The sequence below is a fragment of the Phodopus roborovskii genome, unplaced genomic scaffold (assembly GCF_943737965.1).
Source record: "Phodopus roborovskii unplaced genomic scaffold, PHOROB, whole genome shotgun sequence".
Lineage (NCBI taxonomy): Eukaryota > Metazoa > Chordata > Mammalia > Rodentia > Cricetidae > Phodopus > Phodopus roborovskii.
This window is the reverse complement of record NW_026126665.1, coordinates 987,856-1,059,944: the sequence shown is the minus strand read 5'-3', so window position 1 is coordinate 1,059,944 and position 72,089 is coordinate 987,856. Positions and strand designations below refer to the sequence as shown.

General features: G+C 46.1%; 1 protein-coding gene across 1 annotated transcript; it reads right to left on the bottom strand.

Annotated features, from left to right (window-relative positions):
- Positions 1 to 20,805: 20,805 nt before the first annotated feature.
- Kcnk5 (potassium two pore domain channel subfamily K member 5) lies at positions 20,806 to 60,432 on the bottom strand. The gene is made up of 5 exons (XM_051174459.1): positions 60,114 to 60,432; positions 25,937 to 26,048; positions 24,438 to 24,604; positions 24,118 to 24,286; positions 20,806 to 21,722 (listed from the first exon to the last, which is right to left on the bottom strand). Exons 1-5 carry the CDS (start codon positions 60,297 to 60,299, stop codon positions 20,851 to 20,853), a joined length of 1,506 nt encoding a protein of 501 aa, XP_051030416.1. The 5' UTR covers positions 60,300 to 60,432; the 3' UTR covers positions 20,806 to 20,850.
- Between the last annotated feature and the right edge of the window lie 11,657 nt (positions 60,433 to 72,089).

Genomic DNA, 72,089 nt, shown 5'->3' with positions numbered 1-72,089 from the left:
GTATATAGTTGGGCTCTTCATCTCCTCATATCTTAATGGAATATGAGCATTCTCAGAAAGGAGGGAAGATGGCCCCTCCTGAACATAGCCAGGACCATCCCATTATCTGGGCCCCCAAACTAAATAAAAAGGTGTGAGCTGAGCACACACATTCCTCTCTGCTTCCTCACCATGGATACAGTATGACTAGCCACCTCACATACTTTTCTCTCCAAGTGCCTTCCAACCATGAAAGACTGTATCACCAGCCAAAATAAACCCTTTCTTTCCTTAAGTGATCTTTGTCAGGAATTTTATCATAGCAACGAGAAAAGCAACTGATACAGAGGGTTATAAGGGAAAACACCTCACTTTATGCACAAGTTTGTCAGTGGTTCATTATAGGACAGCTCAGTGGAAGTGAGGAGCCAGGAGCCGCCTCCTCCTCCTTCTTTTTTATTTCTTTTTGTTTGTTTTGTTGTTATTGTTTTTTGAGATAGGGTTTCTCTGTATTGCTTTGGAGCTTGTCCTGAAACTCACTCTGTAGACCAGGCTGGCCTCAAACTCATAGAGATCCGCCTATCTCTGCCTCCCAAGTACTGGGATCAAAGGCATGTGCCACCAATGCCCAGCTGCCAGGAGCCTTCTAATTTGTACTAATACCACAACACAAAGCTTCTATTTTGTATGGCCCAAGATGGTTGCTCCTGCTCCTGTCACCAAATTTATGCCCTTTCCTTCTAAAGACATGATCCATATAGTACATATTTCACTATCATTCCTATCTCATTGGTCAAAATGGTGATGTGTCATGTGGTCATACCTAGCTGCAAGAGAATCTGGAACATGTAACTTAAAATTTAATTATTATCTAAGAAAAGGAGCTTATGGGGTTGGGGAATATAGCTCAGTAGTAGAGTGCTTGCCTAGCGTGTGCAATGCCTTGGGTTGTTCAGTACTGAAACAAAAGGGGAGCTACTGGGAGAGCAACAAATAGTGTCTGCCACATGGGGTGACCCAAGGATCTGAAGGTAGAATTAGAACAGGGTCTCTTCATAGTCTCTCCCTTGACTTAGGGCTGCTCTGGCTTCCTTCACCAACTGTATGAGACCCAGGCTCAGGTCCTGCTGACCTCAGGAAGTGGACTCTGCCTGTGAAGGCTTTGATAGTATAGGATTGCAGTGATGGGAGGTAGGCCTGGCACTGGCTTCATCTCTCCCACACTCTATGCTGGGTTCCAAGAAGCTTCCTGGCTAGGGCTATGGCAACTAACTTCCCACTCACACTACTAGGGTTCTCCCCTTCTGTGGCTCATGTGTCCCCTCACAGCAGGAGAGGGGAACCAGGTGGGTGGTGGGCTGGCTATGTGCTCTTTTTTCTGAACCAAGAAAGTGAGGTAAACAGTTGTCAGCAGCAGCTGAAGTGGCTCAAGAACTCTTTCCCACCAGATAGTCTGAATTTGAAAACAGTAGCCAGGAAGGAGGCTGTGGCCCACCCACTGTCTGGGCTGCTCACCCCAGGTACCGCTGGCAGTGGTTCCCACTCTGGACTTCTGCTCCCCACTCCTGTTTTTTCTGAGTATTAGAGATGTGGGTGAAGAGGAGATTACTGGAGAGCAGCGTTTCTCAAATTGCTCACTTTTGACACTTGGGGCTGGGGATTCTGTCTTGTAACAGACTGTTCTGGGCCCTCTACCCACCAGGTAGCCAGTATCTTCTAGGGGCTCAGAGGAACCCCTACCTGGAAACCACTGATGTGAAGTGAAAAGCTCTTAATTTATCAAAGGAAAAAGTAAGGGAACAGATGGGGCAGGATGTGTGTAGTGTGCATAACACACACACACACACACACACACACACACACACACACACACAATCTCCTACTCAGACCTCAGGGATTGTACAATCATTGGGAGATTGGATACATCTGCACTGGCCAGCCTGGGAAACAGAGATCATCAACAGAATTCTGGTGTTGGGGCCAAAGTCAGGACTCTGGAATGCCCACCCCTTGGCAGCCAAGCAGCAGCTTTGAAGGAGTCAGCAGGCCAGGTTCCCCCAACTTTTCCCAGGTCTCCTGATGTTCTGCTTTTCTAGGGAGAAAGGAGTGAGTGTGGGCCTCCACACTCCACAATGTCTTTCCCAGCTTCCTGTCTTCTCCAGAGCTGGGGCTGTTACTGAAGAGGGAGCTTGGACATGGCTGAACCAGAGACCCCCCTCAGAGACAGCAAGCCAGTACCCTCCAAACGAGTGAAATTGTAGGGTGTGTAGGGTTTCATAGCTGTGACAAATACCTCAGAGAAACATATTTTTAACCTTTTGTTTTTATGAGCTGCTGGGGATAGAAACCAAAGCTTTGTACAAGCTAGGGAAACCCTCTACAGCGGCGCTATGTTCCCAACCCAGAAGCAGGCCCTCTCTCACACTCACATTTTTCTCTGGATTTTTAAAATAAGATTTTATTGGGGCTGGAGAGACAGCTCAGCAGTGAAGAGTATCTGTTGCTCTTACAGAGGACCTGAGTTCAGTTCCCAACACCTACATGGCACCCACAACCACCTACAATTCCAGTTCTGTCCTTTGAGGGCTCTAGACACACATATGGGTACAAAACACCCACACACGTGAAATAAAAAATAAATGAGCTTTTAAAAAATTATCAAATTTTATCCTTGTGATAAATAAATAGTGCAAAGAAGAAATAGGAAGATTTCACAGATTTCACAAAAACCACAGCATCTACCAATCAAGCCAGACCAGGTAAGATTCTGCTGTAAACAAAGCAGCTTCTGGAGTAAATGAGAACACAAGCAGGGGATGCTGAACATAGAGATGATGGTAAAGATGACAGTTATAAATGTGCACAGGTGTCAAAACAGTGATGTGATCATGTAGCAGAGACTGATGGCCAGAGGTTGATCCCCCAGGACCCTCAAAAGGAAGAGGGAGAGATCCAGTGCCACAGAGTTGTCCCCTGATGTCCATGACCACCACATGCCCCCACCATGTACATATGCACATACACAATATTTACTTTAAAATGTGGAAGAAGTTCTATTGTAGAGGAAATAACATATTATTAAAATTAATTCCTTCGTGTGTGTGCACGTGTGGGTGGGTGTTGATGTGTTTGTATGTGGAAACCAGAGGATGATAACTGCAGGTGCTGTTCCTCAGAAACACCCCACTGATGGGAGATGTCATACTGTATATACTATCCTTCTGTGGTCTTTGAAGGAATTGAAGACAGATAGTTATGGTTATAGTTTTCCTTAGTTAGGATTAAAGATAAGTTACATAGACTTTAGACACACAAAGGTAGGATAGATGATAGAATATTTTCTTAAATCTTGCTAAATGTTAATGAACTAAATAGTGTTAACTGTGCTTCTTATTTGATAACTGTTGTGTGATATATTTTGCTATGCTAAGGTTAAAACCCTTCTTTTTATTTAGACAGAAAAGAGGAGATGATGGGAGATGTCATACTGTAAATGTTTCTCATGCTGGTTAATGAATAAAACACTGTTGGCCAATAGGAAAGGAAGATAGGAGGGGCTAGGAGAGAAGGAGGAAAGAGGAAGGAGTGAGGAGGGTCAAGATGGAGAGACTGGGGAGACGAGATGCTGGCCCCTTTCCCCAGTAAGAAGACCACATGGAAATAGTAGATTTACAGAAATGGGTTAATACTTAAGACAGAGCTAGCCGATAAGAAACTAGTACCTGGCCAACAGAATTATATCTAATAGAGTCTCTGTGTGTTAATTGGGGCTGGCACGGTGGCGGGACAAGGCCAGGTGGCAGGCGGAAAAACCTGTACTCCTTACACCCCACCGCCACCATACTGTGAAACAAGGTCTCTCATTTCCTGGTGCTACACGATTAAGCTTCCCAGTGCTGGGACTACAGGTGGGCACTATTATTCCAAGCCCTTATTCTCATGTGGGTTCTGGGGTGTCAAATTCAGGTCCTTACTTGGAAAGAGAGAATTTTATCAGCTGATCATCTCCCCAGTCCTTCAAGGTTACTTTCATCTGTTTCCATTTATCTTCCTAATGTGGCTTCTAGAATTTTGACTTTTTAATTAAGGACCAGTGTACAGCTGATTGGTAACACTCTTACCTAGCATTCAAGAAGCCCTGAATTTAATTCCCAGCTCCATCAAAACGTAATAGTAAGTTACATAAATGGCTCATATATTGCCACAAAATAGCCCTGACCTAGATGGAGGGGAAATGATAAGAAGTGGGCTACCTTTAAAACACTTTTATGCAGCCAGTGGTGGTAATGGCACACACCTTTAATTTCAGAACTCAGGAGGCAGAGGCAGGCAGATCTCTGTGAGTTCGAGGCCAGCCTGGTCTACAGAGTAAGTTCTAGGACAGTCAAGGCAACACAGAGAACCCCTGTTTTTTTTTTGTTTGTTTGTTTTTAAAACTTTATGCATAATTATGATTCTTTTAATTAAATAGGAAGAAAATAATAGAATAAAGTAGAACATTTTATTTTCAATCACAAAGATTGAGGGACAAACTCTATAACTGGAGGAACTATCCAAGTGGCCCACTTAAAAAAACAGAGCTTAATAAATACAGAAAGGAGTGATAGGTATATGATCTGAATGGAAAGGTATGCTAATTGAAGCACAGCAAATAAAGAGACTGGAGAGTATAGTGCATATGAAAAACAAGACTCAGTGTCTCTGAACTTCACAGCAACATCAGAGACTAGGAAACAAAGGAAAAAGGTCTCAGAACTCTGAAAGAAAAAAAAAAAATTTCCAATATAAGTAGATACCCAGCCAAATTATCACAAAGATTTAGGGTAGAGAATTGGAGAGATGGCTCAGTAGTTTAAGGGCCCTTGCTACACTTTAAGAGAATCCAAGTTCAGTTTCCAGCAACTACATCAACAACAGAGAATATGACACCCTTTTCTGGATTTCAAGTCACACATATACAGACCTAGGAACATACACATACACATAAATCAGCTGGGGTGATGGCACACACCTTTAATCTCAGGACTTGGGAGGCAGAAGCAGGCATATCTCTGAGTTCGAGGCTAGTATGGTCTACAAAGTGTGTTCCAGGATAGCCAGGGCTACACAGAGAAACCCTGCCTTGAAAACAAAAACAAACAAAAAAATGGGCAGCAATAAAAAAAGTAAGTGAAATAAATTTTGAGGCTAGAGAGATGGATCAGTAGTTAAGAGCACTTTCTGCTCTTCCAGAGCATCTGAGTTCCTTAGGTTCTCAGCACCTACCCATGCTAGGTGTCTCACAACCACCAGTAACTCCAGCTCTAGCCTCCCCCCCCCCCACAACACTATAATTAAAAGTTAATTTTATCCCATACATCATTGTTCAGAAAACTGTTTCAGGGAGTGCTCCATCAAACTAGGAAGAAAGAAAGAAAAACAAAAGCACTGAGGTCTGAAAACAGGCTATAATGGAAGAAAGAGACAAAGGGAATTCCCAGTGAATGGGGAAGGGATGTTCTGGGGCACTTAAGTACAAAACAGACCCAGAGACCAACCATTCAGCCAAGATCAGAAATATCATAGAGACTAGAAGAGATGTTTACATGGAAAAAAATGGAGAGGACTGATAACCATTTTAAGAGCTTTATAACTAACTACAACAGGACTTGGGGAGTGAATGAGTAGTAGGAACATACAGATCCAAACAAATAGGAAAGACAGGGAGAAGAAAATGTTCTGGAAGAAGGAAGAAAGTGTAACTTCAGGTTTCTTTTATAATATACATATTTATAATAATGTAAACACTGAATTATGACCTAACCATCTGACTATATTTGCTAAAGAAGTTAGGTATACACTAAACTACTACATACTCCCCTAGAGCCTATAACCCTAGTTGTCAGCTCTAGAGTGGTGCTAGGTTGAATCTCATTTTGTGGAGTGGGCCTTAAATCAGTCGGAAAGTGGTTGTATGTTTTTAGTGTTGGGAAGTGAACCCAGAGTTCACAAACACTAGGTAAGTGCTCTGTCATGGAGCTACAGCCCAGTCTTATCATAGGAAGAGAATCTATACTAACTAAAGTAGAATAACAAAAGATAACTGTAGAAAAGGCTGGAGAGAAGGCTCAGTAATTAAGAGTACTCATTGCTCTTGTAGAAGTCCCAGGTTCAGTTCCAAGCATCCGTATCACAACTGCATGTAACTACAGTTCCAGGGGACCTGATGTCTTCTTTTTGGGCTCTACAGGTACTTGCATGTACATAGTATACATATGTGCACTCAGGCACACATGTACACATTAAATAAATACTTTAAAAATGATTGTGAGAAATTGTTACAGAAGCTAGATGTTGTTTAGAAAAGTAAGGGGGAACTAGGAAGAAAAAAGAAACCTTGGAAGCATAAAGGAAAGGACCCCTACCTAGGACTGGCATTTGGGAAAGGTGAAAAAAGCAATTGCTATTTCCCACTGTGTAGTATAAATTGACTTTCTGAAAATGTTTATATCTATCACTTTGCTAAAAATAAAAGTTGACTTAAAAAGATATATATATATATATATATATATATATATATATATATATATATATATAAAAGAAAGAAAGAAAGTCCAAACCATACAGGGCAAGACTGGAACCAGCCGTTATTAGTTGCCGCCTGTCAGCTGCCTGCATCAGCTCCTCCAGCGGCTAGAGGGAGCCTTGCTGGAGAAACTCCATCCGGCCTTACCTCATGACTCACAGGCTTCCATTGTTTCATAGCTCTACCACTCTCCCTCCGTGGGATGTGCGTGTGCCCAAGTGGGAAGAGGACAGCAGGAACTGTCTGGTACCCTTTGTTTGCTGTGCTACTCGGCTGTCCCAGAGGTACAGGTTTCCTTGCCAAATGTCAGGCTTGGGGCACTGAGTGCCAAGAAGGAGCAAAACAATCTTAAAATACCCCCTCCCCACCCACTGTGGAAACTTGAGATCACATGGTTGAGTGAGACCTTTGAGATCAACTTGTCAACATCCACTCTTAAGCTGACAGAAGACTGAAATGTGCACCAGGGTTCTTATGATAATAAATTTGTGGCATTCCCTGTGGGGCAAGACCTTTGGGTATACTAGGTCCTCTTGTGTGTATGTGGCAAACACTTTACTAAACCATGTCCTGAAACCCTTCCATGCTTTCTGCTCCCCTATAACTCAATGGGTATTAAAACTCCCCAGAGATCTCCCTCAAACCCACCACAAAGCTTGTGCCCAGGTCATCGGTGACTGTCAGCAAGGGACGAATGCACCAAGGGGAGAGAACAAAGCAGTCTTGGGCCTCCCCCCTCCCCCGGGCACCCTGTGTCTGGAAGACATCACAGCAGTCATAAGCTATTTACCTTCCTTTGTTTGCACAGAAGTCTAGGATGCTTCCACAGGTACTTAGAGTTCAGCCTGCAATGAAAACAGTGACATATCAAGGGTCACTTCTGATTCTTTCTGGTGTAACCCCATCATGGCATCTACTTCTTGGAGAATCAAAACTAAAATGGACCACTTCCAATGAGTCATTAAAAATCCAAGATTCCATGGGCTGTCAGAGAGCTTAGCAGATCAAGGAACTTGCCACCAAGCTTGATGACTAAGTCATCTTATTGTCCTCTGACCGCCATTCATCTAGGTGGCATATGTGTGTTGCCTCCCACATATGCAAATAAATAAATAAATAAAAAAAATGTTAAGATCTGTGCCTTGGGGTTCCTATTGTTGTGAAGAGACACCATGACCACGGCAACTCTTAAAAAGGAAAACATTTAACTGGGGTGCCTTACTTTTTTTATTTTTGTTTTTCAAGACAGGGTTTCTCTGTATTGCTTTGGAGCCTGTCCTGGAACTAGTAGACCAGGCTGGCCTCTAACCCATAGAGATCTGCCTACCTCTGCCTCCTGAGTGTTGGAATTAAAGGCTACACCAGGTTAAGGGTGACTTACATTTTCAGAGATTTAGTCCATTATCATCATGGCAAAACATGGCAGTGTGAAGGCAGACATGATGATGGCTACATCTTGACCAGAAGGCAACAGGAAGTGGCCTAAGATTCTTGGTGTGCCTGCCTCCACAGGGGCACACTTCCTCCAACAAAGCCATACCCATTCTAACAAGGCCATACCTCCTAAAAAATGCCACTCCTTTTGGGAGCCATTTTCTTTCAAACCACCCCAGTCTGCAATTCCAACTTCTCTCTCCATCTCCACCTTCCACTATAGACAAAGACAGACAAACAGAAAGATTCACAAGGGCATATTTGCATGCTCTGGTAATGAAAATAAGAGACCTTTATTCTAAGTCCCTTTGTAAAGAGCCATGGCCTCTGGTTGTACTAGGGTGATAACCCTAGATTTATTTATAAGTATCCTCAATGATTTTTGCACAAGAAAATTCTCTAAGGACCCAGTCTTGAGATGTATCAAAGTAGCAGTCCCTGCTGGGGCTGAGTTTTGCATGTGACTCCAGATTCATAGGCATGGCAAGTGGGCGTGCAACAGAATGCCTGCTACTATGGCTGGAGGTACTATCCTGGATCAGGTGGGACAGCGGGCTGGAAGATTCAGGGGTGGGGCTGAGGAGCCTGACCTTCTGCTGTGGCCATGTCTGCCTAAGCCATGAACATGTGTGGAACCACCTGTGGTACCACCACAGGTACCAAGTGCTCCAAACAATGAAATCCTTTGTGATCAAGCTGTTGGATGCCAACCACAGCATCCTCCGTGGACTCATCAGGAAATGCAGGTATGTGGCACTGCCTTTTGTCTATCTTAGTATTACTTGAGCCTGATGAAGGAGAGGCAGCTGGAACAGGTTAACTACATATTAATATAATTCAACTTAATTTTTTGAGACAGGATCGTGATACATATAGCCTAGGATGGTCTTGCATTTATCATACACACACACACACACACAGAGAAACAAATATACACATATGCATATATACATACACACACATATATAGACACATATACACAAACACATATAGATACATACACACATATACACACAAATACACACACACACACACACACACACACACACACACACACGATATAGCTTTCTACTTCAGCTTCCCAATGCTGAGATGACTCCCCATGCCCATTCCTGGTGGTATTTTTTTGTGATGTATTTGTGAGCACATGTGCTCACACACATTATGTGTGCAAGTGTGCAAGCAAAAAGGTGTATATGTATGTGGAAACCAAAGATCAACCTTAGCTGTCATTCCTCAAGTGCTACCTTGTTTTTTGAGGCCTAGAACTCATTCATTAGGTCAGGCTGAGTGGCCAGAGAGATTTGGGGGATCTCCATTTCCCTGTCCTGGGACTACAAGGATGAGCCACCATACCTGGCTTTTTCTGGAGGTGCTGGGGATCAAACTCTGATCCAACCATCTGAGCTCCCTCTCAGACCTGCAGTTTTGTTCTATTTTCCTCTTTTTCTTTAAGTGGTTAGTTTGATCGCTAGCTTGTAAAAGTAAGTGGATCCCAACCTCCTGAGTTAGAATCTTTCCCCACAGAATGAACTGGTGACTAGAGAGACAGGCTTTGTCCTTCCTCCTCAGTCACCAGCATCTGGTGTCCTAGGCAACCTCCCTAAGACCCAACAAACACAGGTCATTTGTGATGCTGTGTGTGATGTCAACAATCCTGATGGAGCAGCTCAGCTTGCCAGAGCTGCAGGTGAAGGAATCAGAGAACGGAGAGGTAAACACCACCTCAGTACAGAGGGGAAACAGGCAGGATGGCTTGGCAGGGGTGTGGAAAACACAACAGCCCCCATCTTTGAGCTCTCCAGCTCCTACAGCCAACAGGATCTCTCACCAAACCTGGAGCTCATGGATTCACCTAGGGTGGCAGGCCATCAAGCCTGAGGGATCTTACCTGTCTCTATCTGTGCAGTGCTGGGATGATACATGCACATTGATGAGTCAAATGTTTTCCTTCTTTGTTTGAACTTTTTTGTTTGTTTGTTTTGTTTTTGTTTTGAAACAAGGTGTCTCTGTGTAACAACTCTAGTTGTCCTGGAACTCACTCTGTAGACAAGGCTGGACTTGAAATCACAGAGATCCATCAACCTGCCTCTGCCTCCCGAGTGCTGGGATTAAAGATGTGCCACCACTGCCCAACTTGAGTCAGACTTTTTTACAAGAGTGCTGGGGGTCAGAAGTAAGGCCCTTGCTTGGACAACCAGCACTTTATGAACTGAGCCATCTCCATGAGTCCCATGGTGATTCTTGAGTAGTCAGCTAAGCTGGGCTAGGCTGCTGGTTCCATTTCACTGGTCTTATATGGGGTGTGGTCTCAGGGACCCTTCTTGAAGGTGAGTTGTGGCCCCCAGCAGGCTTGTAGAATAGCAGAAACTACAAACTCAGCATTCTCAGGTGAGAACAGGGGCTCTGCCTCTCCCTGTGTGACTTCTGTGACTTCGAGTCCCAGTTCTCAATTGAGGATAATAATAGCAGCCTCATACAGTGTGGCAGATGATTAAAGGAGATGAGGTTCATAAACAGTAGTCACAGTTGTTGGAGTCAGAGCCTGGGCCTTGGCAGCTCTAACAACTGAGACACAGCCTCTCACCCACATTAGACCAGCTAAACAAAATAATAGTGAAAAGTAGAAGTAAATAAAAGCAATTTTCTTTATTGGGAAGAAAAAAAGCAAGATTCAGTGATGCCCATCTGCCTACCAAGCCCCCTTCCCCCCCCCCATCCTGTTGTGAGGTTTGGATTTAAATAGGAGGCAGGAGTTAACAGCAGAATTAATCAGCTCTAACTAAGGTACAGTGCTGACAATCATCATTGTCCATTCTCAGATCTCTCTGAACCATGATCTGACAAGTTGTAAATCCTTTCCCTTGAGACAACTTTTTTGTCCAGCTAGCACCAGTCTGTTTCTTCTTCCAGAATACAATTCCAATTTCTTGGGGACTGTTATTTCAATAGTTGCTTGCAAATATCACTTTGTAATGTCTTCATTCCTGCCAGCAAGGTAACATCACTGTGGGGTTTGAATAAGAATGCCTCCCAAAGGCTCACATATTTGAATGGTTAATCACCAGGGAGTAGCACTATTTGAAAGGAATAGGAGGCTAGGCCTTGTTGGAGGTGTATCCCTGGGGATAGGCTTTGAGGTTTCAGAAGCCAAAGCAGGTTCCACTCTTTCTCTTTTCCTGCTGCTTGGACATAGAACTCTTAGCTATTTCTCTAGCACCATATTTGCCCTAGTACCACCATGCTCCCTACCATGACAATATTGGACTAAACCTATGAAACTGTAAGCCAGCCCCATTTAAATGCTTTCCTTTGTAAGAGTTTCCATGGTTATGAAATCTCTTCACAACAATAGAACATTGCCTAAGATAATTCATAAACACATTAGGGCATCTTAACAAATATAGAAATGGCTATTAAGATGACCTGGCTGGGCAGGCAATGGTGGTGCACATCTTTAATTCCAGCACTCAGGAGCTCGGGAGCCAGAGGCTGGTGGATATAGGAGATTGAAGCCAACCTGGTCTGTAGAGCAAGTTCCAGGATAGTGGAAGCTACACAGAGAAACCCTGTCTCAAAAAAGCAAAAAGGAAGGAAAGAAGGAAGGCAGACAGAAAAAAAAGAAAAAAAAATATCACCTGTCTGCATAGTCATAGACACCCAACACATTTTATAGATAGCACAAGATATACAGATCTGGAAACAAAAGAGTCTTTAGCATCCTGAGGATAAAAAATTGGATATGAGTGATATCTGTGTCCAAGGACAGAGTCAGGGTAAAAGGTGCTCTTTGGATCAAATATACTCAGAAGCTGGCCCACTTTGTATATTTTAGGTGTATGTGTGTGTCCTGAGTTTATGTGCACCATCTGTTTGAATGAGCCCTTGAAGGCAAGAAGAGGAAATCAGATCCCCTGGAACTGGAATTTCAGTGACCCTGTGAGTGCTGGGAACAGAACCTGGTCCTCTGCTACACCCAGTACTCTCAGACACCAAGCCATTCGAGCCATCTCTCCAGCCCCTGGCCGCACCACTTTACATTTTCCTATAGCTGTGGTAGATGCCAGGTATCTCTTGACCTATCTACCTCACAACTTTCTCCACAGCCCAGCAGACAGCCACCTGCTTGGGATAAGCCCAGCAAGTGTTTCAGTTATTTTTTGCTGTGTAACAAACCATCCCCTAAACTATAGACCACTATACCAAAGGCAATCTGGAGGCTTGATCTCTAGTGTGACTATATTGAAGATGATAGCTAGGACCTTTAAGAGGTGGGGGGTTTAGTGATGGTGACTAGACCTTTTGGGGCACCATCCTTGGAAGGAATTCATGCCTGTTTTGTGAGCATGAATTGGTTACCCCAGGGGTAGACTGTTAAAATCAAATTCAAGGTGTTGTAGAATATTAAAAAATACATTTGTTTGTGCTGAAGAACATTTGTTTAATGATGCAAAGATGTGTTGAATTCTTTAATATGGCATTTGTTTAACTCTGTGAAGGTGTGTTACTTTGCCTGTCTAAAACACCTGATTGGTCTAATAAAGCTGAATGGCCAATAGCAAGGCAGGGGAAAGGATAGGCAGGGCTGGCAGGCAGAAAGAATAATTAGGAGAAATCTGGAAAGGGAGTATTGAGGAGCGAGAAAAGGAGAGGAGGACATCAGGGGCAGCCACCCAACTACACAGCAAGCCACAGAGTAAGAAGAGAGGTATATAGAATATATAAAGATAAAAGCCCAGAGGCAAAAGGTAGACTAGATAATTTAAGAAAAGCTGGCTAGAAACAAGCCAAACTAAGGCCAGCAATCATAAGAAAGAATAAGCCTCCATGTGATTTATTTGGGAGCTAGGTGGTGGGACCCCACAAAGAACAAAGAGTAAACAACAACACACTTCATCAGGGTCTGGGGATATAGTTCAGTTGGCAGAACCCTTGCCTAACATGCATAAAGCCCTGGGGTTCAATCCAGGTGCTCTATAAACTGGCTGTAGTAGCACACAGAGGGTAGAGGTAGGAGAATCAGTAGCTCAAGGTCACCCTTTGCTACATAGGGAGTTCAAGGCCAGCCTTGTCTAGAGACCCTGTTTCAAAATAATCAGCTTTCTTGGCTTGCTCTCATTTTCTCTTGGTCCTTTCCCTCCCTCCTTTCTTCCCTCCCTCCCTCTCCTCCTCTTCTCCCTCCCCCTCTCTCACCATGTGACACTATGCTCTGAGATCCCCAGCACTGTGGTGAAAAAACTGCTTTTCTAAAGAAAAGTACTCAACCTCAGGTATTTTGTTATAGCAACACAAAACAAACTAAAATACAGGCTTATACTACAACAACCATCATTTATTTGCTCATAATTCTGCAATTTATAGGCTGGCTGGCTAGGTTCCTTGTGACATGACCTAGGGCTGGGATACTCAAGTTGTTTTCTCAGCTTGGCCAGTTCTCTTGGCACATGGTTAGAGTTGGTTTTTTCATAGCTTGGGTCTCAGGGTGCTTGGATTTCTTAAATTGTCATCACCTCCCCCTGCCCAAGCACAGAAGTGTCAGGCCTTCCTAATGTATGTCCAAAAGTGGCAGAAATCACCTCTCTATTTTATAGACCAAAACATCTCAGGTGGGCTGGAGACCTAGTTCAATTCTAAAGAGTTTCTCTTCCCAGAACTGCAAAAGAAACAAGCAAATAAAAGTAAGCCACATCTAAGAGGGCTCCTTTTGTTGGGGGAAGTAGCCAGTTTTCATTGCTGACAAGTTAGCAGGGGAAGATGCTTGTCTGAGGCATCTGGCCATTAAGCCTATTCCATCCTTCACGTGTTGAGGAAGATAAGCTGAAAGTGGAAGAAAGAAGTCCTCCACATTCAGAGAAATCAGGGGTATGTCCTACTGGGTCTTCCCAGAGGTGCCCCCGCAGGATGAAGCTCTGGCTTCACCCAGCGTGACTGGTTCAAAAGTGCACCTCTAGATTGGACTGGCTCTGCAGTTTAGAGCCTTTGGGTTCTATTTCTAGCACCACATTAAGCAGTGCACAATCACTTAGGAGTCCAGCCCCAGGGACTCCAACATCCTCCTCTGACCTCCTTGGACTTGCACACATATGTGGTATACACACACGCACACACACACACCACAGAGGTAGGGGCAATAAGTCAAACTTAAATTTTTTTTTTTTTTTTTTTGGTTTGTTTGTGTTTTTATTTTTTGAGACAGGGTTTCTCTCTGTAGCCCTGGCTGGCCTCGAACTCAGAGATCTGCCTGCTTCTGCCTCCCAAGTGCTGGGATTAAAGATGTTCGCCACCACTGCTCTGCTCAAAATGCATTTTTAAGAACTCCATTTCTGCTACTTCTGACCAGATCTTGCCTGAGGCCCAAACTAAGGCACCAAGATTTCCTTCTTTGCAAAGGGCTCTTCAGTTGAGCTGTAAAATAATGCACCTGTCTGCCTCAACTTGTTGAGCAATCCCACATAGGAATGGGTGTGAAAGGGCTTTCTAAACCAGGAGGCATGACACAGTCGTGTATAGCTAGTGAAGATAGAGGTATTCCAGAGACACACTAAAAGTGGGTAGCGTGGGAAGTCTGTTCCCATCATCTGGAAACACTAGGAAGCAAAGATGGGGAGATGCAAAAAGGAGGTTTGGAGCAACAGTGCTCCCAGGTGGGAAGAAGTCAGGTGTGCTGTGTCCTGGTCCTGCCCTCTACTCAGGTGACTTGGCATAAGATGAGGTGACTCATCAGGCCACCTCAGCCTGCCACAAGGTCCCTCAAGTTCATCCACCTGGCTTTGTTGGGACTCGCCCTTGTGGAACAAGCTTTGCCCCTGCTTTGGCCTCTGCCCCATGAACAGAGACAGAATTGCCAATGATAAGGGTAGAGCTTAGGGGACATTCACCCTGAATTTTCCAAACACCAGAAAGCAGTGCCCATCTCCATGCAGCCAGTTCCTGATGGGAATGTGTACATTCCTTGCTATCCAAAGTGAGTGGTTCTCTGCCAGGGGTCAGGGAATTTGAACAAGTCACAGTAGTTTGAACAGAGGTGGTTTCCTAAGGGGGACACTACCACACAGGCAAAGACACCAGCCCAGTGTGTTTGTGGCTTTGGAAAGCTTATATCAGACAGCCCCAAGAAAGTAAAGACAGGTGAAGAAGTGGGTCATGAATAATATGAACACCCTGGAGATTCATAGACTACCTAGACCTGGGTCCCAGGCCAGGTGTACCTGGGTTTCAAAACTGGAAATCTGGGGCCAGCAAGATAGCTCAGCAGGTAAAGGCACTTGCTATCAAGCCTGATGGCCTGGGTTTGATCTCCAAAACACACATAATGAAAAATGGCTGTGTCCTGTAAATTGTTCTGTGACTTTCACAAGGACAATTTGATTGCCTCCTCCCCAAATAAATACTTGGTTTGTTTGAAATCAGGAACTTGTTATTCAAACATGGAGAGCTGATAGGCAGGGTTGAGACCAAACCTCGGGGGTTGCCCAAAGAGAGGTTGTCTTTGCCAGAGACCCATCCTTGGGCAATCTGCCCAACCTGCTCACTGCCTTCCCAGACTCGACACTAGGATTCAGGAACTCCCCAAGCAATCCCTGCCCTTGCCAGGACTTTTCCAGGATGAGGTGACACCCAGGCAGGTGTTTTCTCCTCCTGCACACTGGTGTGACTCTTCTGGGGGGTCTCAGAGGAAGGCAGTGACAGCTGGGACAGAGGGTATGTGTGTTGGTTTTTCCATTTCTGGCCTCCCAAGCCCCTCAGATTGTAGACTCCTTGAAGGTCAGAGCCTCAGCCACCTCCATCAGATTTTGAGAGTGTCTGTCTTCCTTATCAGATTAAGAGCTGCCAGAGGGTGGTGTGATGGACAGGGATGCAAGTCTAGGCAGGTGTCTTCTGCCACCTCATAGCTGTTTGAACTTGGGGGAAATTACTTTCTTCAGCTTCTTCATTTGTAAAATGAAGTTAATAATACGTTAGGCTTAAAAGGCATAGATAAAAGAGATCTTAAAGCTTTCTAACGAAGTGGATGGTGGTTATTGCAAAAACTCAGCCAAGTACAGAGAAAAAGCATCTGTGGGGTGCTCAGCCACAAATGGGACATCTGTAGCATCACCCTTACCCCAAGGCTCAGGAAGCATTGTGGAAGAAGGGGCCAGAGGTCAGAAAGAACTTTTCAACATGACAGGATGACTGCATGCATGAACTCAGCAATGGTTGCCTGCATAAGACCCACACAAGATAAACCCAGTCAACATCCTGCATAGATGGGGGAGGGGCTCACCAGCCCCCATCCCTAACAATGGAGCTGACTACAAGGGGAAGCAGAGTCAGCTTTCTGTAAAAGTGTGGCCCCTGGTAGGTCCACTATGCTCCCATGGGTGGGCTTCCCACCCATGTTCATAAGTTGGACTCAATGGGTTATTTTTTTTAAATAAGGATATGAAGTTGGGAGGGAATGAGAAATGAATCTGAGAAGAGTTAGGGGAGGAATAAGGCAACATTCCTAGAATATAATAGAGCAATATATCAAATAGAGTACATATTATCAACGTATACACACACACACACACACACACACACACACACACACACACACACACAGTTCCAGGAGCTCAGAAAGAAGGCTCAGCAGTTAATAGGACCTGAGCTCAATTCCCAGCACCCACATCAGGCAACTCAAAGCCACATGCAACTACAGCTCCAAGGGATGTGATGCCCTCCTCTGGTCTCAAGCACCTGCACTCATATGCATATACTAACGCAAGACACATACATATAATTTAAAATTAGAGAATAAATCTTAGAGGAAAAAATAGACTAGGAACTACTAAAAAGGGTATCAATACCTATCACACTGAAAAGTGGCCAGCACCACTGTCACTCCCTGGATGCCAGGCCATTTGCCAGTCCCATCAAGCAGCACCAGAAGTGCCTGTATCTCACCCAGCACAAAGCTGGTGACCAGTTAACAGTGGCTGCAGAGCAGTGAGCACAGTGATACTAGAGAGAAGGGAGCTATCTTATGCTAAGTCAGGAAAGCTTCTGGAGTCAGCAGGGCCCTGCTGGGAGGGCAGCCTGCTGGAATAGGAGAGACACCATGGATTTCCATCCAGTCTGTTGGTCTCATTCATCTGGAATACTGACCCAGGCTATGGATAATCCAGTGGCCTCAAAGAGGGCTGTCACTGCCAGAGTGTCCAGTGACTCCTGAGACTCAGGCCAGCTCATTGTCCCCTCATCATCCCTCACCCCCTCAGTATACCCTTTCTCTGTCCATGACCACTCAGGAAGCTGAGTAGTCCAGGGCTCTGCTGTAGCTGCTGCTCAGCCTTTCCTACTTGTTCAGAAAGCTCCAGGTTAAGTTTGGCCACATGAAGACCACAGTCTGACCCTCTTCAGTGTATGATGATAATCTGCAATTGGTTCGGTTCAGTGGCCCTAAAAACAACTCTCTGAGTCCCCACTCCAGTGCATAGTAACTGGTGCTGCTGGGGAAGAAGAGCTATGCTGTTTTAAATGGCAACTGTCAGAGGAGTTTGTGAAGCAACCTTGTGCTAAATAAAGGCTGTTGGTGTTTATGATGCTGTTATCTTAAGGTCAAAGTCAAACCAGAAAGCAGAAAGCCTTGGACCTACACATCTGAGTGCACGCATGTGTGTGTGTGTGTGTTTTTTGGGGGGGGGAATGGATAACTGTACAAGTTCCTTATAGAAATGGCAAAGGAAATGGCTAGGAAGATGGCTCCATGGGTTAAAGTGATTGCAGTTTCTGCATCAGTGGACCATGTCCTCACCAAAGATGTTCATTCCTGAATGCCCCTGCTTTAGCCTCCTGAGCACTGAGATTACAGGTATGAGGCACTACACCAGGCACATTTTTTGTTTGCTCAAGGTTTCCCTGTGAAGCCTTGGCTATTCTGGAACTCACTCTGTAGACCAGGCTGGACTTGGAACTCAGAGATCCACTTGCCTCTGCCTCTGAGTGCTGGATTAAAAGCATGTGCCACCACTGACCAACCCAGGCAAAATTTTTAAAAGATTTGTGTGCATGTGTTTATGAGCATGAGCACATACGTACAAGTTGGCCAGGGCTTTTCCAGAGTAGTTCTCTCCTTCCACCCTAGTTTTTGAGGCAGTCTCATTATTTCTGCCACTGTGCTATGCATAGGAGCTTCCCTCTGATTCTCCCATCTCCCTCGAGGGATGCTGGGACTGAAATTGGACTCTAACCACCTCATTTAGCTTTTTAAGTGTATTCTGGGAATCAAACTGCAGTCAGGACCACTTGGCAAATGTTTCTATCTGTGAGTAATCTCTCCAGCGCTCTCTCTCTCTCTCTCTCTCTCACACACACACACACACACACACACGCATGAAAACACAAAAACGGGTGCCCATGACCTGTTCCCAAACTCCTTGAGTGGGGAAGTCTTGATTCACCAAGCTGGTGATGGGAGGCCCTTCCAATGATGTCAGACCCACCACAAACTTACTAGCCATCTTATCCCATCAGGATGGCTGTGATGGTCCAGGAACTGCATTGCCTGGGTTCAAAGCCAACCTCCCCATTCTTACTAATGCTTGCATAACTTTGTGCCTCAGACACCTGTCTGCTTCTTACTCCATTCACTTCTAGAACCATTGCAAGGTGTAGACTTTTCCTTTATAATTTGTTAGGTGTAAAGTCTGTAGAAGGGTATCTGGAAGCTAGTGAGGGGCAGACTTGGTCACCACCATCCTACCTGTCCTGATTAGCCTTAATTGTCAACTTGACACTATCTGAAAGGGTTAGGAATTGCCTGGCTCAGATTGGCCTGTGGGCACAGCTGTAGGAGATTGTTTTGATTATAATTCATGAAGGAGGGTTCAACCCACTGCAGTAGAGCCATCCCTAGGTAATCCTTGGCTGCACAAGAAACCCAGCTAAGCATGCCTGTAATAAGACATAAATCAAGCCAGCAATTCTTCCATGGTTCCTGCCTCCGGGATCTTGCCCTAGCTTTTTTTGGTGACTGTGGCCTGGAAGTGTGTAAGCCAAATAACTTTTCCTCAGATTGCTCTGGGGCAGACTATTTTGTGTTGGCATCAGGGCATCTCCTTTGCCTGCTCCTTATGCTCTTTCTTGAGTTCATCTCCATACCTCTTTAGCTGGCTCTACCCCAATCCTTCTGACCTACTGACAGCTGCAGCCTGTTCATAGTCCTCTTGCCCATCCCTACTCCCAGCCCTACACACCACACAGTAAGTGGGCTTATTCATGTGTTTTATTGTAAAAAAAAAAAAAAAGTTAAAATAAGTTACATCTGCCTTCACCACCGGTACATGCATACAGTGTGGCTCCAGGACATTCAACTTAGGACACTTTTCACAGGAGCTAAGGTGTTTCTCCCATCTTGAGGCCTACATGGCCTCTACAACTGCTTAGACAATGGTGGAGCTATGGACACACACCTCTCATTATCATAATGTGTATGTGTGGTGGTGGTGGTGGTGGGGTTCTGGCCCTATATGCACCTTGGCAGAATGTAAATGGCAAGGGAAGGATCTGAGGAAGGTTATCATGTCTCCTGCTCAGCACCCAGTGATCTGCAGCAGTGTCCCCCACCCCCAGCTCTGCATGAGCCCTCATTAGCACAAAACAAAATGAATTGGGAGCATAACAGAGTGCTCTGCAGACAGCCATTCCATTTGTAGGGACCCTGTTCTTTATTGGCTCTGAAGCAAAGACAGATTCTGGGTATAAAAAGGAACAATTCATTACAAAATATTAATAATAAAAACCATTTAGGCCAGAGTGGGCCGATTGGAGGTGGAGCATCAGGGACTTATACAGCAGCTCGTTCCCAGACCTCACCAGGAACATCTGGTCCAGTAAAATTCACATTTTCTTTTCTCCCCAGCCCAAATGCACACACACCCCTGCCCACTGGCACCTACACACACTAACACCAGTGTGTAACAGTGGCTGGAGAGGGAAGCTCAATTCACAGTTCTATAAGCCAAGAACAATTTGGCCTCACCCCATAGGCCTCGCTAAGAGAGGAGTGATGGGGAGGGGCTTTGAGGGAATCCCCAGGGAATGAGATGGTGGGTTGGGAGTGGGTATCCAGGTTGGAGCTGGTACTCCATCAGGCAGGGAATAAGGGGCCTATACCTCATGCTGAATGCCCTGTCCTAGTTTCCATCTTTCTCTTGCATTCCCAGGGAACAGAAAGTCTTGGGCCTGCTGTTGCTGTACAGAGGGAGAGGGAATCTGAGATGAGACATGGCTCTGGGACACATAAAGGACACACACTCACACACTTCCCCCCCCCCCCCAACTTCTCCCACAGCTCCTGCCCTGAGGTTTGCAGTAAAGGGCTTTCTGGGCCGATGAGTCCTGAGGTGCCCCAAATTCCATCATACCTGTGCCTTCCCAGAACACTTGAGAACTCCTACATGACAACCCTGGGTCTTACAAGCTCCTTTTCCAAATGCCTAGCTCAATCCCAGGCACACAGGAGTTGCCCATTAATACTGGTGAACTCATCTGAAGCACTTGGCCTCAGAAAACCATGTGACAGTCAACCGAACAATGGGGGAAGACTTAAGCAGCAGACAAAGGCCCTCCAGGGTGAGTGCTGCTGCCAACATGCCTTGAGCCAGCAGATATACCTGCTGGGCAGGCCCAGGACAGCAGCCTCCCCATGGGGGGGCCACAGAATGGAGGCCTGTTCTGGGCCAACTTCACATCCCATGGAAGCAATCAGATGGAGAGGACAGAAGGAAAAGTGGACCCTGGCTCCCCATCTCATTTCCAGGGCCCTCCCCTCAGGGGTCTGGCCATCACAAGATAACCCCAGTGAGGGGAAGAAGCCACTGGAGAGCAGGCGGGGAGCCAGGCCCTCCTCACGTGCCTCTGGGGCTGTCCACCTTGTTGTATTCATTCATCAGTTGCTCATAAGGCACAGAGAGCTCTGACTCGGTGCTGGTGAAGGTAGACTCATCTGATGAAGGGAATTCACCTGTGCTCAAGGGCACCTCAGCTGCAGCCCCCTGTTGAGGCTGCTCCTTGGAGGTCAAGTTGTCCTCCACGGAAGACTTGGAGGTCTCCTCATCTGAGAGGCCAGTTTCCTCATTTTCAAAGGTAATGTTGGCATTTTGAAAGATGAGAGGATGGTAGTCTAGGGCTTCCCATGGCTCACCCTCCTCACTGATACGGTCTAGCTGGTTAACAAACACTTCAGAGGTTGGGTAGCCATCTTTGGGAGCCTGTGCCTCAGCCTCAGGACCAACTGGCCTAGACACATGTCCTTTGCTCCTTAGAGTCTGAGATACCTCTTCCAAGCTGGGCACTCGAGTCTTGGAATAGACCACCAAAGGTACCAGAGATGCAGGGATGTTAGACAGTCCATCCCCTTGAGCTCCCAGCCCATGCCCAGGTCCTGGCAACCTCTCCCCACCCCCACTTGTTTTCATTGCCTTTTTCCCAATTTGTTTGATGAGATCATTGTAGGTCTCCTCCTTTTTGGATAAAAAGCTAAAGATGTTGACATCTTTGGAGGCTGTACTGCCACCCATCTGCAGAACCTTCCGGGAGTGTGGGGAGCTCTCAAAGGATTCCTTTCGCCGCCGTCGCCTCTTCTTAATGGCTTTGTGCACTTCCACAAACATGCTCACCTTCCAATTGACAAAGAGGGACAGCCAGGCCAGCCCCAGGTAGATCCAAAGCTCCACGAAGTAGCGGTACAGGGCATGGTAGTTGGCACTGGGGTTCACACCTGTGAAGACAGGAAGCTCAGAGGGTCAGCAGAGGCCTGCCAAAAGTATTGGCCAATACTGTGCTGTCTGGGTAAACTATGCAGAGCACAGTGTCAAAGAAGGGACATGGGGAGACCCCAGGAGGAGGTTCTTCTAAAACAGGAACCTGAGCTCCAGCATCAGAATCCACATAAGGGCTACAGGGTTGGTTCAACAGTTGAGGGCTGGTTGTTCTCTTAGGACTCACATGTTTGCTTCCCAGCAACAACATGGCTGCTTACAACCATTTGTAACTAGTTTCAGGGACTCTGTCACCCTCTTCTGGCCTCTGAAGGCATCAAGACATACAGGCATACATGCAGACAAAATACCCCTATACATTTAAAAAAAAAATTGTTTATTTTTTAGAAAACCCATATAAAAGGCCAGGTATATGGAACACAGCTATAATCTCAGAACTGAAGATAGTTGGAACCCTGAGGCTTACTGGCCAATCAACTAGTCTAATAGATGGGTTCTAGGCTAATGAGATTCTGTCTTAAAAACCCAAGGATGGCTGAGGTTGACTCTACACACCTGTGCACACAAACAAACGAAGCCTAGACTACCTTACCTATCTTCTTTCTGAAGGACTGTGGCTCCAGCCTACCCCATCTCTAAGCCTCAGTTTCTCCAACTGCAAAAAAGTCAGACCTGAGGCTACTTCCGGATTGAGGGGCACTAGTAAAAAGGGGCTCTTGGGGTTAAATAACCAGCTCATGAGTATGCAACTTCCCGTTCATTTCTCTGCTCCTCCCAGCCAGTGAGAGTATCACAGCTCAGTTAAAAACAGAATGGAAACTCGACATTGGGGATGATAGCAGCCTCAGCACTGGGGAGGGACTAACAGATTTACTATGAATGATGCTAGTGGTTGGGTCAAGATGACCCAGGAAGCACTGACCTGGCAAGAACCACTCTACACTGTCTTTACCCTCCTCCAAGGCGGAGTCTGCCTCCTTGTCTCTGCCCTCTTCAGGGTAGCTCTTTGATTGATTGGCCTAGATGGCTCCCCACTGTGCATGCTCCTCTGACAATAGGCTTCAGAAAGTCTTTCCCACCTTCACTCCACAACTTCAGAGGTTCTTCTTCCTTCTAGAAGATTTCTAGTTAAGATTTCCTTCATGGTCAGGTGACATGGCTCAGTGGGTAGCCATGCTTGCCTGAGGACCTGAGTTTGGTCCCCAGGACACACATGTAGAAGGAGAGAAACAACCCGTGGAAACTGTTCCCTGACCCCCACATGTACCATCTCCCTACATACAAATAAATAAATGTAATTTTAAAAGATAGCCTTTGCAACTTTATATTTGCAGCTACCTTGAACTTCATCCTGCCTTCCAAGATGAGGAATGACTTAAGTGAAGAGCCTAGAAGAGGCAACCTCCAGCCATGATGAGGGCCTGCCTTCCTTGGAGCAGAAGCTAGAGCCCTGACTGGGGTGGTACCCTGCTCTGCAGGCAATCTTGCACAGAGTTCCTGATCACAAGCTGAGTTCAATAATGGCAGTCAAAGGTGATATCTGCCCTCGGCACCCAGGAACTGAAGCAGATTCAACTGTGCAGCTAGTGTTACGGGCACTAAAGATGGGAGGATGGGTCTGGTGTCTCATTAGAGCTCAGAAGTATGGCTAAAGGTAGTAGGCTTCCCCTCAGCAGGCTCTGGGGCCCTGGAACAAAACAATGGTAGGGTTATGTCCAGACAGCAGGCAGGCCCCAGGAAGCCAGGGTCAGGAGTGTTCACTGTAGCAAGCGTCCTGTTCCCTCCACCCACTTAGCTGCCCCCTCATAGCATTCCACACAAAAAGGGGCAAAGGCATGACCTCCACCTGCCCTCTGAGCAGAGCAGCTGGTGCAGTGACCTCTGAGAGAGAGGTGGAGGTCAATAGGGAGGGCAGGAGCTGACATTGGTTCAAAGGGGGTTTCAAGAAAATTAGGAACCAGGAGACTGTGCAGGCCATAAGGCACAAGGCACTAAGCATTGGTGTCTGGGACAGGCGCAGGGCCTCACACAAAGGGAACAAAGAACCTCTTCATTGCCTGTGGGGATTAAGCAGAGGAGGAGGAGAGTAGGGCTGAGCTGGGAGAGCAGTGGGGAGAAGGCCTCCCTTGTCTGAGAGCCACCCTGGCTCAGCTTGTGTGTGTGTGTGTGTGTGTGTTGGATCTATAGCTATGGAAAAAAAAAAAACTCAAATTCTGCAGGTAGGAGGGTGAATACAAGTAAATTTGGGGTGTGTGTGTGGGGAGTGGGGCAGGAGAGAGACAAAAACTAACAAGAGGAAAGGACACATTAGGTTTAGGTGCCCCAAAGGTCAGTCCAGACTGTAACTGGAGATGGTGACAGAGCAGAGGTCAGAGGAAGGAGGCAGGGACTCACCGGCCACAAAGTCCCCAAAGCCAATGGTGGAAATGGTGATGAAGGAGTAGTAGAGGCCCTCGATGTAGTTCCATTTTTCTGTCACCATGAACACAAAGGGTGGGATCACCAGGTGGACCAGGACACCCCACACGATGAAGATGGCCGTGCATGTGATCTGAGCCTTCCGCTGGCAGGGTGGTGGGAAAGCAAGTCAGCTGTGGGAGGGACTCCAAGACCCCAGCTGGGACAGAGCCCAAGTTGCTCCAGCAGGACAGGCATCATCTCTCCTCCCCTGTCATGGTCCCTCCCACCCTTTAACTGTAGGATTTGGGACATACCAGACTAACTCCTCTCCTGGTAAGAAACTGGCCCAGCCTCTTGGCACGTCCCCCAAAGAACTTGCCCAGGGCGCTGATCCATGTCAAGCACAGTGGCACCCCAAACAGACCATAGAAGACACAAAAGAGACGCCCAGCTGGGGTCTTGGGAGCCACATTGCCATAACCTGGGGGAAGATAAAGAGTGAAGCAAAGGACACATTACAGCCAAGATTATAGAACCACAACTGGGTTCTTGCCTCCTGAGTGGTATATACGTGCACATGTGTACACACGTATGTACACACACACACACACACACACACACACACTTCAGAGGGACACGTTCTTTCAAATAAACTGATCCTATTCTAGTAAATGCATGTATGTATGTATGTATGTATGTATATGCAATAATTCCCTTGATCATGCTCTGATCCTATTCTATTTCTACAACAACTATTTCTACAATAAGGACTGACCTCTCCATAATATCAGAAGGTCCCTGTGGGCAGGCACTAGGTCTGCCATCATTAGGTGCTCCACTGGTTCATTAGGTACTGTTATGCAAATGAGACACAGATGCCCTGTCCCCACTGAATAGACACCAGAAGTAGTATGGAGCTAATTCCTCTGCCCTTATGCAAATGCTCATGTCAGGGCAGAGTCTCTGAATTTTGAGTATCAGTGACCTGGTTGGCCAGAGGTGCAGAAGTGATACAGGCAGGTGAGTTGGAAAAGTCCACAGCTACAGAGCTCATCCATGCAGAGGCCCTGTGCATTCAGCTTCAGCCAACTGTAAGCATTAATGGTCAAGCAGTAAGTAGGAAAAGCCAGCCTGGACTCAAGGCCGGTGGGGCAGCCACGACTTGGTTACCATGTGTTGGAGAGCCCACACAAGAACTGTCAGTTGAACCTAGCCAAGCCCCAAAAGGTAGAAGATAGTAACTGCTTTAAGGCACTGACTTCTTAAGTGGTCAGACACGTAGCCACAGAATATTGGAATTTTGGGCAATGAGCTATCTATCTAACCTGTGTGGCACTAGCCATCAGGCCATGTCAATATTTCTGAGTCCAGTTGGAATTCAGAATTTTGGAATCCATGTAAAGGCTGGGTGAGTATGGTGCCTGCTTCTAGCATCCCAGCACACAGGTGGCAAAGACATGGGATCCCTGGAGCAAATTTCCTAGCTGGACTAGCCAAAAACAATGAACTTCTGGTTTGGTAGAGACCAGGCCTCAATATATAAAGTAGAGAGCAATAAAGGAAGACACTGATTCAACTTTGGACACCCCCCTCCATGCATCCACTCATATGTGTGCCCACACAGATAACAAAAACATGCATGCATATACCACACATACATACATATGGAGAAATAATAAAAATACAGAGTCCAAATCAGGACCAAACTGTGTGTGTGACTTGGTGGCCAACATGGCTTCAATCACCAAAGCTCGATTCCTACAAAGTTTTGAGACATGAGAATGTGGATGTGGGTGTACTAGAGGAGACTCACCAATGGTAGTAATGACCGTGGCTGCAAAAATCATGGCATTAGGCCAGTTCCAATTGTTGAAAGTCTGGTTCCCTGTAATGGCCACACCCTGATCTGCAGCAACAGACACCACCTAAAAAAAAGAACCAGAGGGAAGGTCATGGCTGAGACAATTTCTGGATGACAGAGATGTAGCTCAGTGGTAATGTCCCCCTTGCCTAGCATGTATATATAGCCTGAGCTCTGTTCCCAGCAAGGCACACACCTGGCATTGGTGGTACATGCCTTTAATCCCTGCACTCAGGAGGCAGAGGCAGGCAGATCTCTGACTTTGAGGTCAGCCTGGTCTACAGAGTGAGTTCTAGAACAACCAGGGCTACACAGAGACCCTATCTTGAAAAAACCAAAAAGGAGTATCAGGGTAAAGATCATCCTTTGAAGCCAGCCTGGGCTACCTGAGACCCTACACCCAACCAACACCAACAACATATCTCAGAGTATCTTCATTTAACCGTTACAATATCAAGGTGACTAGCAGTGTCTTTATTATATAGCTGAAACATTTTAAAGCGAGAGCCAGGAAAGTTGAGGTCCACATAGCTAGGGATGGATAGGAACCAGGCACCTGGTTCCAAATTTTAACAGAAACATGTTCCCAAATCACCCACAGAACTGAGAAAGCTTGTACCAAAGTCTGATGGGAAGAGGGCTTTTCTAAAGGGGTCCCAGGTGGTTCTGGTCCAGGGACTGAACTCCAAGAGCTATGTGATGGCTCCACCTCTCTAAGACATAGACTCAATGCAATTACCTCAGAAGTCCCCTCAGTCCTCTATGGCCTGGGAAGGAACCTCCAACCATTTTCCCTGTGGGATGGCCACCAAGATAAGTCTCCTTGTCCTTGAGGGTAGGCAAACCAGCTAAGCATAATTTCCCCACCTTGAGGATGCTCAGGTGCCCTCCTCCTGACAAGACCCCCTCTCTGAACCCTTTCTTTTTCCTGTCCTGGGCTAAGCAGCTGTTGGGGCAGGGACAGATAAACAGGTGGTGAGTACACTTCAAGGTGATCAAAATTGTATTACCATTATCCACACTTTCCAACAGGTAGGAGGCTCCAGGGCAGGTATCATCTACTCCAGGAATTCCCGAGGAGTGACAAACCTGGTTCCACATACTTCTACCACTCAACTCAGCTATCAATAGAGCTGTATCAGCTCCCACATACCGTGCCAAAGAGCCCATAAGGGACTCTAAGTCTGGGGGGGGGGAGGTGTTCAAGTTCTGTCATTCAAAGTCAGCCTCAGACTAGAGACCAGAAGCTCAGCCAAATTTCCTATAAAATCCAAGCCAAGGGCAGCAGAAAACAGAGTGAGGGATGGAAACAAAGCAGAGGTGGAGAAGCCATCATTTCTAAGCCACCCAAAGCATGACTGAGGTTTGGAGGGAATGAGGGAACGCATGGATGGTTCTGAAGGAATGCACAGTTTGCAGAAGCAGCAGAGACTGTGTAAATGGATCTGCGTACTTGGGGAAGAATTTTCCATGATGACATGCCTGCCCGACACCCCATCAGACCACAGGCCGCTTGCTGCTCTGCCTCCCACTGTCATTCCCAAGCCCAGGAGACATGGAAAACAGGGGAATCTCACACTGACATTCTCCAGAGCATTCAGAGGTCTATGCAATCTATGCAGAAGAGCATCTTAGATGCTAAAAGACCTGTAGGACCATCCAACATGTTTGTTCTTCAATTCTGGGGAACTGAACCCAGGTCTCACACTTGCTAGGATAGCTCTGGTACCAAAACACACTTCAGCACCCACCCAATTTAGCCTTTAAAAAAAAATCTGTCTGGAGCAAGAGAATGAATGAGGAAATTCTAGAGCCCCATGTTGACATTAAACAGATGGGAGAAAAGGCAGAACCATTTCAGCCCCCACCTTTTATCTTAGATAGAAATCTTAAACCAGACAGCTTGAAATGAAGCAATGAGGATGTGGCTTGATTACAGAGTGCTCCCCTAGCAAGTGTGAGACCCCAGGTGGCTTGTAACCCCAGCACTTGGAAGCAGGGTTAGGAGTTTAAAGCTAGTCAAGGCTCTATCTCAAAAATAAATAAGCAAGGAGCTGGAGGGATGGCTCAGAGGTTTGACTCCCAGCCCCCACACTGGGCTGCTCATAATTGCCTATCATATCAGATTCAGGGAGATCCAGTGTTTTTGGCTTCCAGAGGTACCTTTATGCATTTGCACATACCCAAATGCACACACATATATGTAATTAAAACTCATAAAAAATAAATTTAAATAAATAAATACTAAGCAGGGTGTGGTGATCACTATGGTTTTAATCCCAGCACTCAGGAGACAGAGATAGAGGGAGATGGATCTCCGAGTTTGAGACAAGCCTGGTCTATATAGCAAGTTCCAGGCCAGTTAGAGTTATACAATGAGACCTTGTCTCAAACAAACAGAAAACCAAAACAAACAAATGAATAACTAGAATGACAATGAGTTACCACCTCTGATCATTCCCACTGAAATCCTGGGGAACAGGAAAGATGTCAGAGCCAAGCTGCCTGTGTGCTTACAAAAAGTAAAAGAATAAACTCTAGATATTCTGTTTGGAAATATGTCTCTCTATGAAGCCCTGCTTCAGTCTCCTGAGTGTTGGGCTTACAGGTGTGCACTCCCAGCTCTTGACTCCTGAAACCTTCCAGGAGACCCAAACATTTGGAATGAGTACATGTCCTTCACTGAAGGGCTGCAGAGCCTCAATGTCATGTGGAAAACACTGAACCCCAGAGTCAGCAAAGGGGGCCTGCAGCCACCTTCAATAATGCAAACTGGAGATTGGCACAGTATCCGGGTCCATTCAAAGGCAGCTAACATCCCTAAACAGTGCTCTCATTGCCAATCAGACAGAGGTCTCCGTGGTCATGCCTAAGGCCTGGCCTCTACAATGGCTTCTTTCATTTACTCAATGGCACAGTCAGGTCATCAATAGCTTACCACTCCCTTGGGCAGAAGATGCAAAAATAATAACTGGTGCAGAAAGAGAAGATGACCACAATAAACGCAACAAGGAAACATGGTGAGAAATGAGTATTTTTAAGTCTTTTCACTTTGAATCAGAAAAGGCCAGTGGAGGGGACAGGAGAGATGGCTCAGTGAGCACAGTGTTTGCCAAGATCTGAGTTCAGATTTCCAGCACCCACATAAAAAACACAGTGCTGGAAGCAGGACAAGGAGTCAGTTATATCCATGGTGGGTGGGTAGATGGGGGCTTGTTCCAATCTAGCTGAAATAGTACACTCCATGAAGACACTCAATTCAGGCCTCTGGCCTCTACATGTACATTACTATACCACTAAACACACACACACACACTTCAAAAAGGAGAAAATGAAAAAGCTAGTTTAGGACAAAGGGGAGAGTCCTTGGTCTCAGCTGACCATAGATAACAAACACAAGGATGAAAAGCAAACCCTGGGTTTGAGATACCAAGTCCATTGTGCTTCAGGGTCAGGTCACACACAGTTTCACTCTATGTCAGACTATACACGACATGTTAACCAATGAGCTGAGAAGCCACCAGGGAAGCTTTTGGAATAATAACCTGCCTCTACAGTCATCAGCTCCTGGTACTGAGAAGTGGTTAGGTCAGGGCTAAGCATCATCCATCAGGAGGCTGTATGGTACAAGTATGTATGTGCCATATGGAGTCAGTTCTAGTTGCTGGAAGGTTGGGAGATGGTGTTCACAGGGAGCACTGTATGTCAAGCAGGGAATACAGTTGTCAACAGACAGAATTTGTCTTCCCACAGTAGATGATACTGGCATGAACTGGATAGTGGGCCAAAGGTGCTATATGCTATATAATTCACAGGACATGCCTCACTGCTTACTAAAGGCCATCTGTGATTTGAGAATCACTGAGAAAGGACTAAACAGCCATGTACCACAAGAGCTGAAGAATACAGGATGGCATGGAGAAAGAAATGCTGACTGGCCTTGCTGCCCTCTCCCCGCTGGTGATGTGTCCTCTGAGTAACAGCTCACAGCCTCAGCCTCTCCCTGGGTTAACAGGAGCCATGGCTCACCTGCTTTCCCTGTGATTTGTGTGAGTTCTCCTGAGTCATCCACCAAGGACAGATATAGAAGATAGGCCTTTTCTGATTCAAAGAGTCCCTGACCCCATTAAACACCATGAAGCTCGGCAATGGTGGGAAGGCACAGAGGTAGTAAATGGGTACATGGGGTAAAGCCTTGGCACATTTGTGCTTGAAGTCTGTAGCAACTCTAAGCTTCCCTTGCTCCACTGCTTTAACAGCCCTGAGGCTCCCCAGTGCCCCTCACTATTGCTTCCACCATTCCCAAATGTGGCTGGCTTTGGAATCTGCACGGCTCCAAGTCAAAGCTGAACAAGAATGGGGTTGTGGAGGGGATGGCCACAGGATGAGACAGAGTGTTGATGTGGTCAGACACCTCCTTGCTTGGACTCTAACACATCCAGCACCTGTCTGGCTTTTTCCGATTCTGCCAGACATCACTTAACACAGAGCTGTGTCTAGATGTGAACTTGGGGAGGGCCACCTACCCATTTTCCCACTGTGTAGAGTCAGGGTTCTGGTGGAGATTCATGGCTGGCCATGGTTGGGATCCCACAGGGTGAGGAGGAGGCCTGAACCAGTCTCCCAGAACAAAAGGGCTGACCCAAGATGGAGGTCATCCCTGGGTCAGAGGAGGGCTGTTGGGGAGTCAGGCAAACCCTGTTAGACAAGGTGTCCTGTTCTCAGGGTTAGGGAAACAACTTTCGCGGGAGGGGGTGGCCCCTGTTCTTGTGCAGTATTCTTTAACTTGGCTCCTAAATTCACAAGAGACAATATTTTCATTTTCCTTCTAAGCCTGGAGGGCAATGGAGAGTGGGAGCAGAGCCTGCACAATCCAGGCCAGGCTCCTATTTGGGGACGGAATTGAGTTCCCCACTTGTCACCTTCATCATAAAGCCAGTGTGATTTATTGAGGTCTTACTAAGTGCCAAGCGTTGTGCTCAGCATTTTATGTGCCTTTTAGCCCATTTAATGAGAACAGAATTCTGCTGGGAAAGACACTATCATTTTTTCCACATTGCAAATGAGAATCTGAGGTCACAATACTAAAAGCTAAAAGGTTGGGACTAGAACCCAGGGCCAGATCATCTGGGTCCTAATCAAGGTGATCCTGTCCCCTTCCACAACAGAGGCCACAGGAAGGAGGCCTATGCATACTTCCATTCCTTCCCACCAGCTGAAAAAACAGTGCCCTAAAACCAGTCTAACCACTCCTATACAGCCTTCCAGTAAGCCAACATCCATGCCCCCACTCTGAACTATAGACACCAGCCATCCACATCATCACACAGTCAGGTAGAACTTTTCTTTGCATGGGGCAAGGGAAGCTGTAGCCAAGGCATGAGCTTATCCAGGGATTCCAGCTAACCAGCAGCTATTTGGCCTTGCCTGCAACTCCTATGGCCACTATTGCTACCCCTGGAGAACTGCAGACCTACAGTGCTCCAAGAGTCAGAATCTTTGTACTCTCACTGGCTGCTTCTGGATCTCTTCTTCAATACTCTGTGTTCACACAGCCCTGCTGACTGCCCACAGTGCTTAAGATTGCAGATATTGAAACTGTTCAGTCTCTCTCAGTGGCTCTTCAAAACACCACCTCCTAACTGTGCAGCTGTTATGCTATTTGGGCACATATGGGGACAGGTACTGATCAAAGTACTTAAAACACTTCCCTCAGTGAATGACTAGGTCCTGTAAAGCAGGTACCACTATTAGTCTATTTATAAAGATGAGAAAGCAGGCTATAGTCCAACGATAGATGGGATGTGAACCAGGGCAGTACCATGAGAGCACAGAGGGAGAAGGTAGAGCATGTGTTAGGCTGTTCAGTACAATGAAGCCAGGCTTCTAACTCACTGCCCCAGGAATCACAGAAGAAATGTTAAATGTGGCCAGAAAAGGTGGGTCCCCTGCAGTATAAGCTTCAAGAAGGGAGTAAATTTGTATTCCTGGAGCTTAGGCCTCTGCCTAACATGGCATAGCTGCACATTTAACACCTGTTAAAGGAATTTGAATGAAGAATGGGGTACTCTGGCTTCTACTCATTTGTCTCCTGATGCCTACCCAACCCAACATCTTTGAGCATTGTTCAAAGTTGATGTTTTTAAGATAGGAACTCATTGTGTGACCCTGGCTGGCTTGGAACTTGCTATACAGACCAGGCTGACTCTAAACTTAAACAGAGATCCCACCTGCCCCTGCATCTCAGTGCTGGGATTAAAAGTTTGCACCACAATGCCTGGGTATTGTTTTAAACAATTTTATCTGCAACAAAGTTAGACGCTTTTGTCCAGCAGAAAGGGGGGGGGGATCAGACCCCAGAAATGGTAGGGTATCCAGGAAAAGGCTGAATACTGGATGGGGTGGGGAAGACTAGAATCCTCCAAGCAAGGGACAGTGCATCCAGCCTAAGTAAGGGAAGGGAAGAAATCAGGCTAGAAGGGGATGAATTAGAGAGAGAAAGAGCCAAGGAAAGGCCACAAGACAGCAGTGGTGGCTAAAACAGGGGTAGGGGAATACCCATGGGGTGACCAGATTGTCCTTCCTGTAGGAAGGACACCTGTCACCTCCGGAAACCCTCACAAAGGCAGTGGACATGGGAAGAACAGGAAAAGGGATATAGAAGTCAGCGCACACTGATGTATTTACTACCTGCCTGGCACTTCACTGACTCTTTGCCAACACCTTCTCTCCAAACACACTCACCCTTAGTCACAGATAGTTCACTGTAGCGACGGCAGACTGAGTCATCTCAGGTACAGGCTGTCTTCAAAAAACCAGTTGGACCTACCTGGGATTGAGCTAGCAGGACAGGGTCTCCCAAAGGCTAGCAGCAGGCCTTGGGTAAAGTACTTGGCTGCTCTTAGCCTGCGTTTTCTGGACACATGAGGAGGATCCAGAACCCAGTGAGGGCTGGCCAAGTGTGCCTATCATCAGCATGATAGCACATCTGTCTTTCTCTGTCTAAATTAGAGGCACAGACACTATAGACATGTGAGATCCAAGTAAAGGCCACTTGCCCACAAGGAGAGACAGGAGGAAGCAGGCAAATGCTGGACAGGCCTAGTTTTCCGCCTATGCCTAGAAGGCAGAACCAGAAAGAAATGACAACTGTCTATTCCTCTTTCTTCCTATATAATCTCATCACTTGGCTTCTTCAGGCCACATGGAGAAATCACTGTGGCTCCATAGTTAGGATGGACAAGGAGAAACAAAACCAATCCTTCAAATGGGATCTTATGTCTGTCTCCAGTTCTGAGCCATCGTCATCAGTTTGCCATTCAACTAAGCAAACAGCAGGGTTCCAGCATGGCTCTAGGAGGCCAGTAGGGATAGATGGCAACTTCTGTGAACTTAATTCATAACTCTGCTCCTAACTGTCCCCAGGTTCACAGTCAACAAAAGTCTGCCTGCCACTGGCCTCACAGTCACTCCCGATCCCTGTCCACTGGTCTCTAATATGACCCCCTGAAGGTGGGAAGCCAAGGGAAAAAGGAGGGGTTCTCTGTACAAGTCAACACTTAGACTTGTCAGGTAAATATTTATAGTTTGGGCCTACTGAGTACAGCAATTGTCAATTTTGTTTTTTAAGCTATAGACACGTATAGGTCAAAGGCAGGAGACCCCAAACCATCCCTCACCCCCTAAAGCAGTTTAGGAATCAATGTAAGAGCCAATGGGGGGGGGGGAGTGCTAGTATGCCCAGCTAACCAGTTGGCTCCCCACTACATCTGATAATCCCCACTGAGATTTGGGGACATTATCAAAATTATCTTAGAAGGGCCAGAGATACCACTGCCTTTCCTGGGATTAAAGGCGTGAACCACCACCACCCCACTTGTTTACAGATCTTTAAAACCTCCCCCCAAAGTTGCCAGGTGGTGGTGGTACATGCCTTTAACCCAGCATTTGGAGGAGGTAGAGACAGGTGGATCTCTGTGAGTTCAAGGCCAGCCTGGTCTACAGAGTGAGTTCCAGGACAGCCTGGGCTACACAGCAAGCTTGTCTTGGGGGTATCAACTCTGGCACTCCAGGAGAAGGAAGAGGAGAATCACAAGTTCAAGGCAAGCCTGGACTATCAAAATCAAAACACACCAAACCAAACTAACAAGGAAACAATTTCTTTCAAACCAAAAAACCTTAGTAGCTGCAGGGAGTGGGAGCTTAGAACCCAGCCGTTCTATCTTTCTGTCTGAGCAGACCTAGGGCAGAGAGAAGGAATTCTTGGTATTTTTTTTTTCACTGCTTTCTCCCAAGCCCGGAGTGACCAGGGTTTGTCTCAGAGGGCAGCCGTAGTTCAAAGCACGGTACAGGCAAGAGTCCAATGGTGCCACCTCCCTCCTCATGCCAGCTGAAGACCCAGCCCCCAGTGCTCTCCTTCAGGGTAGATGGTGTGGCCTGGGGAGCTGCACCATGCTGCCCCTTTATCAGTGGTTTCAGTTTCAGTGTGCTACATGCCACAGCATCCCTTTTACCAAGACTGGAGCTTTCCAGGAACATCTCTACAAAAGACCTGACCATAACCTAAAATCCTAATTCTCTACTGCCCAGACCAGCACCTTTCCTCACTCCACCCTCCTCTTCTTTGGAATGTTCAAAATACACATTGCTTTTGGCATTAAATATTGCTGCCATGTCAGGAGCCTCACTACCAGGCCCACATTTGTCTGTCTTCCCCATCCCTACTCAGGCTGGACAGGAGGAGCAACCAGTTAGAGAACACCCCGCTGAGTACAGGTGAGGTTACACACACACACACACACACACACACACACACACACCATGGTGGCCTTGCAGAGAAACTCAACACCAGGTTTAAAGTCTGAGCCTCAGAAACCCAGGCAGTCCATTAAGCAGGATAGAAAATGGCACTTATTCTCCACATGCTTTAGGGAGTCACTATAGAATTGTCCAACTTATGTGCAGTGTTTTCCAAGACAGCAAAATAAATGCCAGAAAACAGGGAACTATGCATTACCTGGACCAATGGGACCACAGCACAGTGATGAGGAAAGTAATGGGTTGGTAGCGGATACAGTGTGGATACACTGGATGAAGAGAAGGGTGATTTATATCCCAAGTACGAAGTAGCAAAGGGCATGAAATTCTACCATGTGACTCAGAACAGTGAGTTAAAGTTCATGAATTACTTCTGGAATTTTCTGTTGAATACTTTTGGACCACAGATGACCATAAGTAATCAGAAATTATAGAAAGTGAAACTACAAAGGAAGATTACTTCATTATGGCTTCTTGACCTGGGGAAGCCATTAGCTAGGTCTTACCCCCCCAGAGAAATAGGACTTGAATTGAAAAAATTGATGCTTAAAAGCTGTTCCAGGTTTCACGTGCATGTGTGTGTTGGGGGGAAGAGGATGCATGTGTATCTTGTGTTTGTGTACAGGTGTATGTGCACGTGGAGGCCATCCTCTGGTATCAGCTCCTGTCCACCTTTATTTTTTAGGCAAGGTCTCTTACTGAACCTGGAACTCAGATTCAGTTAGGCTGCCTGGCTAACAAGCTCCAAGAACCCACTTGTCTTGGATTCCAAGACTCGGATTATAGACATGTTTCTATACCTGGATTTTCACATGGGCATTGGCTGTGAACCCAGGTTCTCAGCATTTTACTGCCTAAATCATCCTCCACATCCCCTCAACCAATCTTCAAATACAGCTGCCCTGAACCCAAAGGGATTAAGGTCTGCAAGAATCAGCACTTTGTTTGTGGCTGTCTTCCCATCCAACTTTGGGATTCCCCTGCTGCCCTCACAGCCCTTTCTCAGCAGCCATAGTAGGAGTTCAGGGGCACCACCCACAAGGTCTCACGCTCTCTGGAACCCCTGAACTCCCGGGAACAGACATGTGCCAAAAGAGAGCAGCAGGGCTTTAGCAGTTACTTCTGGGTTTCAGACTTACAGGCCTGGGAACCCTGTCCTCACTTGGAAGGGACAAAGAAAACAAGGCCCTGTACCCATTGTTCTCAGCCTGGGATGATCACCTGCCCTGTTCCCGGCAGCAGCCAGCATTTCTCTCATGAGTACAGACAACAGAATCTGGCAGGGACTGATTGAGCCAGGAGCAAAGGGAAAAGCTGGAGGGGTCTGAGCTCAGGATGGAATGTCAGCAAGGACACCAAGGCACCTGGAGGTTGGAAATCGCTGTGCATGGATGCAGTCACAGAACACAGCTTCTTGCCCAAGAACTGGCCTTGGGGAACAGGTAAGGCCCTTCCCTCCCAAACATGCACACCAGCTGGGCCCCTTTGGAGCCAGCTCTTAGGATTTACCTATGGCCTACACGACAAGAGGGGCACCTTTCATGTTCCTGAAGCATCTCTGAGCTCTCAAATCACCATCACTGCCCTCCCAAGTGGCCCAAGTCCCTGCTCTGTGCTAGTATATATCCTGTCTGAGATGCTGGGCCTCGAGTTTGTGACTTCATCACTTTCCACCATCAGAATTTAGACCCTATCTCTCTGCTCTGACCAATGCCAAGAGGATACCTTCAGTGTGTGAAGAGGTCTGGGGGATGGCTTCACAGGCCTGCCAGGCTGAGGATGTGGCTTAGTGCTCTGAGAAGAGGCTCCTGTACTGAATTTATCCATTCCAGTCAAACAGGCAGATCTCAAGGCCCTGTGCTTACTCTTCCAGATCAAAAGGTGGGTGCCCTTCTAGTCCACACAGCAGGCACCAGTACCTATGGCCTTAAAACCTCTCCTAAATCCCTCTCTATTTATTACAGGAGAGTCCAAATATCCCTGGATACTCCTCTTACTGTTTGTAGATGAGGAATCTGCCAAGGGGCTCAATGACATGGTTGAAAACACATAGCAAGCTGGTGGCAGAACCTCGAGGAGCCTCAGCTACTGGTTGAGGGTCTCTTTCAACAGAAAAACCTGACTATCCAGTCAACCCTGGGACTGTGTTAGGGAATGCTACCCAGGACAGAGCCAGAAGATACAGGAAACACTGAAAAGAGGGCCAAAGGCCTATCAGTGGAATGCCAAGAAGTACAGTCCTCTGGGTGTGGTGTGGCTGTCGCACTCAGGATCTTATAGCAGCTAGCTATGTTTATTTGTACAAGATCAAGTCAGTCAATAATTCCAGCATGGATCAAGGAGGGGCTTGTGAGAGTCCATCTTCCCCTAGCTAAGGAGCTACCAGCACCTAATGCCTTTGAGGGAAGGGGGATTCATTTTCTTAGGGATTGTGTTTCCTGGTAGATTACCCATGAGCACATAGATAGCACTAACTAGAGGGGCATGGTGGCAAGAGGAGCACATGTTGGGGGAGATTGTGGTTAGAATTGCGGTGGATATGATCAAGAACACTGTATACATGTATGGAAGTGTAAAAGACTTTGGGTAGCCATGGGTGACTTAGCATGGTAGGAGCTATGATCACACTGATCTAATCTTGACCACATCTTTAGGGTGTGTGCACACTTGGGCTCCCTACTTTACTTAGTTCAACACTTGATTTGAGGAGAGATGGAAGGAGTAACCACAGGAAGTCTAAAAACAGCACCTTGAGTAGGTTACAAAGGAAACCGCTGGCAGGACATCTCTTCATCCATGGCAGACAACCTGGAAAAGAGCTGGTTCTCCTGCGGCAAAGCTGCCCTGCCTCGTGACTGCTTGCTTCCTGGCCTCTGTAGCCCAGGACTGCACTAAACACACACCCATGTCCAGATAGCCAAGCTCACTTCAAAGCCCCAAATGTCCAGTTTGGAATCCCCTCCTTTGGGAGCAACTCTAGAGCAAAGATCTTGGCTTTGGAACAGACACACCCAGGCTCTAACCCCACAAGCAAGTAAAGCATGCTAGCAGGTGAGGCCTGCCCTGATACCTACCACCCAGACTTAATTACCCATATTTGTAAAACAAGAGGACCATTTAGGCTAGGGTGAGAATCATGGTTCTGGACACACAGCATGTTCTACAAGTGGATACTTGGAAGAAAAGTAGATGTGGCCATGGTTGCTTTACACACAGAACAAGGGTCTGTGACTACTTTGTGTGACACCACCTTTGAACACCTATCAGCACCCCTAAGATCAGACATTGGGACAATGGCTCAAGCTTGATGCATTTCCACTCATATTCCTGTAGGTTCATGATCTTCCTTCAATCAGGTTTCATCTCCTTCTCTAGGAGGGCCTTCTTCAAGTGCTCCATCACAAGTCATCAGGCTATCAGGCCATCTGTTTATCTGACTCATTACGTATATTGCCTAAATGGGTCAGAGCTCAGAAGGCAGACTGCACTCACACCATTAAACCCAAAACACTCTATATTAACCAATGAAATGATGGGGTCTCTAGGACAGCTGCCTGCTGGGGCTTCATGTGAGTGTCCCATGTCTGAGGTGGCTGAGGTGCACTACTAGTGCTGTGGTGGTAACTGCTTCCAGGCCCCAGTGTGGCTTTCCCCTTCCCCAGAGGTTCTGGCCTGTTGAGTCAACTCTTACGGACTTTGGAACCAAATTCCAGAGGAAAGAGACTGGGTGGGGAAGGGAAGGTGGAGCTAAGTGAGGGATGTCCATAATGGTTGAAGGTCCACAGGTCTTTTGGAGCATACCATTACCTCAGGCTCACCTGGAAGGAAAGAAGGAAGCACTTTCAGATCTGTTCTGCTCCACTGCACACCACTGCCTATGTTGGGTTCCCCAACTCCTGCCTCCCTAGTAGGATGCCTGTTCCTACCCTCTGTCATGTTACTTCCAGGTTATACCTGCATCCTTAGGAGTGTGGTTGGTTTTGTCCCATTGTATCCTTCCTGATGTCACAGACAATGTATCAAGCTTCCCCACCTCACCTGCACATCCTTTCTTCCACCTGTGGCTGGCAGCCTAGATATTAAGTAACTAATTATCCATCCTTAAAGGCTGGAGTTCTGATAAGGGTTCTGAAGCACTGATCATAAACCTCTTCACTAATTAAAAAAATAAAAGCCTACAGGGGTGGTAGGTGGTGGTATTAACTCCAGGAAACAGTCTACCTGATGGCTTGTCCCCCTATCACCCAAATCTGGCCTCCAGAACCTGTCTGAGGGGCTGTCACTCAACCATGTTCTAAACATGATCTTGCCCCAAATTCTCCACAAAGCTGACTGCTCGTTCTGAAAGCCAACCACCTGTCACGAAACCCTTTCCTTATTGCCTGACTCTAACCTAACACCCCCACCCCACCCCCGGCTGTGGTCCAAGCCCATTTCCTCTACTTTAGTCACTGGCTGGAGACAGACAACAGCTGGCCTCCATCCTCTCTGGAATAAATTGTACAAGAAACTGCCAGGAACCAGGCATAGGCATCTTGGCATAGATGGTACTCTGTGGGTCAGGGGAAGGAGGGGCAGTGCAGGAATGTTTTCTCTGCCTCAATAGTTTCTGAGGTCCAGACTTGACCTACTAGAAAAAGACTGGGTAACAATTGAGACTATGACACTCCCAAACCCCAGTCACTGGACAAGATACAAGGAAGACTATGGCCCTGAAGTATAGGCTCCCCCTCTCAAACCTCACACTGTCCATGGACTGCCCCTCTCCCCATTTAGTTACAACAATGAGGACACATAGAAGAACACCAAACAGTGAAGGGAAACTGGCCCTCACCACTCAGGCACGTATGAAAACAGAGGAGCCACCCAGAATAGCTGGCCCTGCTTCTCTACTCCTCACGAATGGTCGTCACACACACACACACCCAATTCCTATCATCATAGGCCAAATACAGTGTGGGATGTGACCAGGTCTTAAGAAGCATAGGCCATTGTGCGCTGAGGTGATGGAAAAACATAGCTGGGGCTCTTCCAAGTCAGAGGGGCTAGGCTGAAGTGAGGGTTGTGGTGGGAGCTGAAGAAACCTCCTACTCTCACTAACCTGGGGCCCAGGACCAGGGACAAGCTAGGCAACAGGAAATGGAAACTCTGCTGCTGGCACAGCACAAGAATCTTCCCAGAGACAATGGCCCACTGCCAAAACTAAGGGACAAAAGCAAGCAGGACCCTGCCCTGCTCACACACCTGCCCCGCCCCCAAGGTTGTGGGTGGTTTTATTTTGTTTTAAACAGGGTCTCACTAGATAAGATAGCTCAGACTGGCCTGCAATTTGCTGGCCTCAAATTCTGTGATCTACTGAGTGCATGCTGTGTCCTTATGCAAGAACATTCTTCCATACCAGGCATGTATCACATCTCAGCACTCAGAGACTGAGGCAAGAGGACCCCAAGTTCAAGGCCAGACCAGGTTACATAATAAGGCCTTTTTCTCCAAACAATTACCACAAGCAAAAACACCCTTTATATTGTTTAAATCCTTAACTCCCTCATTCAGTTTTGCTATTGGGTGGTGAACACTCACCTGACAAGTCTGCTCAGTGCCTAGTCCCCTGAAGCATGGCCTCGGTTTCTTCACTTATAAAATACAAATACTAGCACCTCCCCCCTATTTCACCAGATATTGTTCTTAGCATTACAGCAAAAGGGTCCACAGCAAGCATGAAGCCAGGCAGAGGGTCCTCAGCCCCAAGTTTGCAAAATATAGATGTTAGGGATTGTGGCTGGATGTGGCCATGGGAGACTGACTGAAAGAAGCATGAACAAATACCTCTGTGTTCTCAAGTCACCAAGGCTCAAGCATTTCCCCAACAGCAGCAGGAAGGACTCTCTTGGAATTGCCAGAGGGTCTATCCATCCTCACATCTGCTGAAGCAGAGGCCCTTGAGCTGAGTCAGTGGTCACTTAAAAACTAACCTAGAAGCTGGGGAGATGGCAGTTAGGAGACCCAACCCCCTCTTTTGTTTTCTGGGGGACTAAGCACACAGGTCATGCACATGCAGGCAAAATGCCCATACACATATAACAATAACAATAACAATAATAATAATAATAAAAACTAGCCCAGCATCAGACATCAGGACACATCCTGACTTCTTCATGGCACTTGGCCCACCCCATTCTACATGAAGCTTCTAGTCAATCCCAAGGAACAGGGTGAGACCAAAGGTCAAATTGGGAGAATAAGGAGGTTCTTTTTTCACCTTCAATCTCCCTAGGGGCCTCCGAACCATTCCCCTCTACAGAGGAACAAAGGGGTAGCTGTTTCTGGCTGCTGCAAATGCCATGTACAGCCAAGGACCAGCACCCCACCCATGTGCAGGGCAGTCACTCAACCCATTTAACCCAAAGAAGGTGGGACCAGAGCCATGGCAGGACATTCACTGCTCCATGCAACTTGGAACAGAACCAACTGACTCATTTAAGTCTTTGCTAAGCCACGCCATGTGCCCAGAAAGGGGCAAAACAAAGGCAGGGCAAGCCACTGCCTGCCTAGAAGGATCTGTAGCCTAAGCAGAGGCCAAGCTGGTAGATGGAAGAGCTGTGCAAAGGGATACCATGAGAGGACAGAGAACAAGTGAACATGAGTCTAGGATAATCCCTGGGGCCCCACAGTGGCCCCTTCAAGAATAAGCAAAAGACACAAAGACAGCAAAGGCAACTAGACATAGTGATACATTCCTGTTATCTTAACACTCAGAGGCCAAAGCAGGAGGTTCACAAGTACAAAGTTAGCCTGAGCTATATGGCAAAAATTTGTCTCAAAAATAAAGCAAACCAGACAGGAATAAGCTAGGACTAAAGCAATCACTTAAAGCATATATTTCATCTTCTTTTAACAAAAAAAAAAAAAAATGCCCATCTCGCCTCCCTTTCTCCCCACTTTAGGGTCTTCTAATCTTGGATATGCTGTCAGCCCTCCTAGGAGCAGGAAGGCAAGATGACTAGACAGACAGGTATGTGATATTGCCAGCACCTTCATGTTGTACTCCTGTGACTTAGATATGATGTGAGTGCCCACCAAGGGTTCATGAGATGAAATTTAATCCCTGTGGTGAGACATTAAGAGGGTGGAAATTTAATCCAATTTGGTGTTCTGAGCTACCTTAGGGAGGGGATCAGGATTGGATAAAGTTGTCGGGTGGGGGGGGGACCTCTATGACTGAGTCTTAGTAGCTTTATAAGAGGGCAGATACACACACACACACACACAAACACACATCACAGTCTCCTACTCTAATACTGGTTTTTCAACATACGCTGTATGCATCTTGATGGATCAAGAAGCCCATCGTCAGACACAGGACCTTGGTGGTGGTCAAAATAAATCTCTTTTCTTTGCAACTTATGAAGTCATCTGTGGTACTGCATTATTAGCAACAGAAAACAAAGCAGCACAAAGCCTGCAGCCCAGCAGAACTCTGCACTATGAGATATACTCAATTGTACAATCTTATGTGGCTATTGAGCACTTGAAACTTGGCCAATGACTAAGCAATGTGATCTGAACTTTCTTCATTTAAACAGCTTCAATGAGTTTTATTAAGAAATAAAAGTACATCTTGGCATGTCCCACTTGTAGAATCTACATCAAGAGTACTGGACCTGCATCTTCCCCAATGTGTACCTTCCCTGGACTGCCCACAATAACCTACTTCATTTCTTGCCTGAGCTCCTGTTCATCTCAAACACAGGGTGAGATTTCTTGGGCCCCAAGGAAGGTGACAGGGCTGGAGGCATATAGGGGTCATGACCTCACTTGTTCATAAACCTTCCAAAGAGTGCCCCACCCCCATCCCCACCTATGCAAGACACAGCAGCCTGCTGACAGTACAAAGGAACCATGTGTCTCTCTTGACCCATGTCCAGGCTAGGTGACCAGTCTTTGCGCATGGGGCATGCAACCAAAGTTGATTTTGGGTGTTTTCCTCAATCCCTCAATCCCTTAATCCCTTTCTCTTTATTTTTCAGGGTTTCTCAATAAACCTAGAGTTCACTGATTGGCCAGCAGGAATGGCCAACAAGCCCCACAAATTCTCTTGTCCATTTCTTCAGCCTTGGAATTAGAGGCACACACAGCTATGGCTGGCTTTTTATATGGATATGGAAATCCGAACTCAGGTAAGACAATGGTGCCAACTCTGCAGCCTGATCTCAAACCCCCACCCATTTCCTCCAGCCCCTGGCCCTATTATTCATCGGGCTATACAGTTCTACAAAGTTCTTGTCACCCTAAGCACTGACTTCCCAGCAGGTTACACTCTAGTAACTAACCTGAAAAGTACCCTTACATTGTCCACTGACTACTGAGGGGTACTGGCTTTCAGAGGGCATTCTGTTAAAACAGGCTTTGTGTTCCCCACACATTAAGAACAACCGGTGTGCAATGAGTGAACAGTACATGAATGCATTTCATGTCATAAAAAAAGCAAGTTCTTTGTTACAAACACAATATGATTGCATTACAGAAAATGTGCAAGGCAGAAAGAAAAAGCCAACAATAATCCAGTCTCCAAAGCTTGGCCCTGCCTGGCTTCTGTTTTTAAATTGAGTTTCTATGACTCAGTGCTAAACTTACACCCCCTGGCTTGTGTCTGTATATCTGAAGTGTGGCTTGAACCTCAAACCTGCTTTTTAAAAAATCCCTTAGTGGAAACCACTGTGCCCCAAGCCACTCAGACATCAGGGTTTCCATAACATCTGGGTAAGGGCCACCCATGCCATAGGCTAAGCATGACAATCTGGTCAATAAACACAGGTTAAAACTGTGGGAGCAGAGCCATGGGGCTGAATGTGAAACAGTTATGAGGACAGATAAGGAACTGGCTTCAGGAGCTTATTGTCTGGGAAAACTTTAAGGTATAGGCACAAGGACCATATGCAAAACAAGCAAACCCAGAGATACATAAGCCCCAGAAGAAAAAGTAGGGGACTGATGACATGACGTTTTGGTCCCAGGCATTCTAAAGACAAGACTGTCAAAGCACATCTCTCTGTTAATCTTCAGGATACTGAGTAGCAAAAAGAACCTTCTAGAATAGTACCCAAAAGTGCCCTCCATGTCTGGTGGGGGTGGGAGGACACTGCCAGGCAAACTCCTAGCAACCTATGGACCTGCCTCTGGAACTAAGTATCCTGGCCAAGAGTCCTGCACAAATAGGGGCTGTCTGTCAGCCTCCAAGGTGCTTGCTGGATGGGGACAGCCTGCTTAGACCATCTTCTGGAGTGGAGGTGGACACAATGAAATTTGCCAAGAGAGGTCTGGAGGCTTCTGGCAGGTAGAGGCAGAGGAGACCCAATTAGCTTGGCTCTAGCTGTCCATTAATGACTAGTTGTTCATGAATGATACTCTCCTTACAGGGTCCCCAGCTTTGGATGCAACAGGGCACAAGTCAAGAGTCCTGTGGAGAGCAGTGGGAAAGAAAGTGGACATGGCAAACCCTAGAATAGTGTACTGAGAAATGGGCTCAAAGGAAGCCAACTCCAGCATCAGGGCATACCACCATAACATCCCAGCCTACATTCATTTTCTTAGCGAGAGAATGGTAGCTACAGATGTGTTATGCTTGTTCCTACTTCTGAGAACACACACCATGCCCTACCTACTTCAAAGGAAGGTACATGGCATCCAGTATTTCTCTTCATTCCCACAGCCCTTTAAACCAGTACTAAGCCTATGACTGGAATTCCCTGTTTAATTGGCCTTAGTGAACAAACCTTTGGCTCAGAGAGGTGTGATGGCCCAGTCACACACTAAATCCTCTGAGGGTCCCCAAACACAGGTTAGGGGGTCCCAATCATTGGGCCAGTCATTCCAATGAATATATGATAGGGACCAAAGTCTAGGAGGGGGAGGAGAGGTGGAAAAGCTGTTAATCAGAACAACCTCCCTCTTCCTGCTACCTACCTTGGGGGTGCTGACAAGACACTCCCATAAAAGCCTCCCCACTTAGCTTGATCAGCACTTATGCCCTTGGCAGCTCAGGAGGGGGCAGGGATGCTGGGAGGGGAAGGGCATCCTTCCAAAGCCAACATTGGCAGGATGCATTCCACATCCCAGGGGACATGAGTTTTATTTGAACAGCAATGATGGGGAGGAATGGGCTTGACCTTCCCTCTACTCCAGGGTCATCCATGACAGATACCTACCTCCATCCTGCATGGGGGATGGGACACAAGAGCAGCAAGAATGTTACTGTAGACAAAGGCCACCCTGACTAAAATAAACATCCACAAAGCTCTCTTCACCCACTTAGCCCTCAGCATACTACAAGCAACCTAGCTGTCCCTGGCAGAGATGTGTCTGGGTGGCATGTGAACCACCAGAGTAAAGACTAAAGATTCTCTCCCAAGTGCTAAGCAGTGTCCTATGAGGGTGCAGGGATCACTAACCCTGGGGAAGCCAATTAGAGAAGCCAAGTGTGGCTCTAGCTGACAGAGAGGTAACAGGTGACACCTCACAACTAAGAGGGGATTACATCTCCCCTCCAGCTCCTTAATTCTTTCTTGTAGGGTCTTTTGAGGGCCCCCTGGATAGGATAGGAGGCTGAGGGATGAATGGAGGTCCCCTTAGGGGTGTTGAAAATAGGGATGGGGAAAAGGCTGGAGGCACTGTTGACAGCTCTGCCATAAACTAGGTTTTCTTGATTTGCAAGTTTTTATGCCTAAAATGGTAAACAGATCTACATACATGGTCTATTTGAGCATGACAAGATGGTACCTGGGATATCAGAACCCCAGAGGATACAAAGAGCAATGTTCAGGAACAACCAGGTGGTGTGGAGAAGACAAGGTCTGAAGAGGGCTGGGGATGTAGTTCAGTAGCATGTATGAAGCCTTGAGTTCCATGACCAGCACCAAATAAAAATGGATGGTGCATGTGCCTGCAGTTCCTGCACTTTGGAGCTAGAGGTTCAAGGTCATCCTTAGTTAAAGCCAGCCTGGGCTACCTGAGAGGGAAGGACTGCGTGATTTGTGGCCTAGCAAGTCTCTAAAATAAAGACTTACTTTGCAGCGCTCAGGCTCCAGATTCATGCCTGTGTGCAAGCAGATAATTAGCTGGGTGATCCTGGATCAATTATTCAACTTGTGTGCAAGAATCCTTATCTCATACCATTCATTGCTGTAGCTGTGTGCCTATTTGCCATCCCTCCCCCAAATCATCTGTTAACAGTGGATCTCAAGGTCACCAAACAGGGTGGCACATGCCTTTAATTCCAGCACTCCCAAGGCAGAAGCAGAAGGATCTCAGTGAGTTTCAGGCCTTCATAGTGAGTTTCCAGCCAGCCAGGAGTACATAGTGAGCCCTGTCTTAAAAAGGAATAACAACAAGATAAACCTCAAAGGTCTTGGTCAAATTGGGAGACACCTGCCACAGGCATGCAGGGCTACAGAAGGTTGACTCCCAGTCCCCTATCTGCACTGAGGTTCACCAGAATCAGCAGAAAGCATCCTGAAATCTTAAAATCAACAGTCCACCTCCCTACCCCACCCCCGCCCCAGACCATTGTGAGGGAGGAGTGGCCCTTCAAGGCCTTTCCAGATTGAGGGCCAAAATCCCAGGCTGCTGGGGTAGTGATCAGGAGAGCCATTGGCAGGTGTGGTAATCACCTTTGACTGCCTGACCTGCCCTCTGAGGCCACTGTTCCCAAGAAGCCTTTCCCTAATTGTCTGCCCCCCAGCTTCTAATTGCTCTTCATTGCTCTTCCCCACCCCTGGTAGGTAAGCAGTTGTCTTAGACAAAGTTGTGTAACTTTCCCTAAAGGGCTGGGCGTTGGCTCCAGGAGGCCTGTTAAATAACTACTAAGCTCCTTCCAGCCTTACATTTTCCAAGCTTTGCAGCCAGGAGAGGTGCCCTTTATGGCCATCACCTCCTGCAACCTCCACAATGGGCTGGAGACATCAGGCAACAGCCCAGTACTGGAGAGAGTCCCCAAGAGAGTGGGATGGAGGCTGGGAGTGGGTCTTAGTCAGATCCCTTCTGCCCTGGGCTCTAGACTGGCCCAGAAAAAAATCCTCCCTTCTCCACCAGCAACATTTACCTTTTCTCCCATCAGGGCTCACTGGCAGGGAGGCTAGACCTCTGGATCTCAGGGAAAGGTGTGCTGGGCAGGTTAGGACAAGAAGTGAAGCAGACTCTGCACCTCCAAATACAATCAATACCTTCGTGATTTAAAGGCAATGCTATAAGGATGTAGTGGGTTACAAAGATGTATCATCTAGTGTAAGGACCTCAGTTCTGATTCCCAGAAACCAAGTCACAACTGAAATGGGAGGCAGAATCCCCATGGTCCAGCTAACCTGCTGAACAAGCAGCAAATGGAGACTGTGTCTCAAACAAGGTAACCTTCCACACTGCACTACTGAGCACACACACTCACAAACATGCAGGCACACGATATCAAATACACACCCACATCACAGGTAGGTGTGTGTGCGTGCGTGCATGTGTAGAAATGGGCTAAGAATTACCTCTATGAAGAAAGGCCCACAGCCAGACCTGCAATCACTTCTGCTAGATGAACCTGAACCTTTTTAGAAGACTGGGTGGGGTCACCTGGGTGCTACAGAAAACACCCTGCAAACAGTTTTGCTCCCTCCCTGTGTTTCTACAGCCCAATGTGGCTGTGATCTACCCTGGCACACCACAGACTATCAGCTAGAGAGCTGCCTCCTCTCATGCAAACAGTCCTGGCCTTCTCAGAGCTCCTCCTTGCAAGGCTCTGAAGATTAAACAAGGGCAGGGGCATGCACATATACAAGTGGCCCACCCCAGACCAGTCCAGCCTATCCCACATTTTCCCCCATAACAGTGCAAAGCATTCCCTAAATTGCAGGAAGGACCAGGGCCAGGCACAACATCCTCAAAGAGATCCAGTCAAACCATGCCATGTGCTCACACTTGGCAAGTCTGCACTCAGCAATGCTGCAAGAAGGCCTGGATGTGTGTACTCTCAATTTCCTTGAAAGTAGAGATCACAGCTTCTCTCTCCTGCCCCCACACTCGGCAAAAAGCTGAAGACCAGGGCTTGGCAACCACAGCCTGGACCTCCAGAAACCCAGGAAGAGTTTGGGGAAAGTTTATAAAATAAAGGATGGCAAGGATGGGGCAGGATGGAGTTGGGGGTGGGAGTGTTCCTCTGGAGATAAACAGACCCAGACTGGGAAGCTCATTACTGGGACACTCCCATCAAAGGTGATGACTACAGATGGAGGGTCCACTGTTGAGTGACAACTGAGCGACTGCTGGCAGACTTCCATGATTCTCCCCAGCCCAAAAGGCAGGGTAACTAGGTGCTTACCATCTGACTAATTTGTAGACAGGAAAGGCAAATTAAATGGGGGGGGGGGGGACGCGACGACAAGGTGAGGGCAGGATGATCAGGAGTTCTAAAATAATCACAAATGCATAGCTGATTTAAAGCTAGCCTGAGTTATATGAAAATCCTGCTTCAAATATCAAATCCATCCATCCCAGGAAGGACTTAAATGCCAGCCTTTGACAATCACAAACACATGCTCTCATTTATATGAAGCCTTTAAAAAAAAAAAAAAAGTCTAAGAAGAGGGCAACTACATTTTCATGGCATGTGCCTATAACCCCAGGGTTAAGAAATGGAGGCAGGAGGGTCTGCAAGCTCAAAGCCAGATCGGGGCTACACAGTGAAACCTTGTCTTGGGACATGAGTTTGGTTCCCAGAACTCCTGTTGGGCAGCTCACAATTTTCTGTAACTCTAGCTCCAGAAGGAGGTGCTTCTGCAGATACTGCACACTCATGCATAGATCACAATCTAAAACACAAAAAGCAAAAAACAAACAAACAAACAACAACAACTAGGCTAGTGGCCTAGGAAGTATAGCACATGTATCACTAGGATTTACAGTTTATTACCAAAGGCTCCAAATGGGAAGAAATGGTAAGGGTATGAAAGCATCACACATCATACACACTTACTGAAATACCATACTGTATGCACATACATATACAACTTTAAAAACTGTGAGCCTGCCCTTACCCAGTACCCCCCAGATGTAATTTGAAGGGGCAGGTGTCTTAGTTAGGGTTTATATTGCTGTGATAAAACACTACAATCAAAAGCAATTTGGCTTAACTTCTACATCACTGCCTATCATTGAAGGAAGTCAGGGAAGGAACCTGGAGGCAGCAGCTTATACAGAGGTCATGGAGGAAGGCTGCTTACTAGCTTGTTACCATGGCTTGTTCAGCCTGCTTTCTGTCTTTCTTTTTTCCTTTTTAAAAAAAATTTAAATTAGAAACAATATGATTTTATTCCCTCTCCGTCCCCTCCTTCCATGCTCCCCACCGACACCCCCATCCTGTCCCTCTTCTGCTCCATAGAAAGGGTGAGGCCTTCCATGGCGTCAAGGCCTAGACCTTCTTCCATGTGTCTAGGCTGAGAGAGTATCCCTCTATGAGGAATGGGCTCCCACAATCCATTCATACACTAGGGATAGATGCTGTTCCACTACCAGAGGCCCCATAGAACACCCATGTTCAGGGGACCTGGTTCCATCCTATGATGGCTTTCGAGTTGTCCGTCTGGGGGTCCATGAGCTCCTCCTTGTTTAGGTTAGCTGTTTCTGAGGGTTTCTCCAGCCTGGTCTTGGCCCCTTTGCTCATCACTCCTCTCAGCCTACTTTCTTATAGAACACAGGACCACCAACCAGTCTAGGGGGGCACCATACATACTTTCTGTATCAACCATCAATCAGGACACTGCATCAAAGGCTTGCCCCTGGGCCAGTCTGGTGGGGGCAGTTTCTCAGTTGAGGTTCCCCTTTCCCAAATGACTCTCACTTACATCAAGTTAACAAAAAACTATCCATCCAGCACAGAAATAAACTTTTTATTGCATTTAAGATTCTTTATTGTGTATGGGTGTGTTCAAGTCACAACACACATGTAGAGGTCAGAGGACAACTTTTATCCAATGAGCTATTTCAATATCCATAAAAATTGATCACCTTTTTTCAAAGCTTGTGAGAGACGAAGGCCAATGAGTACAGCTTTACATGGCTGAAGTCACCTGGTTTTGATTTACAAGAGGCTTGGCCTCCTTATCAGAGTTTCAGGTGTGTGTATGCCACTAAGCACCTGGGCATAACAAAAACATGAAGCAAGTACTTACCTTTATGCTGGACTGATGGGAAATGCCATTATGTATATATGTTTCTCATACTGGTTAATGAATAAAGCACTGTTGGCCAATAGGAAAGGAAGATAGGAGGGACTAGGAGACAAGGAGGAAAGAGGAAGTAGTAAGGAGTAAAGATGGAGAGTCTGGAGAGAACAGAACCGCATTCCTCCGCTCTCGGTATGACCAAGTGGAAATACATAGAAATGGGTTAATACTTAAGACAGAGCTAGCCGGTAAGAAACAAGTAACTGGCCAACAGCATAATATCAAATACAGAATCTCTGTGCATTATTTGGGGCTAGCGCGGTGGCGGGACAAGACCGGCAGTGGGAGGAAAAACCTTACTCTGGACATCTTGAAAATTGGGCCTGGTCACACAACTCTGGGGACAGAGAGATGTCCCATATCGGACCCTTATGGTCTTAGTGAAAACCATTCCAATCTTTCAATAAATGAGTGATAAATATGTAGTGGTAAATCTGACCAGAGTCACATAGCACAAACTAGTATATAGTTAAGATTGGGACTCCCATTATGACCAGCTTTTGTCTTCACACCAACTCAAAAGTACAGGTTGACTCAGACAAGCTGATAAGATCCCAGTGGCCTGGCCTCTAAGGCCAACCTCCAAGACACATGATGGAGACAAGCTAGCGCTGCCACCAACTACCTGCATAGGTTCTCCTAGACTTTGGACACGTATCCCCCTTGCAGGAAGGAGCTGGTTAAACAGCTGCAGTCAGATTACAGTAGGGCATGAGGGAGTGGGTGACAACAGCCAGGGAAGTACACAGTCCTTCCTAAATATTTCAGCAGGAAGCCTAAATATTTAGATGGATGAGAGGGACAAGAATGAATATTGCAAAGCAAAGTGCACATACTATACACACAAAGCATGCATACACACAAAAATATGTGCCCATATAAAAATAGAAATTTTTCTAAAGGGCTCCATTTTAGCTCAGCTTGAGGGTACACAGCAGGGAAGACATGACAGCACAAGCATGAGGCAGCTGTTTTGTTCTTTGTCAGGAATCAGCGATGAATGCAGGGGTCCAGACCACTTTTTCATCAGTCTGGGCCCCAGGGTGATGATGCTGCCTTTAGGAAACACTCTGTCAGACATACCCAGAGGTATATTTCCATGGTGGCTCCAAAGCCAGCCAAGGTAACAATGGAGAACATCATAGTGATTATTCTGCTGAAGAAAGTCACAGGCCAAAGACTCAATAATTAACTCTGCAAGCCAATGGTTCTTTAGCTCATAGCCAAGGAAATTCTTAGTAACAGTCTCCTCCTTGCCAGTCACTGGCTCCACCATACATGGGCAGACCAAGGCTTAGTTGACAGGAAAGACACAGCCCTTTACTCTGCTATGTCCATTCAGGAAAAGAAAACAGCAGTAACTCCTAGCTAGGCCAGTCAAAGAGACACAGAATATGCCCATGCCTGGCATAGACAGTAGAAGCTCACAGACCCTCAAAGGCCTGCTAGCCACACTCACTCACCACTCTTTCTTCCTTGAGTCAGAGGATAAAACCCATGTGTTCATGAACCACTATCAGATACTTCAGGTCCCTCACCAACACCAACCTCCTAGCAGTTCCCTATTCTTGCAGACCAGAATTTCCTGGAGAACAGGGGCTGGGTATCTCTTGGAGCTGGATTCTCCCAGATGGGTTTCTTCCTCGGGCTTCTGGACATGGAAACTGAAACCTCCAAGGCCCTGCAACCCTGCCCTGTCCTCCCATGCAGCTTCCACCATCTGCTACCCATCACTCAGCACTTCAGCCTGCATTTCCCCTCACTTCACCACCCTAGTCCAATGTCCTCTCCCCAGCAAGACTGAGCTCAAAGGCTCAAAGACCCTCCAGTTTTTGAGGTACCCCTGCACAAAAAATGCTGATCAGCAAGAGAAGGTTCCCTCTCTCCCCCATTAGGATTTCTGATGGCTTGGGCTTAAGCCCCAGAAAAGCCTACAGGCTTCAAGAAACAATGTAGAGCTCAGTATCCCATCCTCTTCCATGGAAGAGCACCATTTAAAAAAAAAAAAAAAAAAAAAAAAAACTGAGAAAAGTCAAAATGGAACCGAGTGTCTGGGTAAAGTATTCCAGACCTGGACATCCATAGGGACAGGGCCCACAACAGGGAAAGAGGCACTGTAGCCAGAGTCTGGGGTGAAGAAGGGGGCTGAAGTGTGGCTTTCTGGGAAAAGCCATCTCCATTTCACCAGAAATGGAAAGGAAGGAGGAGGAGTCCTTATCAGAACACTTGTGAGGTGCATGGCTCAGTCTATGGAAATTTAATTTTGGTCAGAATATTCCACTTTTTGCAAGTTGTAAATGGCTGCAAAGGAGAGAACTTTCTGTAATGTTATTCACTCCCCTCCTTGAAAATAGCAAACATTTGATGGAGTTCAAATTCCTTGGCTAAACTCACAAGGCTCTGTCATCTGACCCTCACCTCCCTGCCTGTGGCTGCAGCCTAAGCACCTTCATGCAAAGTTACACCTCTCTGGAGAAGGAAGGCACCCACTACCCTGTCTCCCACTGCCTTTCATGTAGCTTTTTAAAATACTCAGTTGAGGGGCTGGAGAGATGGCTCAACAGTTAAGGGCACTGACTGCTCTCCCCAAAGACCAGGATTCAATTCCCAGAAGCCATAAAGCATCTCACCTCCTCGTTCACCACTCCACACAGTGCACAGATATACAAGCAGCTAAAACACGCCCCCCCCCCATACCATCAAAATAAAATATTCAGTTGACAGCTGGGATGTGGCTCAGTGACAGTGCATTTTCTTAGCATATGAGCACATATATGCCAGGTCTATTTTTAACTGTTTAAAGAACCTCCATGCTGTTTTCTATTGGCTGTACCACGTTACACACCAAAAGACAAACACCACATAATTCAACCTACCCAACATATTTGAAGGCAGCAAATTCATAGAAACAGAAAGCTTAATGGTGGTTACCAGTGGCTGGGTGGAAAAGGTGAAGAGATACATTGTTGATAAGTAGAAAGTTTCAGTTCTACAAAAAGTTCTGAATTATAACAGTATAAACTCAGCTATCATCATTGAATGATACATAAAAACCAGTGAAGATAGTACATCTGACATTTGTTTTTTAAATTTTTTAAAAATTTACTTTTATTATTTTTAATTGGAGGGGTGCATGCACATGAGTGCAGGTACTCTTGGAGGCTAAAAGAAAGCATTGGATTCCCTGCATGCAACTGGAGTTATAGGTGGTTGTAAGCCCCATGCAAGTGCTGGGAACTGAACTTGGGTCCTCTAGAAGAACAGTACTTGCTCTTAACTGCTGAGCCATCTCTCCAGACATTATATTTGTTTTTTATAATTAGAAAATAAATTCAGGGCTGAGAAAGCTGCTCAGTGGCATGTCATATATGCTTAGTATGCATGAGGCCCTCCCTGTTTGTTAGCTAGCCCCAGCATTATGCTCTAGGAAGTCTTGGGGCAGTGAGATGGCTGAGTTTGACCCCTGGGATCCACATGGTAGACAAACAGGATCAACTTGTTCCCTGACCTCAGTCACATGGCCATGGCACTCCTAAGCATGCACACATACATACACATAAAATAATGCACAAGTCTTTTTGATTCTTTACAATACCAATGTATTGGTATTGTATGACAGAACATCTGGGAGTTAGAGTCCTGAATGGGCTGGCTAACCTCTTTCTGAAAATCTAAATTTAAAACTTTTTGAGTACTAAAAGTGATGTCACAAATGAAAAATTCTATACCTGACCTCATAGGTTGAATCAAAACACAGGTGCACTACAGTCCATAAAATCACTCTCAGGCTGTGTGTACATGTTGTACACGAGACAAAAGGGTTTCATGTTTTGACTTGGGCCCTGTCCTCAAGCTGGTCATGCTGCTGCAGACACTCCAAATCTGTGAAGACCAAATTACTTCTGATCCCAGCACCCTGGATGGGGCACTGATATCTGTGATAGAGGCCAGCTCTGAGCAAGAAAGTACTATGGGCTACACTAACATGTGCAGGCTCTGATGTGGTGTCGGAGGCCACTGGAATCCAGGAAGACACTGTTCATGGTGATGCAGAGGGAGATCTCTAATAAGAACAGTGTTAGACACACAGTCTATCTACCTCCTCCATCTTATTCTAGGTGCCAGGGAGGAGGCAGGGCAGGAGCAGGGTGGGATGGACACAGACAAGTCGGAAGAACCCAGGGGACTGTACTAAGAAAAATAGAAAGATAGCTCTATTTCCACACTTCCTGGTGGTTACCTACCTCACTTCTTGCTAGGTTCTTTCTCAGAAGCCTGGCTCCTCTGCTTCCCAAAACTGCATTTCTCTTCCCTCCCAAAACAAACCCTTACACAGAGTTCAGAGGCTGAGCCCAATTTGACAGCAAACAGTCAAGTTCACTATGAAAGCCTTTGGCCCCAGGTAAGAGCTAACCAAGCACAGCATGCTAAACTAGCAGATTGTGTTTCTTTTAAACACTAGCCTATAAACAGAGCAAAGCCCCAGGAAAATACTTAGAAGTGACAATCATCACCTCCTCTATCCCCCTCCTGGAAGCCTCTACTACCTCACTTTCAATTTTTCAACACCTGCAAATTTCTACCCTGGGATGGTTCTCCATGACTGTGCCATGTAATCATCCTAAAGGTTCAACTAAAACTCTCAAAACAGCTTAATAAAAATTTATTTTAACTGCTAAAACTCTAACCAGTAAAGTTAACTAAGGCAGACTTATGGATTTAGTGTAGTGGTTTTGTTTGTTTGTTTGCTTGCTTGCTTTTTGCCAGTCTTCAACTTGTGTAACTTGAGAAAACAAGCCATTAGAAAAGGGTTGTCTTGCCAGGCATGAGTTCCAAGACAATTAGGGAAACAAACAGAAACTTGTCTCAAAGAAGGAAGGAAGGAAGGAAGGAAGGAAGGAAGGAAGGAAGGAAAGAAGGAAGGAAGGAAGGAAGGAAGGAAGGAAGGAAGGAAGGAAGGAAGGAAGGGAAGGAAGGAAAGAAGGAAGGAAGGATTGGCTTCCTTCTTCCTCTCAAAAACAATTTAAAATAGGAGTAGTGGTGCACTCCTTTAATCCCAGCATTCAAGTACTTGGGAGGCAGAGGTGGTTGAATCTCTGAGTTCAGGGCCAGCCTGGTCTACAGAGGGAGTAGTTCCAGGACTATACAGAGAAACCCACGTTCCACCTCCGCAGGCTTCGTCTGAGAATTCAAGCTGAGCTAGAGACATGGAAGACTCCAAAATCAAAACTCAAAAGACTTACTGTGTTTCTCTAGCAAAGGTGGGTGAGGAAAGCTGTGATCCTCAGTGTCCACCGTGGCTTGAAACAAAGAGGGTATCATATTAACCCTTTATTCCCCTAGACTGAGCTCAGAGAACTTTTTCTCCAAGCCTTCCAATGCCTCATTTTAAACATTTTGGTCAAAAGTCATTACGAAAGAGTTCAGAGTCGTGTTTTTTATAATTTGGGGGAGGGCAGGTATTAGTAATGGTGTTGCAATTCCAAGACTGGGATGTGCATCACTCCTGTTGAATACGTGGATTTAAGAGTTTAGAAATGAAAGAAGGTATGCATGGAAACCCCTAGAATATGATAAGTTTGAAGGAGCTAGGGATGTAGTTCAAGGTGGGGGACATTTGCCTAGCATGCAGGAGGCCTTTTGGTCCATCTCAAGTGCCATAACAAACAAAAACCAAAGAGCAAATTTTGGAGTTTTCATGTTAAAGTGCTCATCTAGATCCAGGACTTTTCACAGTGGGCCAGTTATGTCAGCTGTCAAAGGAAACCCAGGGATCAGTCTGGGGTACCAGAGCAGAAAACAAGACCAACTGCCATCCTATCCCAGTCTCAGAAGACAATGGGATTCCCACCAAGAAGCCTGGTGACCCTTCCTTGCTAGGAGAGGGGGACACCCCCCCCCAAAGTTAGGACTCTCTCTCCCCCAATCTATTCTCTGATCTGGCCTAAGTTTACCTCCTGGGACCCCTCCCTGACCAGACTGGATTCCATGTTAAGATGCCTTTGAGAGTTCCTCTGTAGAGATGCATAACAGGTTGTCAGCCTGTCACACTTCAACTCAGTCCTCTACTTTGGGGAGGGAGGAGGAAGAGGGGTTTCCAAAATACAGCTGTGCAAAGGAGTGAAGGTCGAACTAAAGCATAATTTCAGTGACACAGACAGTGCCGGGTCAGCCAGGCAGCCACACCAGAGAAGCCTGCGTGACAATGCCTGTTCCAAAGGAAACAAAAAATAGAATTTCTCAGCTGTCTAAAGTCAAGCTGAACCAATTAACTCAGCTCAGAGAAAGCAAAACTCCTGTGGTAAGCTGGATACTGCTTGGAGATGATCTCCAGGCTGAAGTTCTTGTCCTTGTGGCCTTTAATTTCCCTGGGTCAGTTGCCTTATCTTAATGCACCCGAAGCAACCAGGTAAAGTACTTGGCAGGATGCCTTCCTCGGGGAGTGCTCCATAAAACTTCAGTAAAAGTAAGTGGCAGCAAAAGCCTGCCTGCTTCTATTCACACCTTTCCTGGAGTCTCACCAAGCTCCTCATTTTGCAGATGAACAAATTGAGGCTAAGGTAAATTAACTAGTTTGCTGAGGAAATGACCCTGCCAAGAGGCAGTTTCAACTTATGCCTTCCCATAGAATGAGGATAATTGTAACCACAGTGCCCAATACAGTAAATGCACTACCAACGCTAATTTCCCTTGCGGGGAAGAGAAAAGAAATACACTTAACAACAGCTTTCAGCTAGAAAAGCCAGCTACCAAAAATCTGGTGATGCCAAACATGAAGGCACATATTGATGTTTAATAAGGATCAGGAGAAACAAATAGGCCGAATCGATGTTTATTCAGGTAGAAATAACTTACAACATAGATGAACACCAGCAGATACCTTGTCCCAAGGATGTCTCCTGATGTACTCCTGTCCCTGTGCTGCAAGAGAGCTCTCAGAGCCCCCTCCTCAGACTTAGTTCCCCCAGGTAACATCGGCCCCTGTCTCCACCCCCAATGGGCGTGGTCTGTGCCACAGGTGCAGACAAAGTGAATATCTCACTAGAGGCACATGCCTCCAGAGGGATCAGGAGGAATAATTATGCATTCAAGGGCAACCTGGACTACATGCCAGGACATTATCTCAAAAACTAGCTGGGCTGTGGTGGTGCATGCCTTTAGTCCCAGCACTCATAAGACAGAGTTCAAGGCCAGCCTGGTCTACAGAGTGAAAAACCCTATCTCTAAAATAAAAAAACAAAACAAAACAAAAAACCCTAAAATTAGGTGAGCATACTGGTACACATCTTTAATCCTAGCACTTGGGAGGCAGAGACAAATGGATCTCTGAGTTCAAGGCCAACATAGTTTACATAATGAACAAGACAGACAAAGCTACATAGTAAGACCCTGTATCAATCAATCAATGAATCAATAAATAAGTAAGATTTATTTTAAAACAACAACTAAAATCAGAGCCCAAGATGTAGAAAAATGCCCTGGGCTCTACCCCCAGCACCTGCAGTCACAGCAAGGTGAAGGAAGGACTGTCAAGGTCATCTTCTTCAGTTAGGCCTGAGACCCTGCCTTAAAAAAAAAAAAAAAAATTACAACAATAATGAGGTGCAGTTATCACTTGAGAATTCAGAAAATAGGAAGGCAAGGAGGACAGTCATAGGGTCCCAGGTTGATGTGTTGGCACAGCTCACCCACAGTCTCAACAGTGGAGGGAAGGCCTGACAATGTCTTCCTAGGCTTCTCCCATTTTTCTGTGCCTTTGACTATGCAGCCCAGTTTGCAGCAGTAAACCCCACCCCCACCCAAGCATAGCTACCTACTGCTCCCACCCCAGGAATGGTCAACTAAGGGGTTGCTTTGTGATGACCAGGGCAACTCAGACCAGCTAAAATCCAGTACCTCAGGTGGAAAATACCCAGGCCACCATAGGCAGCCAGATGGGAAGAAAGATTTTTGAGTTTTTGGTTTTTTCCTTAAACCAATTTCCTGAGGCCTGAGGCAGCGCCCCGAGTCACAGATCAGAAAGCCGAGAGAAGCAGATTTTTTACAGATTAAGCTGAGGCTGGCAAATGCTTTTATTGGTCCTTTCTCTCATTTCTTGGGTTTTTCCTTTGAAAGTAGGGAATTTGCCCAGTTGGAGTTGAGAAGGCTTTAGAGGGGGTGTGTGTGACAAGGCTGTCCTTGTTCATTCAAGCAAGTATCTAGAATTTTCTCCAAATCACACTGGCCTGATGTTGCTCAAATCCTTTTTTCTGACCTTTTTTTACCTGTCCACTTTGGGAGCGGAGGTATCACTGACAGACACCACCTCAAAATAAAGGGCATTTTGATTTTTCAAACACCCTACGGAAGCCACCTGGCTTGTAAAGCTACCACTATCAGATGCACCCGGCTGTGTACACCCCCCCCCATTCCCTTCTTGTGTTTTGAAGTTTATTTTCCCACATTTAGCCTTTAATTCTTTCCTTCCTTCCCCTGCCATAGCAGAGGAGCAGTAGGGAGGGGGACACTTTGAGGGAAGCTCAAGCCCCATAGTCCTCCTCTGCCTCCCCCAAACAAAGCCCTGGAGTAAACCACAAGAACTCTGCTCCTGATATATTGTTTCCTCCCTCCAGGGAAACCATAAACTGCCCACCTTCTTCCTTCAATACACCAGACATAGCAGGCACCTAGCAGGGGTGTCCTGGAATCTTTCCAGAACCCTCTGGAAGAGGAGCTAGACCAACCATTCATCTTTTGAAACTCACCCCCAGAAACTGCACAGGGGACAGATGACTATAAAAATACAACACCCCACCTGGTAGTGTAAACAGGCTTCCAGAGGACAATTCTCTACATAGCCCATGATCCCTTAGGCACCTAAATTACGTGTCTTTATCTCAGTGAATGTCCATCTGCAAACTGGAGACAAAATAGGAAGTTAGTACCACTAAATGTGTTCAAGTTTTCTCGAAAGTTTTCAGCGTTACAGTAGTCCAGGGTAAGACAAGAATGAAGATGGGTTTGTTCCCATTTGAAAAAAACAGGAAACTGGGCCTGGAAAGTGAGAGACATAACAGGGGAAAGAACTGAAGAGGTGATGTCGATTAAATATACCTGATCAGATCTGTAATAGCTTGGCCAATCTATCCCTGCTCCAATCTAATCCCACCATTATCGATAGGAGGCCATTCACACATGGATAGATAGTTAGCTCACGCCAAGTTAGCTCAAGGTTCCAGTTGGGATGGTCAGCCAAGTTTACCAAGGTGAGATCAATGCCATCCACTGAGGGTGTGCATTCTCAGATGAGAACCTCCATAAGCCAACATCGAGGGAACTTCCCTTCACCCACACTCTCTTCCCCTACCGGTTTTGGGTGTTCGTTTGTTCAACCTTCTACTTTAACAAAGTTTAACTCCAAGTCCTTGAGGGATGTCTCAGCTTGATAAGACTTCCGGGAAGCCTGGTAGCGTCCCCAGCATTCCAGTCTCAGGCCTTCCTCCGGGGCACTCAGGACACGTCCAAGCCCCCCCCCCCCCGCCCCGCCCTACTCTTGACAGCAGGGATCCGTGGGTTTGGTTTTGCCCGCTAAGGCTCTGGGGGCTATCAAGAAAAACTACTATATTCGAGTTCTTAAGAAAGGTCGAGCGGCGCGGCAACGTCCCAGGAGCAGGAGGTGGAGACTCGAGGAGTGGCACCAGGCTCCGCTCCCGAACTCCGGGAGCGTCTCCAAGGAAAGATAAACGCCTTTATCCGCCCCACAGTCTCCCCTCAAAGCGGGAGGCACCCGCACACCCACACTGAGCCACCGCGGGGCCCAGCTCACCCTGGAGTCAACCCCAAATTTTCTCGGAACGTGCTAGGTTCTGACCAAGTCTGCGCGCGTGGAGAATCCCCTTGTCTTTGGACAAGAAACACAGATCGTTTCAACCTGACACCTGACGAGTAACTTCCTCCCCACTACCCTGGGACCTCTCGTTGGCTTGGGAGGAGGGAGGGGTGTACCCTAAAACACTGCTGTAGCCTCAACAGTTTCAGGTGCATGTGGAGGATTCAGGCGACCGACGGCTCACCTGTAGGATCTTGTCCAGGCCCTCCTGGCTCAGGCACGGAAACTCCTTGAGTAGATGCAGTTTCTGTGTATAGTAGTTTTTCTTGGCCTCCTTCCAGTGAGGCTCCTCCAGCACTTCGAAGATCGCCGCCCCGATGGCCAGGTAGAAAATGATGGCCGAGGTGAGTAAGGGACCCCGGTCCACCATGGCTCTTCAGTGGCCACCTCCTGGAGAAAGCGTTCCCTAGTTCCAGTGGCTCTGGGTCCACCGTACTGCAGCCCTGGACACAGCTGTTTGAATTTGGAGCTCCGCATGCGCAGTGCCCGGTACCACCCCCCCCCCCCTCGCGCGCTGCTCCCGGGACAGTTGCTTGGCCAAGTTGGCTCAATGAGCAGAGGGAACTGCGTGGATCAAGCTCACGCAGGCCAGGGTAAGCGCACACCAAAAGGGGCCTGGGTTCACCCCCAATCTCTCGATCCTGAAGCGGAGGGTGAAACTCAGGAACCACACCGGGAGACACGTGTGGCGCCCTGTGCGCGCGACAGTACGCCGAGCGCGCTTCCGCACCGCTCTTTAAGCAGCGCGCAGCCAGCCAGCGCCAGACTCTGAAATGGGTGTGGTCCAGCGCAGGACCCGCCTCTGACCCCGCCCATCGCGCGCCTGAAGTCCCTGCCTCAGGCTTAGTACTCTGCACGCTCCAGGCACAAGGCTCAAAGGCTTGCCCAAACCTCCATGACCTGCACTGTCCCAGGATTTGCGGTCTGCAGGACTCTAGTTGTGTATTAGCAATTGATGTAATTAGCTAAAACGGCCGTGCACCTTACTGCTGAGGTTAGAAATAAATTGCTAGTCCAAATGTTTCTTCCCAGAGATCTTAGGTTCCTCACCTATTCCTGGGACTCACACAATTACCTTCCAGCCCAGAGTAAGGGATTTCGATTTGAATTAGGATTAATTCTAAACCCAACTACAAACGGGCGAAGAACCCATCCAGGTCATCTGTGTTCTCTCCCCGTCTGAGGAAGGCAGCAGGCAGCCACACCCACATCGCAAGGTCCTCTTCCTTATCCAAGCCTACTTAAAATTGTAACACCACTTCCCCGACTCCTGACCACAACAGGAATACCAACTGAAGAGGCTAGAAATGCTTTCTGTTCAATGATGTGTCTATCCACAAACCTATTACTAGGGTCAGGTGTGGAGATGGTGCACACTTATAGCACCAACTAAAAAAGTGGGCGGATCTCTGTGCATTTGAGGACAACCTTGTCTACATAGCAAGTTCCAGGCCACCTAGAGCTACATAGTGAGACGTCCCTAGCTCACACACACACACACACACACACACACACACACACACACAAAACTAGGCCAGTTATGGTGGGTGGTTATGGTGGCTCTCACCTTTAATCCCAACACCCAGGAGGCAGAGCAGGCAGATATCTATGAGTTCTTGGCCAGCCTGAGCCTGGTCTACATAGAGTTCCAGGACAGCCAGGACTACACAGTGAAACGTTGCCTCAGAAATAAAAACAATAAATTTTATAAGTACAATGAAGGTGTGAGTACATATATCAAAAAATGTCTGGGTTATTTCTCACTTTGCTTACTTTCCTGAGCAAGCAACCCATGGGCAGACTGCATGTTTTTGTATGATAATAATCAGGGTTTGTCGTTAGATCCATTTCCCAGTAAAGACATGGAAGCTCTGGCAGAATAATTTGTGCAGTCTCCACTAAGGCCAGTCAGAGGTTGGAGGTACTGGAACCACAAACTGTCCCCTACCTCAGGCCTCTGTGGAGGCAGGTACAGCAGAGGGCAAACTCCTTAGCAGCTCCCCAGAGCCTTTTATTTTTGTGGGAGACAGGTGATTAATCTTCATAGGCAGGAGTTACAAGGTTATCTGTGGATCTTCAAATCTTGCTGAAGCTAAGTCTCAATCTACATTGCTGATCAATCACTGATTTTTGTTTTATTTGTTTAAGACAGGGTCTCACTATGTTGCTCTGACTGTCCTGGGACTCACTATGTAGACCAAGCTAGACTCAAACTCACAAAGACCCATCTGACCCTGCTTCCCAAGTGCTGGGACTAAAGATGTGGCCACCATGCCTAGCCTTGAATCATTGTTTGTAGATCTTGTTTGTAGATTCTGAGTGATCCCTGAGGGAGAAGCCTAAGCAGGAAACAGAGAAAACCCAGGCTTCCTGGGCAAGAGAGGTGACTTAGCAGTTAAGAGACATAATGCTATTGCAGAGAATCCAGGCTCAGTGTGTAGCACATGAACTGCAGCTCATAACAGCCTGTAACTCCAATTCTAGGAGACCCAATGTCCTCTCTCTCTCTCTCTCTCTCTCTCACACACACACACACACACACACACACACACACACACACACACACACACCATATCAAATAAATTAACTAAATAAAGAAATATAGAAAAAACCCAGACTTCATAATTTTGAAACCCAGAGACCTACAGTGCCTATTCCCTTGGAGTGCTTCCAGCCAAGGCTAACCCTGAACCATGACCATGTCTTAGGGTGACCCTTCTCCAGAGGACCCACTCCTCATTAGCACCATACCCCCTTCCTGTCCTTTTCTAACACTTATCCCTCCAACATCCCTGATGTAGTCTGAACCCCAGTCTCACAGCCTCAGTCTCCAACCCTCAAGTAGCTATAGAGATCACATGTCTGTCCCAAGTGTGCCCAGACCTCCCCATGGCTGGGGCTCACCCTCTTTGTGATAAAGTCAGAGGCTGCATGGGGTGCAAATGCTTCAACCAGCTTGTGGTAAGCACAAGCGGAGAAGTCACCTAGCCCTCCAGAAAATTCTCTGCCATTTCTATCTGCCCAGGCAGTTGTACTCTCATCCTGGGAAGGAAAGGGGGCCTCTCTCTTCTTATTTCTGCTTCACTGCCTCACAAAAGCACTGCAGCACACACCAAGTCAAACTGATCTTTATTCAAAGTTCTCTCTCTCTCTTGCTCTCTCTCCTTTCCTCTCCCTCTCAGAAGCCCCAACAAGCATGGAGGTCAGAGGTCAACCTCAAATGTCACTCCTTAGGTACTCTCCAGCTTTTTATATTATTTGTTTATTTTTATTTATATGACAGTGTGGGCTTTTGTGGATTTATGTGCACCATGTGCATGTAGGAGCCCACAGAGGCCACAAAGGGCACTGGATCCCCTGGAACAAGCAATTGTAAGCCTCCATGTAGGTGCTGGGAACTGAACCTTCTGCAAGAGCAGTCGGCTCTAGCCCTCTGAGCCATCTCTCCAGCCCCCAGATTCACTTTTGGAGACACTCTCACTGACCTGAAGCTGGTCAATTAGGTTAGACTGGCTAGCCTAGGAGCCCATGAGAGTACCCCTTTTGGCTTCCCAGCACTGGGGTTCAAGCACACTACCACCCTCTGCTTCTTCTTTTGACACGGGCTCTGGATGTTGAAGTCAGGACCTCATGCTTATGCAGCAAGCACCTCTCCAACCTAGAACTATTTCTCCAGCTCTATTATTCAAAATGTTTTCACTTTTAGTTTCTCTTTGCTTCCTCTGTTTCCTGTTACTTTTTTCTTTCTGTGTCCAGGATGCTGTCTGTCCATCCTCCTCTGAGGCACTAGCCCTCACCTTTCTATATTTCCCCCACACTCCTTTTCTTAGCTCTCTTCTCCTGCCTCTTGTTCTCTTGTCTGTCTCCTTCCCACTTGAATGTATTCTTTCTCTTTTTCCCCTCTCTCCTGTCTCATATTTAGATCATGCTTTCCCCAGGAAACCAGTAGTAGACACAGCTGCATGGACACTGCTAGCATGACACAGCAGAACACCCAGTAGGGTCTTTTGCCAATATCAACATGTTTAAATACAATAAGCCTCGAGGATGGAAAAGAGAAAAATCTGTACTAGGAAGTGGAATGATAGGATACATATTTTTAAATTTTTATTTAAGTTTCATTACATTGTATTTACTTACACATGTATGTACATATGTATGCATGCATGCAAGCATGTGCATGCACACATACTTGTTACAGAGTTCAATACCCCCAGGAAAAGACCTCCAGATCCAGTTAGATTATAATTAGCCAAATTTATTAAAACTGCCAGCAGGGGTACAGACTCTAAGGCAGAGAGGGACCCAGGGAAGGGTTTTTAAAGGCAAAAACCACAAGGTGACCTTGAGTATCTGCATAAGCGGGTTACAAAAGCCAAAATCAGTAGTTAGTCATATCATAACAAGCAGATGGTAACAGCTCTACATTTCTGGGTTGTTGTCAAGGAATCATAGTTGCAGGGAACTTATCTTTTAGAAATGTGACTCAGAGTTAAACAGCTATTAGGTACCAAGATGGATGACTAACACAAAATGGAGTTTCTTTAGCCATCAGAAGACAACTTTGTGGGAGTTGCTTCTTTCCTTCCACCATGTGGATCCCAGAGACTTAACTCAGGTCCTCAGGCTTGGCAGCAAACACTTTTATACACTGAGCCATCTTGCTGGCCCTATTGTACTAATCATCATTTGGGAGTACTATATCCTAAAAGGCAGGTGGGGTGTGAGAATGGAGTTGGGCTCATGGCAATTCTGACCACAGGAAGTACCTGAGTCCCTCTTGGAGAAATTGGCAGAGTGAACAGTTGTGCAGCCTAAGGTCATACAGGCTCTGGCCACAGAAGTATCCACACCCAGTTTTGTTTCTTCCTTATTACAATTAGGCAACTAGATTATCCTCTTAATAAAACCTTGATAATCCTTTTATTACTATTCTTCGGATGCCCCTTCACTTACCACAACCATTGAGATGAATCCACTATGGCCTAAAGACATCTAAGAGTACATTTACAGCACCTAGCCCACAGAGTACCAGAATGGAAGACTGGAGCCTTGGGCAGTGGGATGCATCTGTGGTTAACCAGGGTGACTCAATGTGGATAGAGAGCTATGGCTAGTTGCAAGTCAGAACAGGGGCAAGGACTGTAATAAACTGGAAATGTAGAAATGTTGCTTCTATACTGTCATCAAGTGAAAGAACCAACAAGTCTGACCAGCTATTTCTATTTAATAATATTAGTGTGTCTACTAATTTTCCTCTAAAGAGCATCTGACCAAAAGAGATAAACATAAAGTGGTTCAGTAACACGTTTACTTTCTTTCTTTCTTTTGTTTTTTTTTTTTTTACGTCACTAAAACTTTATTTCCTAAAATAACAAACAGAACCCAGTAGTTGCTGCCAAGACTGACAACCTAAAGTCAATTCCCAGGTCCCATACAGTGAAAAGAGCAAACCATGGCACACAAACCCATACTCCCCAACAAATAAAATGTAAGAAACAACAATTGCTCCTTCAAAAAGAAAAAAATCCACATTATGATGGAATAGTATGTTTGTTTGCTTGCTTATTTGTTTTTTTGTTTTTTTTTTGTTTGTTTGTTTTTGGTTTTTTTTTTTTTTTTTTTTTTTTTGTCAACTTGAAGCAAACTAGATTAATGTGGGAAGAGGAAGCTTAACTGAAAAAATGCCTCCATCAGATTGGCCTATAAGCAAGTCCGCGGGGCATTATTGGCTGATGTAGGAGAACCCAGACTACTAATGCATAATGTCACCCCTGGGCAAGTGGTCCAGTGCTGTATAAGAAAGCAGGCTAAGTCTGGGCAGTGATATAACACACCTTTAATCCCAGCACTCGGGAGGCAGAGGCAAGAAGATCTCTATGAGTTTGAGGCCAGCCTGAAGAGAGCTAATTCCAGGACAGCCAGGGTTACACAAAGAAACTCTGTCTCAATAAATAAATAAATAAATAAATAAATAAATAAATAAATAAATACAAAAATAAAAAATAAAAAGAAAGCAGGCTGAGCAAGCCATGGGAAACATGCCAGGAGACAGTGTCCCTCCATGGTCAGTTCCTGCCTCCAGGTTCTTGCTCTAACTTCTCTTCATAATAACCATTTGCTTTAAGATGAAATAAACCCTTTCCTCCCCAGGGTAGTTTTGATCAGTGTTTTATCACAGAAAGCAAAAACAAACTAGAATATATGTTCATCTGAGGCAGGAGAATCGTAGAGTTTAAGCTAGCCTGAGCTACAATAGAGAATTCAGGCCAGTAAGACACCATGTCTCAAACAAAGAAAACAACAGCCCCATTGCTCTCAATTTTGAAGGCCAATATGCAATACACTTATTTTACTTTCTTGTTGTATTGGGGCAATATCAATGCCATGTGAAATCACTTACATTGTGAAATTACAAGTGATGAACTTGCTCTATTTCTCATGGATATTTAAAAACCTAGGGGGGAGGAGTTTCTGCTAAATATTCATGTCCCTTTGTTAATTAGAAAGGTGTTCTGGGCTGTGAGTTCAGTATCCATAAACACATGGCACACTTCTTGTTTTAGATTTACCAGGAGGAAACTCACAAATAGCAATAAAGTTGTGTTGCTGCTGTTGTTGTTTAAAATAAAAAAGAAGAAGAGGAAAGAAGGACAAGTTAGACAGGCACGGTGGCACATGCAGAAGCAGAAGCAGGAGCAGGAGAATGACTACAGGTTGAGGTCACCCTTGTCTGTATAAGGAGTTCCTAGATAACCTGAGCTACCAAGATCCTTCCTCAACGATAAACAAAACAAAATAGCAACCACACATGGGATACACTCCTATAATGTTACCACTGAGAAAGTTGAGGCAAGAGGATGGCAAGTTTGAGGCCAACTTGGCTCCACAAGGAAATCTTGTCTCCAAAAGCAACACCAACAAACAATGTAAGTAGCAACAAAATGTTATACACAAATAATGGAATATTACCCAGCTTTTCAAGAAAAGGAGATCCTGGCATTTGAACCTTGATTAACTCTATATCAAGTGAAATAAGCCAATCCACAAACAAATACTGCACAATTCCACTCTGATGAAATTTTTTGTTGTTTTTTTTTGTTTGTTTGTTTGTTTTGGGGGTTTTTGTTGTTGTTGTTGTTGTTGTTACCAAAACGCTTAGAAAGTAAAATGAATAGTAGTTGCCTGGGGCTGGGAAGAAAGAAGGCAGAAAAACTGTCACATGATGGCTATGAGTAAGAATAAAGTTTCTTTACAATATGGTAAAATTCTAAAGATCTAAAGTCCTTGTGCATCACAAAACACAGACAAGCTATTCTGGTGGTATGGGGTGTGTGGTGGTGGTGGGGGGAATTTGGGAATCAAACTCAGGGCTTCTCATTTACTAAGCAAATGTTCTATCACTAAGCCACACCCCCTAACAAATATGGTAAATTTTATGTTATGTGTTGTGTGTGTGTGTTGTGTACTTGTGTTTATGTTCATGAATATACACATGTTTATGTGGAGGCCAGAGGTCAACATGTGGTGTCTTTCTCTTTCTCTGCTTTAGTTTTTGAGACAAGGGTCTCTCATTGCACCTCACCATTTCAGCCAGATTAGTTGGATCAGCAGGCTCCTGAGAATACCCCCTTCCCACTTTGTGCCATAACAGTCACACGCCAACATGCCCAGGGCTTTATAAAGAGCCTGTTGATGTGAATTCTGGTCTTGTTTGGACAGTAAGCTCTCTACCCACTAAGCAATCTCCCCAGTCCATGTTGTATGTGCTTTAGAATCTGAAGACCTTCAAAGAAGAACTTGGGGCTAGAGAGATGGCTCAGTATTGAAGAGCATTGATTTCTCTTCCAATGGACCCAGGTTTAAATCCTAGCACCTATATGGTGTCTCACAACCATCTGAAACTTCAGTTTTAAGGGACTTAACATCCTCTTCTGACTTCTGAGGGTACATGTTGAACAGAGATATATCTATGCAACCACAAAACATCAATTCACATAATTTTTTTTTAAATTTGAACAACTAACAAAAATCCTTTTATGAAGCCAATGTTTCCCTGATACCAAAACTAGACAAAGAACCAACAAAAGAAAGAAAGAAGAAAAGAAGAAAGGAAGGAAGGGAGAAAGAGAGAGAGGGAATGAGGGAGAGAAGAAGGGAGGGAGGAAGGAAGGAAGGAAGGAAGGAAGGAAGAAGTCCTGAAGAATATAGGGAGAGAGGGAGACATATGTCAACATAAAAAAGGCAATATGCAACAAGCCCACAACCAGCATCATGCTAAAAGGAGAAAACCTCAAATAGATAAAATCAATAAAACAAAGATATCCACTTTCTATATTCCTGTTTAATAACCACAATTTTTCAAGTCCAGGAATAAGACATTACTAATTAAATGTAAGACATTGAAAGTTGCAAGAACAGGCATTGAGGAGAACAATGTGGCTAAGGGGCAGTTATTAAATGAAGTAAGCCTTGCCTTGGCAAGGTTTCAGCTGCTCTAAACGGCAAAGCTACAAGCCCTTTGCTCTGAGCTGTCAAGCTATTACAGCCTAAAAGAGAACCAAGCACCAACCCGGAATGATAATTATTTGAAGACTCTGCCATCATTTTAAAGGCACCACCACCACCACTTTTTTTCATGTGCATGTATTATGGTATGCATGTCTATATATAAGCACCTTCACACACATGTGGGTATGTGTGTGTGCATGCGAGTATGGAGGTCAGAGACTGACACTGGTTGTCTTCCTCAGTTATTTATTGAAGCAAGGTCACTTGCTGAACCCAGAGCTTGCCAATTTAGCTAGCCCAGCTAGCCAGCTTAGCCCAAGAATCCCATCTTGATTACAGGTTGACTGGCTTTTATGGGGAGTCTAGGGATTTGAACCCTGATCCTCAACTTTACACAGTAGTCAATTTATCCACTAAACCATCTCCCAGCCTCTCAAAGTCTTTCCCTTAAAACAGAAAACAGCAGAATTTCACCTACAATTTCCATTGACAGGAAAAAGCAGCTCAATTATGAGACCACCCCCTCTAATCTAACAATTCAGAGACACCTGAAGCTGTTCCTGTACCATCACAGGGAGTGGAGCCCTCAACCCAAAGCCTTTCTCCCCAGGGGACACTGATCCCTGAATCCCACCATTTGAGAGTCATTTCTTTGCATTAAACATTGCCTTCCTCCAAGACCTCTTTTCAGACCTAGAAAAGGATATAACAGTGAGACATGACAAGTTTTATGTCTGTGCTTTGTTTGTTTGGATGAGTTTTTATGAATCTATGGCCACTTCTCTGGGCAGGGAAATGTACCTGTGAGCATACACATGAGACTTCTACACGGTTTCCGAAGTGCACAAGACTCCTCTTCTTCCCCTCTGAGCCCTTGCAAGACTGATTATAATGGAAGATTCTATAGAGGCCTTAGGCAGGGAGGGGGTGGGATGTGCTGCCCCCAGGGTGGAAAATGGAAATAGAGAAAAGCATGAATACTAGGGTAAATTTGAGTGAACTCAGATTTGTCTGTTCCTATCATAAGTTGTTTTTTTTTAATTTAAGTTTATTTTATTTTTTATTTGTGTGTATACTTGTATGTATATGCCACATGTGTGGGTACCCTTGGAAGCAGGAAGGAAGAGGGCACCAGATCCCTTAGAGATAGAGTTAAGAGCAGTTGTAAGCTGCCTGAGTGCTAGGTACCAAACTCCAGTCCACAAGAGGATTCTTAATCACTGAACCACCTCTCCAGCACCAATAAGTTACTTTTAAAAGGTTCGCTCTAGCTAGATATTTAATAAATATGACACAGAATGAGACAGAACATTTATTCATCACTAATAGCATTTAATAGAGACAAGGGATTGTGAGCCTATTACCAATTAGGAAACTAGGGTTCAGAAAGAGAAAACAGCTTGCTCAAGGTATCTGTGGCAAGCACAAAGCTCTTGACTCTTTCTCATGCCAAGGATTGTGCACAGTTCTCTACTCTCTGAAAGCCAGCCCTGCCCCTCCCCCTTCAGTGTGAGGTGAGATGGCAGTTCTTGGGAACATCTCTCTTGGCTCCCTGCCCTGTTGTGAGCAGCTTCTTCTGTAACTTGGACTCTTTTGAAGATTGCCTGTCCCTACCGGTCCCTGTCAACTCAGTCTCTTTGCTGGCAGCCACCAATGAGAATAGATGTACTAAGGACAAGGGTGTTCTCACTAGAGACAACTGGTTTGGTTTGGTTTTTTGAGCAACTGTATATAGTGCATCATATATATCAACATTTTAAAATTTATTTTGCACGTATGTGATGCACATATACCATGGTGCAAGTGTGGAGGTCAGAGAAATACTTTTTTATTTTTATTTTTATTGAGACAGGCTCTCGCATGTAGACCAGGCTGCCCTCAAACTCACAAAGATCCACTTGCCTCTACCTCTCCACTGCTGGGATTAAAAGTATACTACCACACCCAATAGAGGACAACTTTGCAGAATTCGTTTTCACATTGAACCTTGTTTGAGGCTGGTGTCCTTTAATAACTCAGAAATAAAATAAGTAAGATAATGTCTTATTTTGTCAGTACCAATCATGTGCTAGACAAGTGCTTTACCAACTGAACCATACTTAAACTCTTAAAAAAATATTTTTTAGACAGAGTTTCAAGCATCCCAGGCTGGCCTCACTTTGTAGCTGGGGATAAGCATAAATTTGCAATTCTGTAGCCTCTACTTGAGTTCTGGGATTATGGGTGTGCCCTAAGAGGTACAACTGGTTAATGCAATGTTGGGAATCAAACTCAGTGAGTGCTTCCTGCACACTAGGCAAGCACTCTACCAACTGAGCTACATCCCTAAGTCCAGACTGGAAACTTGTGATAGTTGTAACTTAACATAATTGGTGGCCTTTCTAACACCAGTATATTTTATTTTATGTCTTTAAAACCATGATACCAGTGGAAAATCTGTAGGAAAATCTGTAGGACTGCCAGATGGGGAACATGTAGGAAAACTAAGTTAAAATATTCTGGAAGAATTTAAGCAGGCAAGTGTCCTGATCACTGTAGCTTTTCTTTTTCATTTTGTCTTTCTGTCTCTCTCTTCCAAGACAGAGTTTGTCTATGTAGCCCTAGCTGTCCTAGAACTAGTTCTTTAGACTAAATTGAACTGACCTGGAACTCACAGATATATGGCTGTCTCTGCCTCCCAAGTGCTGGAATTAAAGGCATCTCCCACCACCTCACAGCTCACAATAGCTTTTCAGGTGTTCTTCCAGGCACTGCAGGTCCTTTAGAATAGGTTACAACTGTTCAGGAGCAAGGTGAGGGAAACAGAAGGAAAGCATGAGACAATGGCCACTTAGAGGCTGCTGGGAAGATTGTAGTTTTTCCGTTTTGGGGCTGTCCTGTTTTCTGTGTCTGTGCTTGCAGAACCAGTTACCTTCTGGAGTTTAGCGACAATGGTCATGTGCCTCTCCCACTCTACAGAACCCTCTGTTCATACCTGGACCTCTCCCTCAGCCTGCCTGCCTGCCCTGCCCTGCCCTGCCCTGCCCTACCCTGCCCTGCTGGTTCCTTGCTATACCCAGCACCAAACAAGCTTCATTGAGTTCCACATTCAAAGTTGGTGGCAGTCTCCACTGGCCCTAGAGCAGCCTCCCCCAACGCCCCATGTGAAGATCCCAGAGACAAATGGCCACTTGTCTACCAAGCAGGCAAAGGCCCGAGAACTGTTTGAGAGGAGGGTGGAGAAGGGAGGAGGATGAAGGAGTGCCAAGAGGAAGGAGGAATTGAGATTTCTGGAATTTCTGCCTCCTTTGCCAACATCCATGAAGAAGCCGGGCAATAAACAGAACTTGGCATGCATAGGACTTTGGCCTTGGAGTCCTGGGACACGTGAAAGCCTCAAAGCAGCAGTGGCTTTCTTTTGCCAGCGATTACAAGGGAGGCTCCCTGCTAGAGGAGAAAATGATCAGCCTTGAGGATCACAACAAAGGACCTGGGGCTACCAAGGCCACTTATGAGACCAGCAAGTTCTTCAGGGATGAATAGGGAGACCAGTGTCTCTCAACCCCATTTGAGCTTTGACCTCCTTTCTTCTCCTAGGATCAGAAGGCTAGTAGCTTGATGTTCCTGGGGTGACAGATAGTGGTTGCTGGAAGAGAGACAAGTGGACTTT

Excerpts from the sequence above, each read along its gene's own strand:
- Kcnk5 (XM_051174459.1), bottom strand. The coding sequence starts at position 60,299 with ATGGTGGACCGGGGTCCCTTACTCACCTCGGCCATCATTTTCTACCTG. Across the intron at positions 24,605-25,936 it reads CACGGTCATTACTACCATTG|GTTATGGCAATGTGGCTCCC; the intron begins GTGAGTCTCCTC and ends ATCTTCCCCCAG. Across the intron at positions 24,287-24,437 it reads CCAGGAGAGGAGTTAGTCTG|CGGAAGGCTCAGATCACATG; the intron begins GTATGTCCCAAA and ends CCACCCTGCCAG.